The sequence below is a fragment of the Canis lupus genome, chromosome 6 (genome assembly GCF_011100685.1).
Source record: "Canis lupus familiaris isolate Mischka breed German Shepherd chromosome 6, alternate assembly UU_Cfam_GSD_1.0, whole genome shotgun sequence".
Taxonomy (NCBI): Eukaryota; Metazoa; Chordata; class Mammalia; order Carnivora; family Canidae; genus Canis; species Canis lupus.
The window spans coordinates 16,880,334-16,942,163 of NC_049227.1; the positions used below are offsets into that span (position 1 = coordinate 16,880,334).

At 46.2% G+C, this 61,830-nt stretch overlaps 4 protein-coding genes across 6 annotated transcripts; 1 reads left to right on the forward strand and 3 right to left on the reverse strand.

The window, feature by feature from the left end:
• Nucleotides 1–24,298: 24,298 nt before the first annotated feature.
• AHSP (alpha hemoglobin stabilizing protein) lies at nucleotides 24,299–25,217 on the reverse strand. The gene is made up of 3 exons (XM_038538864.1): nucleotides 25,135–25,217; nucleotides 24,889–24,967; nucleotides 24,299–24,667 (listed from the first exon to the last, which is right to left on the reverse strand). Exons 2-3 carry the CDS (start codon nucleotides 24,961–24,963, stop codon nucleotides 24,464–24,466), a joined length of 279 nt encoding a protein of 92 aa, XP_038394792.1. The 5' UTR covers nucleotides 24,964–24,967; nucleotides 25,135–25,217; the 3' UTR covers nucleotides 24,299–24,463.
• A 7,110-nt stretch (nucleotides 25,218–32,327) lies between these two features.
• RUSF1 (RUS family member 1) lies at nucleotides 32,328–46,618 on the forward strand. 3 transcript variants are annotated; one of them, XM_038539725.1, is made up of 13 exons: nucleotides 32,328–32,689; nucleotides 32,885–32,999; nucleotides 36,196–36,241; nucleotides 37,862–37,894; nucleotides 37,984–38,089; nucleotides 40,281–40,382; nucleotides 42,831–42,901; nucleotides 42,981–43,165; nucleotides 43,248–43,305; nucleotides 43,673–43,743; nucleotides 44,399–44,542; nucleotides 44,651–44,728; nucleotides 45,214–46,618. In XM_038539725.1, the coding sequence occupies exons 1-13, from the start codon at nucleotides 32,339–32,341 to the stop codon at nucleotides 45,309–45,311; spliced, it is 1,458 nt and encodes a 485-aa protein (XP_038395653.1). In that variant the 5' UTR covers nucleotides 32,328–32,338; the 3' UTR covers nucleotides 45,312–46,618. The 3 variants fall into 3 exon arrangements, with proteins under 3 accessions (XP_038395653.1, XP_038395654.1, XP_038395655.1); XM_038539726.1 differs by lacking the exon at nucleotides 44,399–44,542; XM_038539727.1 differs by lacking the exons at nucleotides 42,981–43,165; nucleotides 43,248–43,305.
• SLC5A2 (solute carrier family 5 member 2) lies at nucleotides 45,367–51,567 on the reverse strand. The gene is made up of 14 exons (NM_001007142.2): nucleotides 51,417–51,567; nucleotides 50,797–50,868; nucleotides 50,616–50,720; nucleotides 49,636–49,800; nucleotides 49,217–49,322; nucleotides 48,896–48,976; nucleotides 48,516–48,745; nucleotides 48,079–48,214; nucleotides 47,693–47,800; nucleotides 47,428–47,578; nucleotides 47,132–47,300; nucleotides 46,843–47,058; nucleotides 45,946–46,075; nucleotides 45,367–45,860 (listed from the first exon to the last, which is right to left on the reverse strand). Exons 1-14 carry the CDS (start codon nucleotides 51,540–51,542, stop codon nucleotides 45,634–45,636), a joined length of 2,022 nt encoding a protein of 673 aa, NP_001007143.2. The 5' UTR covers nucleotides 51,543–51,567; the 3' UTR covers nucleotides 45,367–45,633.
• Nucleotides 51,568–54,866: 3,299 nt separating this feature from the next.
• Nucleotides 54,867–60,411, reverse strand: TGFB1I1 (transforming growth factor beta 1 induced transcript 1). The gene is made up of 11 exons (XM_038539728.1): nucleotides 60,356–60,411; nucleotides 58,990–59,105; nucleotides 58,817–58,869; nucleotides 58,572–58,714; nucleotides 58,318–58,405; nucleotides 58,087–58,201; nucleotides 57,791–57,985; nucleotides 56,501–56,674; nucleotides 56,210–56,291; nucleotides 55,791–55,939; nucleotides 54,867–55,531 (listed from the first exon to the last, which is right to left on the reverse strand). The coding sequence occupies exons 1-11, from the start codon at nucleotides 60,366–60,368 to the stop codon at nucleotides 55,265–55,267; spliced, it is 1,395 nt and encodes a 464-aa protein (XP_038395656.1). The 5' UTR covers nucleotides 60,369–60,411; the 3' UTR covers nucleotides 54,867–55,264.
• Between the last annotated feature and the right edge of the window lie 1,419 nt (nucleotides 60,412–61,830).

Consider the following 61,830-nt stretch of genomic DNA (forward strand, 5'->3'; position numbering starts at 1 on the left):
GAGTTTATCTTTGTGTATGAAGTAAGAAAATGGTCCAGTTTGATTCTTCTACATGTGACTATCCAATTTTCCCAACACCATTTGTTGAAGAGACTTTTTCCAGTGGATATTCTTTCCTGCTTTGTTGAGGATTAGTTGACCATAGAGTTCAGGATCCATTTCTGGGTTCTCTATTCTGTTCCATTAATACATGAGTCTGTTTTTGTGCCAGTACCATGCTGTCTTGATGATTATACCTTTGTAGTATGGCCTGAAGTCCAGAACTGTGGTGCCCCCAGCTTTGTTTTCTTTTTTAACATTCTTCTGGCTGTTTGGGGTCTTTTCTGGTTCCATATAAATTTTAGGATTACTTGTTACAACTCTGTGAAAAATGTTGATAGGGATGCCATTGAATGTGTAAATTGCTATGGAGAGCATATTCATTTTAATAGATTTATTCTTCCAAATCATTAGCATGAAATGTTTTTCCATCTCTGTGTGTCTTTCTCCATTTCTTTCATTAGTGTTGTATAGTTTTCAGAGTACAAATCCTCTCCCTCTTTAGTGAGGTTTATTCCTTATGGCTTTTGGTGAATTTGTAAATGGGATCAATTCCTTAATTTCTCTTTCTTCTGCCCCACTGTTGGTATAGACAAATACCATCAACTTCCATGCATTGATTTTACATCTTACCACTTGCTGAATTTCTGCATGAGTTCTAGCAATTTTGGGATGGAGTCCTTTGGGTTCTCCACATACAATATCATGTAATCTGTGAAGATTGAGAGTTTCACTTCTTTGCCAATTTGAATACCTTTCATTTCTTTTTGTTGTCTAATTGCTGAGGTTAGGACTTCTAGTACTATGTTGAACAATAGTGGTGAGAGTGGGCCTCTCTGTTGTGTTCCTGACCTTAGAGGAAAAGCTCTCAGTTTTTCCCCATTAAGAATGACATTCACTGTGGTTTTTCTTAGATGGTTTTTATGATATTGAGGTATGTTCCTCTATCCCTACACTGTGGAGAGTTTTAATCAAGAAAGGATGCTGTATGTTGTCAAATGCTTCTTCTGCATCTATTGAGAGGATCGTGTGGTTCTTGTCCTTATTTTATTAATGTGGTGATTGATTTGCAGATGTTGAACCACCCTTGCAGCCCACAAATAAATCCCACTTGGTCATGGTGAATAATCCTTTTAATATACTGTTGGATCCTACTGACTAGTACCTGGATGAGAATTTTTCCATCTACCTTCATCAGGGATATTGGTCTATAATTTGTCCTTTGTGTTGGGGTCTTGGTTTGGTTTGGGATCTAGATAATGCTGGCCTCATAGAATGAGTTTGGAAGTTTTCCTTCCATTTCTGTTTTTTGAAACAGCTTCAGAAGAGTAAGTGCTAATTCTTCTTTAAACATTTGGTAGAACTCCACTGGGAGGCTATCCATGTTTGGATTCTTGTTTATTGGGAGGTTTTTGATGACTGATTCTATTTCCTCACTGGTTATTGGTCTGTTCAGGTTTTCTGTTTCTTCCTGTTTCAGTAGTTTATATGTTTTTAGGCATGCATCCATTTCTTCCAGATTGCCTAATTTGTTGGTACATAATTACTCATAATATTCTTGTATAATTCTTTGTATTTCTTTGGTGTTGGTTGTGATCTCTCCTCTTTCATTTGTGATTTGGTTTATTTGGGACCTTTCTCTTTTCTTTTCAATAAGTCTGGCTAGAGACTTATCAACCTTACTATTTCTTTCAGAGAACCAACTCCTAGTTTTGTTGATATGTTCTACTGTTCTTTGGTATCTATTTCATTGATTTCTGCTCTAATCTTTATTACTTCTCGTCTCCTCCTGGACTTAAGCTATATTTGCTGTTCTTTCTCCAGTTCCTTTAGGTGTAAGGTTAGAATGTGTATTTGAGGCTTTTCTTGTTTCTTAAGAAAGGATTGTATGTTATATAATTCCCTCTTAAGATCATCTTTGCTGCATCCCAAAGGTTTCGAACAGTTGGGTTTTCATTTTTATTTGCCTCCGTGTATATTTTAAATTCCTCTTTAATTTCCTGGTTGGCCAATTCATTCTTTAGTAGGATGCTCTTTAACCTCCATGTATTGTGTTCTTTCCAAATTTTCTCTTGTGATTGAGTTCAAGTTTTAAAGCACTGTAGTATGAAAATATGCAGGGAATTATCCCAGTCTTTTGGTAACCATTGAGACATGATTTGTGACTCAGTATGTGATCTATTCTGGAGAATGTTCCATCCGTACATGAGAACAATGTGTATTCTGTTGCTTTATAAAATTGGCTGCTCCCAAGTTAGGAGCATAAATATTTACAATTGTTAGATCTCGTTGAATAGACACTTTTAATATGATATAGTGTCTTATATCTCTTATTACAGCCTTTGGTTTAAAATCTAGTTTGTCTGATATAAGGATTGCTACTCCAGCTCTCTTTTGTCCATTAGCATGATAAATGGTTCTTCACCCCTTCACTTTCAAACTGGAGGTTTCTTTGGGTCTAAAATAAGTCTCCTGTAGACAGCGTATCAATGAGTCTTGGGGGTTTTTTTGTTTTGTTTTTGTTGGGTTTTTTGTTGTTGTTGTTTTTTGTTTTGTTTTGTTTTTTTACCCAATCTGATACCCTGTGTCTTTTGGTTGGAGCATTTAGCCCATTTACATTCTGAGTAATTATTGAAAATTATGAATTTAGTGCCATTGTATAACTGTAAAGTCACTATTTCCTTAGATCGTGTCTGTTCCTTTCTGGTCTTTGTTACTTTTGGGCTCTCTCTTCAATCGAAGGATCCCCTTTAATATTTCTTGCAGGTCTGGCTTAGTGATCACAAATTCTTTTAGTTTCTGTCTATCCTGGAAGCTCTTTATCTCTCCTTCCATTCTGAATGACAGCCTTGTTGGATAAAGTATTCTTGGCTACATATTTTTATCCTTTTGCACCTTGAATATATCATGCCAGTCATTTCTGCCATGCCAGGTGTCTGTGGACAGGTCTTCTGTCAACCTCATGTTTCTACCATTGTAGGTTAAGGACCTCTTGTCCCGAGGTACTTTTAGGATTTTCTCTTTATCTCTGGAATTTGCAAGCTTCACTATTATATATCAGGGTGTTGAACTATTTTTATTGATTTTGCAGGGGAGTGCCTCCTGGACTTGAATGCCTGTTTCCTTCCCCAGATTAGCAAAGTTCTCAGCTATAATTTGTTCAATTAACCTTCTGATCCACCCCTCCTCATCTTTTGGAACCCCTATTACTCGAATATTATTGCACTTTATGATATTGCTGATTTCTCAAAGTCTCCTTAGGTACTTTTTTTCACCATTGTTTTATTTTATTTTTATTGAAATTCAATTTATACTGTATTATTAGTTCCCATGATAGAATTTAGTGATTCATCAGTTGCATATAGCACCTAGTGCTCATTACATCCAGTGCCCTCCTTAATGTCCATCACTCATGACCCCATCCTTCCAGCCATCTCCCCTCCAGCAACCCTCTGTTTCCTAGAGTTAAGAATTTCTATGGTTTAACTCCCTCTCTGTTTTCATCTTATTTTATTTTTCCTTCCCTTCCCCTATATTCATCTTTTTTGTTTTTTAAATTCCACATGAGTGAAATCATATGGTATTTGTCTTTCTCTGACTGACTTATTTCACTTAGCATAATCCCCTCTAGTTTCATCCACATTGTTGCAAATGGAAAGATTTCATTCTTTTGATGGCTGAGTAATATTCCATTGTGTGTGTGTGTGTGTGTGTGTGTGTGTGTGTGTGTGTGTCACATCTTCTTTATCCATTCATCTATTGATGGACATCTGGGCCCTTTTTATACTTTGGCTATTGTGAGCATTCCTGCTGTAAACTTTGGGTGCATGTGCCCCTTGGAATCACTATGTTTGTATCCTTTGGGTAAATATCTAATAGTACAATTGCTGGGTCATAGAGTAGTCATATTTTTAACTTTCTAAGGAATCTCCATACTGTGTTCCAGAGTGGCTACACCAATTTGCAGTCCTATAGAGAACAAACTGAGAGTTGCTGGAGGGGAGGTAGGTTGGGGTGGGGGAGGGGGGGTGGTTAAAAGGGTGATGGGCATTAAGGATGGCACTTGTGATGAGCACTTCGTGCTACGTGTTAGTGATGAATTACTAAATTTGTCTCCTGAAGCCAATACTATACTATATGGTAAATAATTTGAATTTAAATTGAAAGAAAGAAAGAAAGAAAGAAAGAAAGAAAGAAAGCAAGCAAGCAAGCTTGCAAGTCAGCCCCTCTCGTTTTCCCAGTCAATGGTTTTTGGGAAGAGTTTTTCTTGTGCAATCCCCTGCCTGTGCTTTCATTCCTTTTCTCTCTTTCTCTTTCCCTCTTACTCCTTTCTCCATTATCAGGGCTCCTTCTCCCTTTGCAGCACCCACAGTTCTTTTCTCCCCCAAATTAACTCTCCTCAGATCCTATCTTACACATTGTGGAATTTTTTACCTCTAGTTGTGCAGTTTTTGTTGTTTTTTTTTAAGATTTTATTTATTTATTCATGAAAGACACACACAGAGAGAGAGGCAGAGACACAGACACAGTGCAGGGAGCCTGACATGGGATTCAATCCTGGGTCTCCAGGATCACGCCCTGGGCTGAAGGTGGCGCTAAGCCTCTGAGCCACCCGGGCTGCCCTAGTTGTGCAGTTCTGCTCTCTCAGTCTTCAGATAGATTTTTCTGGGTGTTCAAAATTATTTGTTTAAGGGATGAGGCAAGCTTATGGTCCCCCTACTCCTCTGCCATCTAAACTCTTCTCTGGGACTCCTATAATACAAATGTTATAATGTTTGATGGAGTCACTAAATCTATCCTTATGTTGCATAATTCTTTCTCTCTTTTGTTCAGCTTCATTATTATCCACTATTTTGTCTTCCAGGTCACTAATTCATTCCTCTACTTCTTCCAGTCTTGGGTTCATTACATCAACTTTGTTTCTTTTTTTTTTTTTTTCAACTTTGTTTCTAATCTTGTTTATTGCACTCCTCATTTCTGATTGATTATTTTTTGGCTCTTTTATCTCTGTGGTAAGGGTCTCACTAAAGTTTTATTTTCTCAAGCACAGTGAGTATTTTTATGATTCCTTCTTTAAATTCTTGATCAGACATGTTATTTATATATGTTTTGCTTAGGTTTCTTGTCATGGCCTTATCTTGTTCTTTCATTTGGGACAAATTCCTCCATCTTGACATTTTGTCTAAGTCTCACCTTCTTCTCTGTGTTAGAAAAGCCAGTTATATCTACTACTCCTGAAAGTAATGGCTTTGTAAAGAAGAGATCATCACAGTTTCCAGGGCTTGTGCTTCAAGGTGTGCCCTGGGTATCTGTTTCATGTGCTCTGCTGCTCTGTTTGGCTACTCTATGTTTCAGACCAGTCTTCTGCAGAGGCTCTCCTTGCCTGGTGTGGGCAATGTTTGGTCCCTAGCCTGAATGTGGTGAATTTTAACTAGGTGTGCTCTGGTCTGCTTGTGAAACGAGACCTTACACCACCTCCACAAGAACTGAAGCCTTGCAGAACTCTGGTTGGGACATGTGGTGTAGGCAGGAGTTTGTACTGGTCTGGGCCAGGGGCTCCCCATGCTGAATCTGATGCAGGCTGGACTGAGGAAGGCATTCCTGATAAAGCTAAGGGTGTGGGGCTTGATGTAGGCAAGTTACATAGCCAGTGTCTGCACTGAGCTGCTTCCCACATGTGGCTCTGTGTTTATGCTGAGGGGTGGAGGAGGAAAATGGCTCTAGGCATCTCCTTCATTCCTGGAGAGGTGTCTCTACGAATGTTATCATTCACTGTGTACCCGAGTCATTCTTTGAATTGCTATCTCCAAGCTGTCTGTCCCTGGGTTAATTGCCTGCCTTCTTTCCAGGACCAGCACAGTGCTCTCCAGGCTCTATCCCAGCCAAACCTGCTGATTTTTAAAACTCCAGGATTTAAATCCCCATTGATTGCAAGAACTCATGAAATTTGGCCTCTCTAATTTTCTAAGCCAATGGCTTATGGGAAACATTCTTGTTATGTTTTTTCCTGTTGCTCCTCTCTCTCTCGCTCACCCTTCTCTATGACCATGGCTCCCTCACCTCCACAGCACCTGTCATCTGTTTCTCCCTTAAACCTTATCTCTGTGCTTCTTATATTCTTCCATGCAGCTTCTTCTCTCCCTTTAGTTGTGGAGTTTGTTCTGTCAGTATTCAAGTCAATCTCTATGGTACATAGGAGGATTCGATAATTATCTAGTTGTGTTCATGGAACAAGATAAGCCTAGCATCCTCCTACTCAGCTACCATCTTCGTCTACTCCTATACTTATTGATAGCTGGTATAATTTGAATCTTCTTAAATTTGCTAAGATTTGCTTTGTATCCTTTCACATGATTTATCATGGATAATGTCCCATGTGCACTTGAGCAGAATGTGTATTCTACTGCTGTTGAGTGGAATGCTTTATATATGTCCAATCCAGTTGGTCTAAAGTATGGTTCAAATCAATGTGATTCATCATATCAGCAAGAGAAAAACCAAGAACCATATGATCCTCTCATTAGATGCAGAGAAAGCATTTGACAAAATACAGCATCCATTCCTGATCAAAACTCTTCAGAGTGTAGGGATAGAGGGAACATTCCTCAACATCTTAAAAGCTATCTACGAAAAGCCCACAGCAAATATCATTCTCAATGGGGAAGCACTGGGAGCCTTTCCCCTAAGATCAGGAACAAGACAGGGATGTCCACTCTCACCACTGCTATTCAACATAGTACTGGAAGTCCTAGCCTCAGCAATCAGACAACAAAAAGACATTAAAGGCATTCAAATTGGCAAAGAAGAAGTCAAACTCTCCCTCTTCGCCGACGACATGATACTCTACATAGAAAACCCAAAAGCCTCCACCCCAAGATTGCTAGAACTCATACAGCAATTTGGTAGCATGGCAGGATACAAAATCAATGCCCAGAAATCAATGGCATTTCTATACATTAACAATGAGACTGAAGAAAGAAAAATTAAGGAGTCAATCCCATTTACAATTGCACCCAAAAGCATAAGATACCTAAGAATAAGCTTAACCAAAGAGGTAAAGGATCTATACCCTAAAAACTATAGAACACTTCTGAAAGAAATTGAAGAAGACACAAAGAGATGGAAAGATATTCCATGCTCATGGATTGGCAGAATTAATATTGTGAAAATGTCAATGTTACCCAGGGCAATTTCCACGTTTAATGCAATCCCTATCAAAATACCATGGACTTTCTTCAGAGAGTTAGAACAAATTATTTTAAGATTTGTGTGGAATCAGAAAAGACCCCGAATAGCCAGGGGAATTTTAAAAAAGAAAACCATATCTGGGGGCATCACAATGCCAGATTTCAGGTTGTACTACAAAGCTGTGGTCATCAAGACAGTGTGGTACTGGCACAAAAACAGACACATAGATCAACGGAACAGAATAGAGAACCCAGAAGCGGACCCTGAACTTTATGGTCAACTAATATTCAATAAAGGAGGAAAGACTATCCATTGGAAGAAAGTCTCTTCAATAAATGGTGCTGGGAAAATTGGACATCCACATGCAGAAGAATGAAACTAGACCACTCTCTTGCACCATGCACAAAGATAAACTCAAAATGGATGAAAGATCTAAATGTGAGACAAGATTCCATCAAAATCCTAGAGGAGAACACAGGCAACACCCTTTTTGAACTCAGCCACAGTAACTTCTTGCAAGATACATCCACGAAGGCAAAAGAAACAAAAGCAAAAATGAACTATTGGGACTTCATCAAGATAAGAAGCTTTTGCACAGCAAAGGATACAGTCAACAAAACTAAAAGACAACCTACAGCATGGGAGAAGATATTTGCAAATGACGTATCAGATAAAGGGCTAGTTTCTAAGATCTATAAAGAACTTCTTAAACTCAACACCAAAGAAACAAACAATCCAATCATGAAATGGGCAAAGACATGAACAGAAATCTCACAGAGGAAGACATAGACATGGCCAACAAGCACATGAGAAAATGCTCTGCATCACTTGCCATCAGGGAAATACAAATCAAAACCACAATGAGATACCACCTCACACCAGTGAGAATGGGGAAAATTAACAAGGCAGGAAACAACAAATGTTGGAGAGGATGCGGAGAAAAGGGAACCCTCTTACACTGTTGGTGGGAATGTGAACTGGTGCAGCCACTCTGGAAAACTGTGTGGAGGTTCCTCAAAGAGTTAAAAATAGACCTGCCCTACGACCCAGCAAATTGCACTGTTGGGGATTTACCCCAAAGATACAGATGCAATGAAACACCGGGACACCTGCACCCCGATGTTTCTAGCAGCAATGTCCACAATACCCAAACTGTGGAAGGAGCCTCGGTGTCCATCGAAAGATGAGTGGATAAAGAAGATGTGGTTTATGTATACAATGGAATATTACTCAGCCATTAGAAACGACAAATACTCACCGTTTGCTTCAACGTGGATGGAACTGGAGGGTATTATGCTGAGTGAAGTAAGTCAATCAGAGAAGGACAAACAGTGTATGTTCTCATTCATTTGGGGAATATAAACAATAGTGAAAGGGAATATAAGGGAAGGGAGAAGAAATGTGTGGGAAATACCAGAAAGGGAGACAGAACATAAAGACTCCTAACTCTGAGAAAGGAACTAGGGGTGGTGGAAGGGGAGGAGGGCGGGGGGTGGGGGTGAATGGGTGACGGGCACTGAGGGGGACACTTGACCGGATGAGCACTGGGTGTTATTCTGTATGTTGGTAAATTGAACACCAATAAAAAATTAATTTATTAAAAAATAAAATAAAAGTGTTATCTTTTGCAAAAAAAAAAATAAGGTATGGTTCAATTTTCACATTTCCTTGTTGCTTTTCTGGATGATGTATCCACTGCTGACAGTGAAGTATTGAAATCCTCTATCATTATTATATTGTTATCTATTTTCCCTTTAGATCTGATAGTGTTTGTTTATATTTAGGTGCTTTGATGTAGGTATATTGTTAAATCTTCTTAATCATTGTATAATGAACTTCTTTGTCTCTTGTTACCATTTTTTGGCTTAAAGTTTATCTTGTCTGCTGTAAGTATGACTATGCCCATTTTCTTTTGGTTTCTACACTCCTGGAATATCCTCTTCCACCCTTTCATTTTGAGACCATTTATGTTTTTAGAAGTGAAATGAGGGACGCCTGGGTGGCTCAGTGGTTGAGCATCTGCTTTTGGCCCAGGGCATGATTCCGGGATCCCGGATCGAGTCCCACATTGGGCTCCTTGCAGGGAGCCTGCTTCTCCCTCTGCCTATGTATCTGCCTCTCTCTGTGTGTCTCTCATGAGTAAATAAATAAAATCTTAAAAAAAAAAAAAGAAGTGAAATGAGTCTCTTGTAGGCAGCATATAATTGGATATTTTTTCTTTTTGTTCTATTTTTAATCATATTTAGCCATTCTATGTCTTCTGATTGGTGAATTCAACCCACTGACGTTTAGTGATTATTAATGTGTTAGAACTTACTACTGCCATCTTATTTCTTTCCTTCTGGTTGTTTGTATCTCCATTGTTTCTGTATCCCACTGTTTTTGCTCACCTTTGTAAATTGCCAATTTTCCACAGTGGTATGTTCTATGTCTCTTTTTTATGTATTATGAATCTACTCTAAATTTTTTTCTTTGCCATTACCATGAAGCTTACATAAAACATTTCTTAAAGAAGTCCATTTTCTACTAACAGCAATCTATTTTTTTTTTACCTTTTTAAAAAGATTGTATTTATTTATTCATGAAAGCCACAGAGAGAGAGAGGCAGAGACAGGCAGAGGGAGAATCAGGCTTCCTGCAAGGAGCCTGATGTAGGACTTGATCCCAGATCCCAGGATCATGCCCTGAGCGGAAGGCAGACGCCCAAACACTGAGCCACCCAGGCGTCCCAAAAGCAATTTATCTTCATTCACCTTTAAAGGCTCCACACTTTTAATCATTCTTTTTTGTATATTTGATGTCACAAATTGCCTGTTTTAAATTTTTATCTTTTGATCACGTTCACCATTTTGCCTATGCTGATCTCTGGCAACAACCAATCTGTTTTGCTTATGAGTTCAATATTTTTGGTTAATGTTGTATTTTTTTAGATTCCACGTAAAAGTGAGATCATAGAGTATTTGTCTTTCTCTGACTGATTTCACTTAGCATAATGCCCTCAGGGTACATCCATGTTGTCATACATGGCAAGATTTCCTTCTTTTTTATTCCTGAATAATCTATTATATACATATATACCCCTTTTTTTATTCATTCATCCATCCATCAACGGCCACTTAGGTTGCTTTGCTGACTTAATTTGCAATTAATTGCAATGAACATGAGGGTAGAAATATCTTTTTGAGTTGTTTTTATCTTTTTTGGATAAATACACAGAAGTGGAAATCCTGAGTCATATGGTAGTTCTAGATTTAATTTTTTTAGGAATCTTCATAATAGATGCACCAATTTACATTCCCACTAAAAGTGTACAAGAATTCCCTTTTCTTCAAACCCTTGCCAACATTTCTTATTTCTTGCCTTTTGGATACAGCTATTCTAAGAGGCATGAGGTGATATTATCTTATCATGGTTTTGATTTGGATTTCCCTGATGATGTACTTATGGTCACTTGTATGTCTTCTTTGAGAAAATGTCTATTCAGATCTTCTGCCCATTTTTAAAGTAAGTTCTACACCTAACGTGGGGCTCAAATTCACAATCCTGAGATCAAGAGTCTCATGTTCTACATCTGAGACAGCCAGATGCCCCTTCTGCCCATTTTTTAAATTAAATGTTTCCCCATCCCCCCATCTACCCCCCTCCAGCAACCCTCATTTTGTTTCCTATAGTTAAGTGTCTCCCTCTCTGTTTTCATCTTATTTTATTTTTCCTTCCCTTCCCCTACATTCATCTTTTTTGTTTCTTAAATTCCACATATGAATGAAATCATATGGTATTTGTCTTTCTCTGACCGACTTATTTGATTTAGCATAATACCCTCTAGTTCCATCCACATCATTGCAAATGGCAAAATTTCATTATTTTTGCTGGTTGAGTAATAGCATATCATATCTTCTTTATCCACTCACCAGTTGATGGACATCTGGGCTCTTTCCATAGTTTGACTATTGTGGACACTGATGCCAATAAACATTGGCGTGTATATGCCCCTAAGAATCACTATTTGTATTCCTTGGATAAATACCTAGCAGTGCCATTGCTGGGTCATAGGGTCACTCTATTTTTAACTTTTTGAGGAACCTCCATATCTTTTCCAGAATAGCTGTACTAGCTTGCATGCCCATCAACAGTGTAAGAGGGTTCCCTTTACTCTTGGCTCTTTCATGGTAAATTGGTTGACCATATATGCATTGATTATTTTTCTAGGCTATAGGTATTTTCAATACTCTTTTCCTTTAATCTTAATTATACTTAGGTAGTTAACACACTATTCTAGAGTTAGTTTTCTATTTCTGGCTATTTTTCATCTTTACCAGAATGTTAGTTACTTTCATATGTTTTTATGTTTCTAATTAGCTCTCTCTTTTTTTTTTTCATTTTAGCTTGAAGGATGCTTTTTAGCATCTTGCAAGGCAGATCTAATGGTAGTGAAGTCCCTTAACATTTGTTTGTCTGGGAGTCTTATTTCTCCTTATATCTAAAGGATGGGGATCTCTGGGTGGCGCAGCGGTTTAGCGCCTGCCTTTGGCCCAGGGCGCGATCCTGGAGACCCGGGATTGAGTCCCACATCAGGCTCCTGGTGCATGGAGCCTGCTTCTCCCTCTGCCTGTGTCTCTGCCTCTCTCTCTCTCTCTCTCTCTGTGTGTGTGTGTGACTATCATAAATAAAAAACATTTTTAAAAAAGGATGACTTTGCCAGATAATATATTCTTGGCTAGTGATTTTTATCCATTAATACTCTGAATATGTCATTCTACTCTCTCAGAGATTGCAGAGTTTCTGTTGAGAAATCATTGGTAGCCTAATGGGGATTCCTTTGTAGGTTATTTTCTTTGTTCCTGGCTCCTTTAAGATTATCACTTATTTTTAACAGTTTCATTTTAAGATGTCTTGGAAAAAAGTCTTTTTGCACTGAGATAATAGGTGTTCTATTAGCTTCATGAACTTGTATGTTCAATTTTTTTGCCCAGGTTTTGGAAGTTTTCAGCTTTTATTTCTTTTTTTTAAAGATTTTATTTATTTATTCATGAGGGAGAGAGAGAGAGAGAGAGAGGCAGAGACACAGGCAGAGGGAAAAGTAGGCTCCATGCAGGGAGCCTGACCTGGGACTCGATCTGGGTCTCCAGGATCAGGCCCTGAGCTGAAGGCGGGGCTAAACCGCTGAGCCCCTCGGGCTGCCCTAGCTTTTATTTCTTTAAATAAACTCACTTCTCCCTCTCTTCTCCTTCTGGCACACCAATTATTCTTATATTTGCCTTTATGATCAAACCAGATAACTCTCATAGGGTTTCTTCACTTTTTAAAAATATACTTCTCTCTCAGAAATAATTGAATTATTTCTATACTCCTGTCACCCAAGTCACTTCTTTTTTCCATCTGGTTTGTCCTGTTACTGGTGCTCTCTATTGCATTTTTAAATTTCATTCATTGAATTTCTCAACTCTTATTTGGTTTCTTTTTATAATTCCAATATCCTTGATAAAGAACTCCTTATGTTCATTAATTGTATTCTTATATTCACTGAATTTTCTCTCTGAGTGTTTTGTAGCTCTCTGAATTTCTTCCTAACAGCTATTTTGAATTCTTTATCAGTTAGATTGCAATATATCATGTCTTTAGGTTTAATCACTGGAGAATTATTTTCTTTTTGTGATAGTATATTTCCTTTATTTTTCATAGTGTTTGTAGGTATGGACTTTCTGCTTTCACATTTAGAGTAGCAGACACTTCCTTAACTAAGCTTTTATATTTTCTTTGGTTCTCACAACTCAACAGGCTATTAGAAACCTTTCTTTTGTAATCCAGAAGGTGGTGCTAGTGCTCAAGTTGGTGATTTCTCCTTTGCCCAAATTTCTTGGCCTATTATCTGAGCACCCTCCGAGTCTACCAGAGTTCACTCTGGCAGATATACTTGCAAGCACACAAGGAGCTGGCCACAGAGTAAGAAGAGATATGGGGTTAGCACATAGTCCTTTGGAGTGCCCACAGCTGGGGGTATCCTTGAGTGGGGTACTACCAAAGGTTTGAGTGGATTTCTCACTGAAGTCCTGAAGTAGACAACAGGAAATGCTCCCTTAATGTTCTTTGATATTTTTATCTACTTTATTCCCTTTTTCCTCCTTTCCCAATCATAGTGGTCCTCAGAAATCCAGGTTAGAAGAGAAGAGAAGAGAAATGGGTTTCTCCAACCCATTTATTGTTCAGCAACCTGTACAACTAGGATAACCAAGCAGTCATTCAACACTTTTGCTTTCCACCTATTCTATGAGATAGGTCACCACTTTCCACCTCTACTTCCAGAGAAGTGGCCGCTGCTATTGCCAAAAGCCCACCTCTTGTAGTGTTGCCCTGGAAAAGAGGCACCCTTGGCAAATTCCTGTCTCTTATCTGTGTCCAAACTTGTCCTTATCCTTCTCTAACAGCACGATAGAATTCCTCCTTAGGCCGGCTGAACTTCCACAAATTCTCTCTTGTTTGTGGTTATCCCCCAGTTTTGCAATGCCCAAGTTCTTTTGTCTCCCAGTTGTGGTGAGTGGGTCAGCAGGTCTGCTGACTCCTTTGGATCTATAGCCTTTATTGAGGTTCTCTTTGTTTATTTTCAGATGGAGAGGTGAGTAGAAACCTCCTGGATTCTTTGATATAATGTGCAAAGACACATTTGTTCAGTTATGGATATGTAATTAGTTATTTTTAAAGGGGAAGAGAAAAAGAGGAACACCTTATGCTTCCATAATGCTGACTTCACTCCTACTGTTCACGCTATTTCTAACTCTAATCCATTATCACATGGGTTGTTCATAACTTTTCCCCTTGCCTGTCTCTCAATTCCCACTCTAACATTGAGAAACCAAACTCCAACTATCTACTTACTTCTTTGTTTAATTTCAATGTGCTTATATAACAGCATCAGAATTATTAACGTGCACTTCTGTGGGAATTAATTTTATCAACTCTCTTATGTGCAGTTAATTCTGTTTTAGACTCCATCATTTCCAAAGTCACTTAGTTTAACACATTTTATTCCCCCATCCCCTTAGTGAAGCTGTCATGTACATTTGTAATACAAATCCAAATGGATTCTCTTGTCATGTTCTGTATTCTTTCCTGCAATTCTTTAGACTTATCTAAATAATTTTTCTTTAAATCTGCATACATTGCAATTCATTCTTTGTGTTATAAAGTACTATGGATTTTGAAAAATGCATAATGCCATGTATCCACCCTAACAGTATCTTATAGAATAGTTCCCCCCCAAAAAATCCCCTATGCTTCATCTAGTTAACCTTTTCTGCCTCCTGCTTCATTCCTGACAATCATTGGTCTTTTTACTGTCTCTAGAGTTTTACTTTTTCCAGGATGTCACATAATTAGAATCATGAATTATGTAGCTTTTTCATATTGGCATTTTACACTTAGCAATAAATTTAAGGTTCTGTTATATATTTTTATGGCTTAACAGTTCATTTCTTTCCATCACCAAAGAATATTCCATCATATAGATGTAAATGAGTTTATTTATCAGTCACCAGTTGAAGGCTATCTTGATTGCTTCCAGTTTTTGGTGATTATAAATGATGTGTTAAAAAAAAATTAAATGATGTGTTTATTCCTATTGAGTGTTTTTACTTTTTGGCCCCTCAACTGGCCCCTAAAGTCAAGTCCTTCCTTTAGCAAGGAACTCTAAGTTTGTATACAATCCATGTATATAGGGCAGCCCCGGTGGCGCAGCGGTTTAGCGCCGCCTGCAGCCCGGGGCATGATCCTAGAGACCCTGGATGGAGTCCCACGTCAGGCTCTCTGCATGGAGCCTGCTTCTCCCTCTGCCTGTGTCTCTGCCTCTCATTCTCTCTCTGCATCTCTATGAATAAATAAATAAAATCTTAAAAAAAAAAAACAATCCATGTATATATATGTATCTATAAATATTTCTATATGTATCCATTTGTATGCAATGGCTGAGAATTTCTGTTGCTCCACATCCTCATCAGCATTTGGTGTCCTCACTGTTTGGGGTTCTAACCATTCAAATAGGTATATAGTGGTATAACATTGTTATTTTAATTTGTACTTCTCTGATAGATGATGTGGAGCATTTCTTATATGCTTATTTGCTGTCTGTATATCTTCTTCATGAAGTATCTATTCCTATCTCTGCCCATTTTTAAAAATCAAGTTGTTGGGATCCCTGGGTGGCACAGTGGTTTAGCGCCTGCCTTTGGCCCAGGGCGCGATCCTGGAGACCCGGGATCGAATCCCACGTCAGGCTCCCGGTGCATGGAGCCTGCTTCTCCCTCTGCCTGTGTCTCTGCCTCTCTCTCTCTCTCTCTCTGTGACTATCATAAATAAATAAAAATTAAAAAAATTAAAAAAAAAATCAAGTTGTTTTCTTGTTGAATTCTAAGAATTACTTATATATTTTAGAAACAGTTATTTATCAGATTTGTTTTACAAATATTTTGTCTCATTAATTGTAACAAAATCACCATATTTTTCTTTCACAGATTATGCTTTTGGTTTTATATATAGAAATTCATCACCAAAACTGAGGTCACCTAGATTTTCTTCTATATTTTTGTTTTGCTCACTAAGTTTTATACTATAGTTTTGTGCTTTCTATTTAGGAAAATGATAACATTTTGAATTAACTTTTTTTTTTTAAGTATAAGATCTTTAAGAGAATGAGAAAACAAGCTGCAGACTCAGAGAAAGTACTTGCATGAGCTTTTCATGAATTATTCATAAAGAGATATGGATCAAGTTTAGGATATGTTTAGGTTTAATATTCAGTGAATGGTTTGGGTAAAAGTAAGTGTCACAGTGAAGATTAGGGATATGGTCAGATTCAGGGTCACAGTATCACAGTGAGGACTATGAGGGTCAGGGTTAGAGTTAGCATGAGTAAGAGAAGTAAGGGTCAGGGTGAGAATGAGTTTCAGTATCTGTTTCAGGGTCATGATGATGATCATGGTCAGGAAGAGTGAGAACATGAGGTTTCAGTCAGGTTCAGGAAATGGCTGGGGCAAGTGTCAGCGTCTTAATGAGGATCAGGATCTGAGTAATGTTAGGATAGAGGTAAGAGTAAGGGTTACAGTTGAGTTTAGGGGGGGTGACTCTGAGTGTCAGAGTCAGAGTAAGCATTAAGTAAAAGTCAAGATAAAGATGAGATTCATCTTTAGAGTGAGGGTTTGTGTCAGAATTACGGTAATGGTCACAGTCAGGATCAGGCTGGTTGTCAGCATCGTAGCAAGGCCAGGGTCAGTGCAATGGTTATGGTCAGGGTCAGGAACAGTGTTTGGAATCAGTTCTGAGTCATGTTGAGGGTGAGAATCAGTCAATGTTTGTGTGAAAAACAGGGTAAGATTCTCTAACCCTAGGTTAAACATTGGGAACACAGGCATAGTCAGTGTTGGGTGTGGTTCAGGGTCATATTCTATGTAAAGGTCAGGGTCACCTTGAAGGCCAGAGTCAAGATAGGAGTTAAAGTGAGAGTCATTTGACAGAATTAGCTCTGTAACATGTTTGGTGTCAGGGTGGTTAGTTAAAAGTCATCCTAGTAAGAAAAACTAAAGCAACTCCATAAAAACTTTTTTTGCTCCTTTTCCTGATTTTATTCTTGCTAGGAACTCCACCTCCACTTTACATATGCCTTATAGAACAGATAATGTATGTATCCCTTGTAAAGGTCAAAGATTTAATGATTTCTTTGGAATCTTCCAGCACAATAGATAACATCTAAGGAGTGACCCAGTGGGGTCATGAACATTTTCCAAGACCACTGATCCATCAAGACCTCTGGCTCCAGGGCATAAGGACTTATGGAGACCATCTAAACAGTCATCTTTGTTCCTAGATTACTAAAAAGACACATGCACCAAACCACTATCCTCAATAAAAACCCCAGACCTCAAGCAAAGATGAGACTCACTCTTCTTTCCTAAGTCTCCCAGATGCTCTGCCCATATCTACACTCCCTATATATCTTTAATAAACTCTGCTTTCACTTCCTTTCAGTTTGCCTTTGATTTCTGTCCTGTATAAAGCCAACGACCCTCTTGGCTGGTCCTACTGTCCCCCACTCTGGGTCCTCAGACCCAGCCATCCTGCATCACTACAGTCATTTTTAGTATGAGGGTAACCAAGTCAAATTTAGGATCAAGGTGAGTGTCAAGATGAGGGTTAGGGTGATGGTCAATGTAAAGTTCAAAGTCAGGATAATTGTCAAGTTCAGGGTCAGCCTTAGAGTGAGGGTCATACCAAGGATTAGGTAAGGCTGAAGGCCACGTGAGGACCAGAGTCAGGGTAAGTGTGAGAGTATCAGGCTTATGGTAAAAGTAAAAGCTAGTTTCAGGTTCAAGGTCAGGGAGAGGGTCAGTAAAGATTCAGTTAATATGACTACAGTGTCTGGGTCAGTGTGTGCTTCAGAATCAGAGTCATGGTCAGGTTATTTTTAGTGTAGGGTGATCAGAGTCAAGTTCAGAGTAGGGTCAAGGTCAAGTTGAGGGTCAATTTCAGGTAAGGCTCAAGGGAAATAGGTCAGAGTTAATGTCAGGTTACATCAGAGTCAGTTTTGGAAGATGGTAATAGAGAGAGCGAGATGAATGTGTGGGGGTTTTTTAGATTTTATTTATTTACTCATGAGAGACACAGAGGGAGAGGCAGAGACAGAGGCAGAGGGAGAGGCAGGCTCCCCATGGGAAGCCCGATACGGGACTCGATCCCAGGACCCCAAGATCCCGACCTAAGCCAAAGGCAGAGGCTCAACCACTGAACCACCCAGGTGTCCCAAGTGTTGTTTTTTTTTTTTGTTTTTGTTTTTTTTTTTTTGATGTAGGTTTTATTATGATTCACATAAGGTGAGGCCAACAAATCAAGAGATGATTACCATTTGAAAGATATTTTGTTACTCACAGTTCCTAAGAGAAATGGGCAAGGCATGCCACACAGGGCCACATGAGGAAGCACTGAGTTAGTCAGAAAGCAGAGAGAGTAAAGGGAAAGCATAGGTTTTATTATGGTTTCATACAAAGGAAGAAATCAAGGAGGGTAAGCAAGCTAAGCATTGGCTAGTTTGAATAATTTCAGTGGCTTCTGAGACATAAGGGCTGTCCCAAGTTGCCTGGTACCTGTGTTTAGGATAGTTATGGCAGAGAAATACTGGCCAAGAATCTAAGAGTCTGGTGAAAACCAGCAAAGGAGATAGTTGGGTAGTGTGGACTTTGGATTCGTTGCTTTGCATATGAAAGGCATGTTATGAGGGAAGTCATTTGCTATCTCTAGGAGTTAGCTAGCCCAGGGAAGGGCAGTCTCCTGTCAGCAAAACTCCAGTTGAAAATATCATAAAGTACAGAAAATTTTAAAACATGATTAATACAAAGCATCTGGGATGGCAAGGATTAGGTTCAGGGCAAAGTTATTATGGTAATGATAAGGTTGAAGGTCATGGTGAGGGCCACAGTCAGAGTAAGTGTAGCATCAGGGCACAAGTTAGCTTCAGAGTAAGGTTCAAGTCAGGGTCAGGGTAGGTAAGGATAAGAGCCCAATGTAGGTCTAAGAGTCAAGGTCAGGGTGATGGTCAAAGTCCTGATCCTAAAAAAAAAAAAAAAAAAAAGTCCTGATCCTGTTGAAGGTCACCTTGAAGCTTGGAGGTGAAGACAAGAATCAGTGAGGACCAAGTTTCAGAGCCAACATGTTTGTTATGGTTAGAATCAAGGTGGAGTGATAATCAAGGTCAGGATAGTAGTCATTGTCAGGGTCAATGTGAAGTACAATTTCAAGACCAGGGTGAAAAAAGGAATTAGAATCAGTTTCAGAATGGGCTTCAGAGTTAGAATCAGTGTGAGGATCACAATAAGGGTTAGCATTCTGATCATGGTAAAGGTATATTAGAGTATGAAGGACAGAGTGAGTGTCAAGTAAAAGTTAGGGTAAGGAGGAGGGTAAGAAGCAGGATCAAGATCAGATTCTGAAATACTGTCTTTATAAGGGTCAATATGAGGGTCACAGTCAGGGTCATAGTCAATGTGAGGGACTCCTATATAAGTGTGGATGAGCAAGCAAATTGGTTATCAGGGTAAGTCCTGGGGTCCAGTCAGGATATCAGTGTCAGAGACATGGTCATTGTCAGAGTCAGTGACTTCTGGGTGAATTAGTGTCAGAATTGGGTGAGGGTAAATGTCAGGTCAAGGTCAAGTTCATGATGAATGTCAGAATGGTGTCAGGGTGAGAATGTCAGAATGGTGTCAGGGTGAGAGTGAGGATGAAGGTCAGGTTTAAAGTATGGACAAAATGAGACTAAAGTTCATAGTTAGGATCAGAATCAGAGTCAGAGTAATGATCAAAGTGAATTGTAATATCTTGGTGAGGATGAGGTTAACAATCAGGGTCAGAATTATGTTCATGAACATAGTGATCAGGGTCAGTTCGAGTGTCCATGTGAGGTTTAGTTTGGTTGACAGATTAGGTGAAGTTCACAGTTCAAGTCAGGGTAAAGGTAAGCATGAGTGTAAGGATCACATTATGGTCAGGTTCAGGAACATGGTAAGGTTTAGAAACAAAGTTATTTCTGGAGTAAGAATGATTCAGAGTACGATATCAGGTTCAGTGTCAGGAGAAAGGTCAAAAACAGAGAAGTTTAAGGGTGAAGATTGGTCAGGTTCAGGTTGAGGGCCAAAACAAATTGCTGGGTCTTGATGAAGGTAAAGGTCAGGCTCAAAGTCAGGTTGAGAGTCACTGTGAGAGTCAGAATGATGGTCAGTGTCAGAGTCAAGATGAGAAGTCAGGAGTATGAGGCAAATACTCAGAGTCACGCTCAGGATGAGAGTCAGGGTCAGTTTCAGTATCAGGATCAGGGTGGGTGCCAACCTGGGTCAGGATGAGAAGGGTTAGTGTCAGGGTCAGGCTGATAGTCTGGTTCGGTTCACCATAAGCTTTAGATTCAAGGCTCTTTCAGGGACACAATGGAGGTATGTGTAATTGTAGAGTCAGGGTAAGGTGAGGGTCAAGTTTATGGTCATGATGAGGGTCATGGTGAGGTTAGATTCAGGCACAGGATAGAGGGTCAAATTGAATGCTGGTATAGGAATAGCTTCAGGATCAGAATAAGGATGAAATTGAAGGTAAAGGTGAACATCAGCGTCACTTTGTCTCTGACAAAGCGTCTAAATGAAAATCAGGATTAGAGTCAGGGTGAATGAGAGTGAGCATCAGGGTAAGGTTTAGGTATAGAATAGAGGTAGTAGGGATCCCTGAGTGGCTCAGCAGTTTAGCGCCTGCCTTTGGCCCAGGGCGCAATCCTGGAGACCCGGGATCGAATCCCACGTCGGGCTTCCGGTGCATGGAGCCTGCTTCTCCCTCCTCCTGTGTCTCTGCCTCTTTCTCTCTCTCTATGTCTATCATGAATAAATAAATAAATCTTTAAAAAAAAAAAGAATAGAGGTAGTATCAGAATAAGAAGAGTAGAAGTCAAGGTGACATTGAGTATATACTTCAGGGTCAGAGTCATGGTAATGATCAGTGTCTAGATTAAACTGAGGGTCAAGGTTAGGGTCATGGTGAGGATAAGTATGAAGTCAAGGTCAATGTCAGCATCATGTAAGGATAAGAAAGATATAGAGGTTCACCGTCAGTATGAAATTCAGGGACATGGTGAGAGTCACAAGTAGGATCAGCATCAGAGTGAGATGAGGGTCATAAAAAAGTCACAAGTACAGTCAATGTCAGGTTGAATATCAAGTCAGTGTTATAGTCACAGTCAGTTTGAGGAAGAAGTTCAGGGTCAAGAGGACCAGAGTCATGTAGCATATGAGGTTAAGGGTCAGAATCTAAGTTACACACAGGGTCAAAAAAGAGGGTTAAAGTAAGATTTAAGGTCATGGTGATTCTGTGTATCAGAGTCAAAGTCAACTTCAGAATTAGTGCCTAGGTCAGGATATCAGTCCAGAGTCAGAGTAATCAGAATCAGGGTCAGTAAGAGTTTCAGGTCAAAGACCAAGTTCAGTTTAAATTTTGAGGGGTGGAGAGCATAGAGTTAGTATTGGGATTAAGTCAGAATCAAAGTCAGTTGAAGGTCATCATTAGGGACAGAGTAAAGATGAAGTTCAAGGACAGATGAGGGTCAGCTTCAGAGTCCAATTCAGGGTCAGGATCAAGTTGGTCAGTGATCAGCATGAGGTTCAGTATTAGGATGAGCATGAAAGTCTCAGAGTAAATTTGAATATCTGTATTGGGTTAGATTTAGATCAAATAAGAGTCAGGTGTATGGTGAAATTGAAAAATGGGTCAGGTGTATAGCGAAGTTGAAGATAAGGGTCTAAGACAGGTAAGCTTTAAGGTTGAAGTCAGGGTTTGGGTGAGAGTCAATATAAACATGATTCTTGGTGATAGGATCGAGCAAAGAATGAATGTCATGGTCAGGATCAGTGAGAATAAGGGATATTGTGGAGTTCAGAATCTGTTTCATGTTCATAGTCAGGGTCTTTGTTCAGGTATAGATAAGGATCGAGTGGAGGGACAGGGTCACTGTCAGGGTGAAAGTCAACATCAGGGAAGTATGATAGTTAAGGTCAGGATCAGGGGTTTGCTGGTGGTAGTGTCAGGATCAGCTTCAGGATCAAAGTCAGCATGTTAGTGTCAGGTTAATGATCAGGGTCAGGGTGAAGGTCAAGTTAAGTGTTGGGTTGAGAATCAGAGTCAGCATGAATGCCAGGGCTTTGGCCAGGTTCAGTATGAGAGTGAAGATAAAGGGTCTTGGCCAGGTTCAGTATGAGAGTGAAGGTAAAGGTCATGGTCAAGGGTCAGTGACATGTTGAGAGTTAGAGTCCTGTCATGGTTAGGGTAAGGTCATACTAAGAGTCAATTTCAGGGTAAGGATCAAAACAAGATCCAGGTTGAGAGTCAGGGTCAGAATTAGGGTCAAAATTAGGATCAGGTAAAGTTCAGTGTCTAGTTCAGCATCAGGATCAGTGTGAGGGTGAAAACAAAAGAGGTCAGCATGAAGGTTAAGGACATTTGGGAGAATAAGGGTGTCTGTCATTGTCAGGATCAAGGTCAAGTGGGACTGGGTAAGTGTGAGGGTCAGAGTGGAGTTAAAAGTGAGGTTAAAGTTCAGAGTCAGCCCTAGAGTCAAGGTCAAAGTCAGGGTCAAGATAAGAGCAGGGCAATTGCTGTAATATTTCTTTTGTTTACAATCTTACTTCTAGCATTAATTCAGCTGTCAACGCAAAAGAAGCATTATTCTTCCTGCTAATTTTGGTTTCTTTTTCTGCAGGAATAGTAATGGATTTGGGGTACTCACTGGCCAAGTAACTTTTATTGTATTCTTATGGACCATCAGATCCTGATGAAAAGTCAAAATACTCCAAATTTTACTCCTTTGTGGATGTACAACCAGATGCTTGCATGATAGGAATGCAAGAACATGCAGTGCAGTTTTAACAGGTTTCTGTCCATAACTAAAAAAAAAAAAAAAAAAAAAAGTACTGCAACTTCTTAATTTCATAGCTATGGAATGACTAGAATAGAATTTAGATGTTGAATTTCCCATTCCACTATAACATACCTGATAATCGATCATCTTCCTTTCAGCATTTGAGAAATGGTTAGCTAGCAATTCCCACGGTGAGATAGTTCCAAATTTATGGAAAAACTATCTTTATTAATTGAGCCAAAGTGGTTTCTGATCATTCTTTTCATGTTCATACAGCAACAGAGTTAATCCAATACTTATTTTCACATGGCTCCTCAGTCTCTCTCCTCAACCCATGTAAAGTAATGCAGGTCTTTCTGCAAAGGTAACGCTATGACTAATGTCCCAATCTGGGCAGGCCCTAGATTCCCATTAACAGGCTGAAATTTCCCGAGTGGCGCAGTGGGAAGGCCTTGGCATCCACCTGGACCACCAACCACACCTCAAAGATGCTCACCGCCTGGATTCCCAGGAAGGCTGCAATTCTCTTGATGAGTCCTCTCATCTTGACACTCTTAAGTTTGGAAGGATAGCGGGGGGGGGGGGGGGGGGGCGGGGCACTGAGAGCTCCTCTTCGACCCTGAGCTAGACTAACGAGGCCCCCAAACCAAAAGTAGATCTGAAACGTAGACTTACTGAAGGTTGGAAGGAGCAAACAACCGTCTCAGGACCAAATCTTTCTGGCTAAGGAGAAAACAGGAAATGATAAAGAAAGCTCCCAGCTCCCTCCTGCTAGCGCCAGCAGCGCCTGCACCTTGCATCTGATTAGCGCTCCCCGCCCCTTGGACCTGCGCTTCCTACCCGTGCCTCTCACATCTTCCTTCCTCCCCTGCGCACTGGTGCTGTGCACCCGTGAGGCTTTCCGCAGATGTTGCAAAGCTTGCCGGACATTCCTTTTTCTAACACCTTCATTTCATTTTTTAAACACTCATCAGACTGACTGCACCGTGATTGCACCCTAAAATGAAGACGTTTGCAATGTTTAGAGGTTGAAGAGAAAAGAGATCTAGTACTGGGAATGGCAGGAGAAGTTTAGGGCCCAGAGGAGAACAGGAATCTATGCTTCCCAAGCCTAGGATCTGAGGCTGAGGGATTCAGAGCCAAAGGTTTTCCTATCTGAAAAATAAGGGATGTATTGAATGGTTCCCAAGATCCTTTCCAACTCTCACAGCGATACTCCAGGGAGGTATTCTGTGGTATTAGAGTTCTGAGATCCTAGAACTTTGTTCAAGCTGGGGCTAAGGGCAAGGAATTCGAAAATTGAGATGAGTGGCCTCTTGATTTCACCTACTGTAGGATGAACAAGACTGGAAGTCTTTCAACAAGAATTTCACAGGGCCACAATTTCTAGAGAGCTTCTTTTTTCTTTTCCTTTTATTTTTTTTATTTTTATGATTCTAACACCCCAACACTTTCTCTCCGCCTGCCTGGCCTGTCATTCAGGCTATTTTAGTATTGCCCAGTGGTTACTTAAGGCTGCTAACCTCTGCTCTAAAGGAATTAAATATCCAAGATCATATCTAGGAAATAGAGCTAAAGGAAAAGGAACCAACTGCCTCCACAAGTCAGGGACCAACAACTGAAAAAGAACAGAAGAGACAGGAAGACCAGCAAACCAATTTGGTCTTTATTGAGGTGTCAAGGTAGAGTAACACCATGAAGGAGCAGAGCCTGAGCACTCCAAGAACTCGGAGGCAGGATTTAAGAGTTTCTTAGAGATGCAGGCCTGGGGTTTTGAGCTAAGAGAAAGGCAGTGGGTGATTTAGTTGCTCATAAGTGCTTCAGGAAAGCTCTATATTTCTCCAGGAAAGGGGCAGACAGAGTATTTAGCTCTTGCTGAAGTTCCTGGAGAGCCTTCTCCTGCTCTTGCTGCTCCCCCACCATCTTCTGCCTGTAATAGTTGATGTAGAAGTTCACCCAGTCATTCACCATAGTCACCATGGCTTCTTCAGGGATAGGAGGATTAGGGAAGACCTGCAGGGAGAGGGGATCACGAGGGAGAATGTGGTCAGCTGTGTGATTCAAGAATAACCCACAACCTCTGACATTCTCCTTTCTCTGACTTGTATTCCCTGTCTCTAATTGTTGCCATTAACTGCACCATTACGCCCCAGTTCCAAATTATTGTCCCTTCTCTGCCCTCACCCACCTGCCAAGAGTCTAGGCCTATCCTTTGAAACAGTGCCTGGGCTCACCTGCTGATTCAGCAGAACATTAAATTCCTTAATTCCTGTAGAAATGAGATCCTTATTGGCCTGAAGCAAAGCCATCTGCCTACGTTAGAGAAAGAGATCAAATTTAAGTATCCTTTTCTTCATTCCTGCATATTTCCCCCAATTCCCTTATTTCCCTTAAAGATCTCTGGTGCCTTGTAGGACCACCTCTCCAGCATCTTTCAAATCATATTCTGCTGAGATCACATTTCTCCCAGGTTGGCTCACCTGCAGGTCCAACGGTGTATGTCTCACCCACAGTTTCCAGGGTGTGTTATGTCCCTCTCTGAGCTAAATGTAGGCAGAGTCAAGTGTCAGCATAAGAGGGAAACGCCCTACATCTAGGTCCTGAAGGAAGGTGATAGGTCAACCAGGGGTTGGGAACAAGGGAGAGGTTTCTCTGAAGTTAAAAGATAGCAAGGCCATTAAAAACAGATAAGTAGGGAGACCTAGAAAACCAAACCCAGGACAGATCCTTGCCATCTGCCCCACATCCCAGTATCCACACTCCAAAACTAAAATTCAGACAAAAAGAATTAGTATCAACTGACTCCCTGTTGGATGACAGATACTTTTTTTCCATTTCATTTCATTTAAATTCCAATATAGTTAACATACAGTGTTATAGTACGTTCACATGTACAATATAGGGACTCGATAATTCCATACATTACCCAGTGCTTATCACGATGAGTGCCCTCCTTAATTCCCATCCTCTATTTCACCCATCCCCCTACTCACTTCCCCTCTGGTGACCATCCATTTGTTCTCAATAGTTAAGAATCTATTTCTTGGAGGCTCTCTCTCCCTCTCTGTCTCTGTCTCTCTTTCACTTGCTCATTTGTTTTGTTTCCTAAATTCCTCATATGAGTGCAATTATATAGTGTCTATCTTTCTCAGACGGACTTATTTCACTTAGTTCCACTTAATTCTCTAGCTCCATCCATGTCATTGCAAATGGCAAGATTTCATTCTTTTTTTATGGCTGAATGATACTCCATTGTGTATGTATACCACATCTTCTTTATCTATTCATCTATTGATGGATACTTGGTCTGCTTCCATACATACAATTACCACATGACCCAGCAATTCCACTCCTAGGTATAGTTCATAAGAAATGAACATACACATCTACAAAAACACTTACATGCAGGGATGCCTGGGTGGCTCAGCGGCTGAGTGTCTGCCTTTGGCTCAGGGCATGATACCAGAGTTCCAGGATTGAGTCCTGCATTGGGCTCCCTGCATGGAGCCTGCTTCCCCCTTTGCCTAGGTCTCTGCCTCTCTCTGTGTGTCTCCCATGAATAAATAAATACAACATTTTATATATATATAAAACCACTTACATGCAAATGTTCACAGCAGCTTTATTCATAATTCCCCAAAATGGGAACAACTTAAATGTCCAATAACCACTGAATAGATACACAGATTGTGGCATATTCATATAATTAAATTATAATTAAATTCATATGATTAATTCAGCAATAAAAAGGAACAGACTAATGGTATTCATGAGAACATGGATGAATCTCAGAATAATTATGTTGAGCAAAAGAAGTTAGACATACAATAAAGAGGAAGAAACAGGGGCATAAGGAAGACATGAAGCAGGGAGGTGGCCTGGGGGATGGGTGAAATAGATGAAGGAGATTAAGAGTATATTTATCCTGATGAGCACTGAGCAATATACAGAATTGTTTTTTTTAATATACAGAATTGTTGAATCACTATTTTGTACACCTGAAACTAATATTTCATAAAAGATTATATTTATTATTTGAGATAGATAGTGAGAGAGCATAAGTGGGGAGGAGAGGGAGAAGCAGGCCCCCCACTGAACAGGGAGCCCCATGCGGGTCTCGATCCCAGAACCCTGGGACCACGACCTGAGCGGAAGCCAGGTGCACAACCAACTGAGCCACCCAGGCACCCCAACCTGAAACTAATATAACACTACACTGAAATTAAAATTTTTAGAAAAAAAAGAAGCCAGACATAAAAGATTATATACAGTATAATCCTAGATCTATGAAATTCTCGAATAAACAAAAACAATCTATAGTGGCAGAAAGCAGAGCAGAACACAAGATTAGAGATTAAAATGCAAAGCTGCTGCCTAAGGGAAATTTTTTGGACAACAGAACTATATATGTCTTGATTATGATAAGCATTTTCATGCACTGTTAAAGGAGTGTAAATTGGTAAAGCTTTTTGGAGAGATAATTTGACAATACTTGTTCAAATTAAAATACATATATGCTTCAACCCAATGATTCTGCTTTGAACTCTATTTTAAAGAATTATTCATATTCAATGTGCAGAAAGGTCTGTACAAGGAATTTGCCATAATAACGTTGAAATTATTTGCAATAATGAAAAGGCAGAAAAACCCAAATGCCTATTAATATAGGGAAATCACTAAAGAAATTATGGCATATTCATACTATGGCATGACATGCAGCTATTAAAATAAATAAGGTAGATATTTATGTGCTGATATGAAAAGATTTCTAAGATAATGTTAAACAAACCATAGAACAGACTACCCCGTGAGAGTAAGATTTAAACATAAAATTGTTTCCCTCTCTCCCTTCCTCTCTCTCTCTCTTTCTGTGTGCCCGTGCACGTGTGTGTGTGTGTGTGTGTGTGTGTGTGTGTGTGTCTAGAATAATAAACAATGTTCACTTCTGGGGATTGACTAGTACTTGTTGGGAAATGGAAAAAAAGGAATAAATGTCAAGGAAGAATTTGAACTTACCTATCTATATTATTATTTGAATTATTTTACAGAAAGAATGTATCCTTCTATTATTTGTATAACTCTTACAAAGAACACAAAATTTTATTTTTATTTTTTTAAAGATTTTATTTATTTATTCATGAGATACACAGAGAGGAGAGAGACAGAGAGGGAGAGAGAGAGAGAGAGAGAAAGGCAGAGGGAGAAGCAGGCTCCGTGCAGGGAGCCTGATGTGGGACTTGATCCCAGGTCTCCAAGATCAGGCCCTGGGCTGAAGGCGGCGCTAAACCGCTGAGCCACCAGGGCTGCCCAACACAAAATTTTAAAGGTAGAAAGAAGATGGTGTAATTCTAAAATCATTAGCCTCAAATTTGAATCCTGCCCCAGTGCTTAGAAGAGTAGCAGCTGTTCACTAAATATTTGTTGAATGAATATATAAATGAATGCTTTTGCCACTTTTCAGCTCTGTGACCTTGGTGAAGGCACTTCACATATATAAGGCTCAGTTTTCTTGTTTGCGAAGAAGCAATAAAATAATAAGGGCTTTCTCAATAGCCCTTACAAGGGCTATTGAGAAAATAAATTCATTCATTCCACAAATTGATATTTGGCACCTACCTTGCACCAGGCACTGGTACAAGGCGCTGGGAATATATTCAGTACCAAAGACAAAGTTCCTGTCCTCCTGGAGTTTGTGTTCTGGTAGGAGGAATGACAGAATGAATGATAAGGGCAACATCTGAGAGATAGGGCAAGACCCAGTCTACAGAGCTTTGTGGGCAAGAAGTTTGCCCACAAGAAGTTTGTGTTTCATTTTCTTTTTTTTTTAATTTTTATTTATTTATGATAGTCACAGAGAGAGAGAGAGAGAGAGAGGCAGAGACATAGGCAGAGGGAGAAGCAGGCTCCATACACCGGGAGCCCGATGTGGGATTCGATCCCGGGTCTCCAGGATCGCGCCCTGGGCCAAAGGCAGGCGCCAAACCGCTACGCCACCTAGGGATCCCTGTGTTTCATTTTCAAGTGTGAAGAAAAACCACTGAAGGATTTGGAGAGAATATTGCAATCTTCTTCTACAAAAACAATAGGATGCCACTGAAAAGTTTTAAGCAGAGGAGCTTTAAACTTCTTGGAGTGGACTGTAAGAGGGCAAGAGTGGAAGTGTGGGGATCAATGAGAGTAAAGTCAAGGAGATAAGCAGCTTGGAATAGTCTACCCAGTGCTTGGTATACTATCGAATGCAGACTACCAAGAGGTTTCATGGGGTAGGAAAAGGGGAACCATCACTCATCTCTTCATCAAGCTACTGATCTGGACACTTCTCAAAGAAGTGTATGATGAGTCCTTGTCCTTGCTTATAGTTCAGTTGAAAAGACAGGACACAAGTATCTAATAAAGGCAAATACAAACTGGCTCCAGAAAGCATATGGTAAGGGCTAAATAAATGCTACAGTGAACAAGGGCTGCCATGGTCTCTGAGCAGGAGAAATCAATGTCGACAATGGTGGTCAGTAACGCTAAGAGATCCATAATTAGCGTGACAATATATATTGCCCAGAACAGCTCCAGTCTGTTTCCCCAACATAATTATTTGTAGTGCCTCCTTTAATGACACTTTCAAAAATTCTGATTTGGGTAATGAATTATATGGTGATGTTAGTCATGAGGGCCATTTGAACTGCCTCAAATGGAGCAAAAAGCCCCATATTTGAAGACTTGACCTTTTTTTTTTTTTTTTTTTAAAGATTTTATTTATTTATTCATGATAGTCACAGAGAGAGAGAGAGGCAGAGACACAGGCAGAGGGAGAAGCAGGCTCCATGCACCGGGAGCCCGATGTGGGATTCGATCCCGGGTCTCCAGGATCGCGCCCTGGGCCAAAGGCAGGCGCCAAACCGCTGCGCCACCCAGGGATCCCTGAAGACTTGACCTTAACTCCAAATAATGGTCAACACTTAAATACTGTTTAAGTACTTAAAAACTGTGCCAAACAGCTCTACACATGTGACTCATTTAATCCTCAACTCAAACCTATTGTGGTATTAGTATTATTCCCATTTTACAGATGATGAAACTAAAGAACAGAGAGATAAAAAACTTGCCCAAGATCTCACAGATACTAAGTGACAGAACCTAGATTCAAACTAAGGCCCTCTGGTGGAATTCATCATAGAGGTTGGCTTCAGAGTTCAATGCACTCACAGGCTAACATTTAAAATATGTCACGTTTGTCAGCATGAAGCTTCCTCCAAAAGTTATAAATAGAATTATCCTACCCACTACTAAGTATTTACTTACAGAATACAAAAGTACTAATTCAAAGGGATACATGCATCCCAATGCTTATAGCAGCATTATCTAAAATAGCCAAACTATGGAAACAGCCTAAGAGTCCACTAACTGATGAATGGGTAAAGAAGATGTGATATATATACATATACATATATATATTTTTTACACACACATAATAGAATATTACTCAGCCATTAAAAGGAATGAAATCTTGCTATTTGCAGTAATGTGGATGGATCTAGGGTATTAGGCTAAGCAAAATAAATCAGTCAGAGAAAAATAAATACCATATGATTTCACTCATATGTGGAATTTCAGAAAGAAAACAAATGAGCATAGGGAAAAAAATAGGACAGAGAAAGGCAAACCAAGAAACAGACTCTGAACTATGGAGAACAAACTGATGGTTACCAGAGGGGAGGTCGGTGGGGGGATAGTAAAGTAGGTGATGGGGATTAAGCAGTCCACTTGTGGTATTGTATGGTATTGTATGGAAGTGTTGAATCACTAAATTGTACACCTGAAACTAATATTACCCTTTATGTTAACTAACTGGAATGTAAATAAAAACTTAAATAAATCAATAAAATATTACATGTTTATAACCCTTCAATTTTTCACTCTAACAAAAAAACTTAAAAAAATAATAATGAAGTGCCCCAGGTCTATCTTAGCATCAGAGAAACTCTGTGTAGGTCTCAGATAAGGTGAGGCGGGGTAGAAGAGTGTTCCAGGCTGACACCCAAGAAGAAGGTGACAGTTTGGGAGAATCATAAGTTTCAACCGGTGAGTCAGACTGTGGGAGTCCAAGAAAGCCAGGCTCAGAAGCCAAGATATTTTATTTTCCGATTAAAAAAACAGGGCACTTTTGGCAAATTTCTACATTATACCAGATGGAAGGAGAAAAGGAGAGAGGGAAGGAGAAAAAGAGATGAGCTGGGAGAGAGAGAGAGAAACACTGTCTTTAGACCCTTCTCCCAATTTAATGGACCCTTTCCACCAATAAACACACAAGAACTTCTTGCCTATTCCTCAATTTCTGAGACTATTAACTGCAATCCCTTGATTTTCTCATTCCTCAGATGTCCTAAGGATCCTTTCAGAAATAATGCTCTTCCAGGAAAAATAAGATGAACACTGAGAGGGAGGCAAACCATAAGAGACTCTTAACTCTAGGAAGCAAACTGAGGGTTGCTGGAGGTGTGGTGGTGGGGGAAGGGATTATTGAGTGATGGGCATTAAGGAGGGCACTGATGTACTGAGCACTGAGTGTTCTACGCAACTAATGAATCACTGAGTTCTACCTCTGAAACTAATACAGTGTGTGTTATCTAAATTGAATTTAAATTTAAAAAAAGAAAGAAAGAAAATAAATTATATTCTTCCAGCCTTGGGTAAGGCATAGGACCTCAGGGATCATTTGCTCCAACTTCTCATCATGCATTAGTTGATATGCTCATTCATTCGTAATATCTTTTTTAATTTTTTTATTTTCTTTAAGATTTTATGTATTTATTCATGAGAGATACAGAGAGAGAGAGAGGCAGAAACACAGGCAGAGGGAGAAGCAGGCTCCATGCAGGAAGCTGGATGTGGAACTTGATCCTGGGACTCCAGGATCATACCCTGAGCCAAGGGGAGACTGCTGGGCCACTCAGGTGTCTCTGTAATATCTTTTACATACCTACTATGAAAAAATAAAATAAATAAAATAAAATAAAATATAAAATAAAATAAAATATAAAATAAAATAAAATATAAAATAGAATAAAAATATAAAATAGAATACAATATAATATAAAATAAAATATAAAAATAAAATAAAATATAAAATAAAGTAAAATATAATATAAAAATAAAATAAAAAATAAAAAATAAAATAAAATATAAAAAAATAAACACCTACTACGTGTTAGGGACCCAGGATGAAATAAGAAATAATATATAGTCCCTGCTCTCACAACAAAGAAGGCACCTGAGGCCCAGGGAGGGGCACTGACTTGCCCCACATCACAGGCCTGAGAATCCTGTGGCCGCACTGGGTCTCACACACAGCGGTTTCCCAGGGATGCCCTGTGCCCTTGTACCCAGAGCTCTTCGAAAGTTGCAAGTTAGAGGCGCGCAGGCATCTCCAGGCCTTGGCGGGCTGAAGGGCTCCCCTTGCCCCTGCGGCCCACCTGCGGAATGCTTCAGAGAACAAAGGCGGGGGGCAGCCTCGAGGAGTCCGCAGCTAGGCCAGGAGGTCCCAAGAGGAATCGCGGGTTCCCCGGGCCGCACGGAGGAGGACGCGGGGGGGGGGGGGGGGGGGGGCGGCCCCGGGGGGGGGGGGGGGGGGGGGGCGGCCCCTCCGCGGAGGAAGATTGCACCTCTGCAGCCGCCGTAGCCACGCCGGAAATGCGGACCGGCCGCGTTCGGTCCGGCGGGCCCGGAGAGGAGTGTTCCGAGATGGCTGGCGGTGCCAATCTTGAGGCCCAGCTGTGTTCCGAACAGTTCGGTTCCGGGGCGGCGCGGGGCTGCCTCGCCGCCGCCGACGGCAGCTTGCAGTGGGAGGCTTGGGAGTGGCGCTGGTGGGGGCTCTCTGGGCCGTGCCCGGGGAGAGCCCGAGGACGGGATGGCGGCGGAGGGGGGACCCCCGGGACGGCTTCTCCGCGTCTCTCCGGCCTGTTGGTCGTGTTCCTGCCGCAGGGCTTCCCCGACAGCGTCAGCCCGGACTATCTGCCCTACCAGCTGTGGGATTCCGTGCAGGTCTGCCCGGCCGGCTGGGGGAGGGGGCGGCACCGAGCCAGGGGTGGAGGGGTCCGCGCGGGCCCCTCCACGTAGAGGTTGGAGGCTGAGGCCCGGAGCAGGGCGGTGACGTCACACATCTCAGAGCTGCTGGTGGAACTTGCACCTCTGTGCTCCAGCGCGCGCTCCTCAACCCTCCTTTTTTGTCTCCTCCAGGCCTTTGCTTCCAGCCTCTCGGGCTCCCTGGCCACGCACGCAGTCTTGCTGGGCATAGGGGTGGGGAACGCAGAAGCTTCTGTTTCAGCTGCCACCGCCACCTGGTTGGTGAAAGGTGAGCTGGGCCCCTGGAACCTCACCTGTGGCTGCTGTCAGCCCTGCCATCTCTTCGGCCTCTCTTTCCTCCAACCCCTCCCTCCTTTTCCCCCCCATCCCTAGTGTTCTGGGCTGTGGTGTGTCTATGCATGGACTCTTTCCTGATTGGATCTGGGAACCAACTCTCCCCCAGTCCCTAAAACAATCTTTTTATTGGCGTTACTCAACGATTAATTTAGTCGCCCGCCACCCGAACATACTCATCCTGAGGATGAGTTTTGCAGCCACACGCAGTTCTCCATACATACTGTTCCACGTCCCTAAATCATCTGGAGCCCAAGTCCCTAAGTTAATCACTCCCTCTCCTTCACCCCTAGTCTTTTTGTGAAGCACTGCCTAAGAGCAGGGTTGTTTTTTTTTTTTCATTTTTTTTTCAAAGATTCTATTTATTTATTCATGATAGACAGAGAGGGAGAGAGGCAGAGGGAGAAGCAGACTCCATGCTGGGTGCCCGACGCAGGACTCGATCCGGGGACCCCAGGATTGCGCCCTGGACCAAAGGCAGGCACCCAAACCACCGAGCCACCCAGGGATCCCCTAAGAGCAGGGTTATTGAATAAAAGCACCACCGGCTGCCTGATGTGTGGGAAATTGATCAATTCTCGGGGGAAAAAAAACAAACAATTTTGTATTTAGTCCTGAGTAGGAAAGAGGAGGTTCTGGGAAAGATAACAGCATTTTAGAGCATCTGGGTTACTAGATGATGCTGTAAATAATGACTACAGTAACCGCCTATTGGGTATGTACAGCCTTTTGAAAAAACACTAAAATAAAACATGGTTTGGTAACTATGCGACCTGAAGAGCGAAGTAGGGAAGAAAAGGGAAACTGACTCCCGTATCCTACTCTTAACCGCCACACTCTTGCCAGTGGGATTTAGAGTGGGAGCCTAGTACAATTTCTGGACAGCCAATCTCTTCTCAGAAGTTTCTAGATCATATAGTTCAGCTAATTGTAAGTGCACGTGGGAATTAAGTTTCCTAGCCTAGTGGACAGTGTTGACTTTCAGATACAGGGAGGATATGTGTCATTGCATCCAAGTACCACCTTCCAGATTCTGCCAAGCATCTGCAGACTGCTGATGAAAGATAGAGTAGGTTCCCTTTCTACCCAGTGGCCCCTGTATGCAGGACATACACCTTATTGGATAGGAGTATTGGGTCAGAGGGAAGAAAGAGTCTGGCCCAGTGAGCTCTCCACAAGTAAAAGTAATCTTGGCATGTTCAGAGTCACTGAGTTGATACAATACAAGAATCTGAAGTGGAACAATAAACATTTTGTGGAGAATAAAATATATTTGAAAGAAAGAATGTAAAGTTGGGTGATGGAGGAAGCCTATAAAGCCACCTTGGTGGCTTCCTAGGACATACAGGGGACAGAAGTGAGAAGCAGAGCAGGCTGGATGAGAAATGTGTTGTACACATGCCTCCTCTGACATAGCCACTGCTCAGCCCCAGCCAGTTGTGATAAGGAAAGCAGGCTTGGTGTTGCCATGTCTGGTTTTTCCAGAAAAGCTGGAAATCCCGATTTTCTCTTAAAATGTCCCATTTTTGTTGACCCGTCTTTGAGCTTTGTTGTTTCATCTGTGAAAAGAAGTGATCTCAAATTCATAGGGTTGTTGTGAAGATGGGAAGGAGTAGGAATTTCAGGTTTCTACCAGCGTGTTTACTGGTGTTCCTCAGTCCCAGGATTGCGTAAAAGTGTGCAGTTGAAAGGCCTCACTGCCCAGGGATTGAATTTGCTTACGGCAAGGGGTGAGTTCATCTCTTTCCAGTGGACAATGGAGAAGGCCAGCTTGCCACCCCTATACGTTGTAGGAAACACCCAATCCTCCCCGTAGTCTAGTTTCCCTTCTTCATTCACTTAAGGGTCCATGCCTTCAAGTTCAAACAAGTTAGGAGTCGCCTGCCCACTGTATCTTTCCTTTCCAGTGTCCACTATAGGAGGCCTTCCCAGTTGTTTGGTTCTAAAACCGTCTTTTGTGATTCCCCTGCTGAACTTAAGGAATGCTACTCTCAGTATAAGGGGTTTAAATCAGAGGGTGGCAAACCTTCTCTAAAGGACCAAGTGGTAAATATTTTATACTTTGCAGGCAATATGGTTTCAGCCATAGCAACTGATTCTGCCATCGTGTTACAAAAACAGCCAGAGAACGTCTGTAAATGAATGGGCACAGCTATATTCTGATAAAACTTTATAAAACAGGGAGTAGAAGATTATAGATCACAGTTAACCAATCCTTGGTCTAAATCAGTGTTTTTCATACTGATTGCTATCTGCTTTTTACTCTGTATTTTTAATCTGGAACCATGACTTCTTGGGTATCCCCTTACCTCACTGGTTAGTGCCTGGCACGAAGTAAGTAGCCAGTAAGCATTTGTGCAAATGAAGGTCTAGCTGATTCTGGAGAGTTTTCTGACTTTCTTTAACCTGAGGAGTCTTCTCCCTCTGACCCACATCCCCAGGTCTCTGTCATCAACCTGCAGTTCAAATCCCTTTTTTAAAATGTATACTCTACTGGCCACCCGTGAGCTAGAATATCTGCAGTAACCTTGGAATTTCCTGCTTTTCCTTGTAATAGTTTTGCTATATGTATATATATATGTTTTATATATATATATATACACACACACACACACACACAACTTAAACACTATGTTTAGATTTAGAGCTTTATGAAGAGTATATTTTGCCATGTTGTCTTCCTAGCTTATTTTTTCATGCAATATTATGATACTAGGATTCATCCATTTTTGATACGAGTGTTTGTACATTAGATTTTTGCTGCTGCCTGATATGTCACTGAGTGAATGAATTCTTGATACCAAGAATCAGTGCATTCTCCTGGTGATGAGCATTTGCATTATTCCAGTTTTTTTTTTTGCTATTGATGAACAATGCTGCAAAGAGTATTTCTGGTCCTTGTCTCTTGGCACATATGGGTACATAGTTCTATTGGGTATGTACTGAGGTACTGCTAAGTCTGGACCCTTCTGACCGCATTATACAGCTCTGTCTACCCAATATTTATTGTGCCAAACTGAGTTCCTAGGAGCAGTGATCCAAGGTGAATCGGCCATTTCAGTGCCAGGGTCTGTCAGGCCCAGTAGCCCCCAAAACTCTCCCTTGTTCCTTACCAGTGCCTCTCTCCCCAGATTCAACTGGCATGCTGGGCCGCATCATCTTTGCCTGGTGGAAGGGGTGAGTTTGTCTTCCTGGTCTGGCCACTTTCTCCAGACAGGGGTCATTTCTGTCTCATCCCTGGCTATATTTTTTAGCTCTTCCTCTCTTACCAGGCTCCTGAGGAAGGGAGATTCAGCAATTACTTCATCAGAGCTGAGGAGTCCTTAGTAAGTACCCAGTCCAGGTGGCTCACCCTAGCAATGAAGCTACAGAGGCATTGTTATCACACCTGCCTTTAAGAGCGCTGATTTACCACGCTGCTATCCATGATGGAAAAATACAGCCATAAGGCTCTAAGTGTCCTCTGTTGAAAGAGAAGCCTGAACAGGACAATGTTTAATTCAAAAGCAATGATTTTACTCCAGAAGTTACTTTGGTGGCTCAGGTACTTGACTAGACTTTGCTGAGCCTACGAGGGAGTGGACTTGGGCAGGTCATCAGGATCCCTGTTCCACATGGAATCAGCATTACCATTTATCTAGAAGGAATTTAGGATCTTGTGCTGCTTGCTTCCTCCTCATGTCAGTTTTGGGCAACCTCAGGAGTGATTTAGTATCTGCAATTAATTGTAGGCAGACATTACCTACAATGTGCTCAGTAAGATAGTTACGCAAAGCACATAGCATATTGTGGCACATAATAAGTGCTCAGAAAACACTAGCTGCTGTTAACAGCTCTGTGCCTCACAAGCTCTCTACATATCATCCCTAATCCTTAGAACAACTTTATAGAGGATTGAATGTGTACATGTTAGCAGACCTAAAAAGGGAAGTTACCCAAGTCACACAGCTCAGCTTGTAACTAATAGTATCAGGCTGCTGCTTTGCCCTAGACCAGTTCCATGTATTCTGGTCCTGCCTTTGCCATTCATTCCTTCAGGAGTTCCTCAGGTGTGTCCTATACCCCACCTAGGAATGCTCCGTTTTCCTTTCAGGAAATTTCATAATAAGGGACAGGGCTAATGCTGCAAATTCTGAGCTGGGGTCTGGAGCTATGGCATCTCCTGCCACTGGACTCTTAGAGAAGAGGTCTCCAGGTGTGCTTGGGTCAGGGAGTCCCTATGACTGGCAGAAGAGGCATCCATCCTCTTGGTGATAGAAATATCCTAGGACTGGATGTCAGAGCCTGCCTCTTTCTCTTGGCCTTTTTTTTTTTCCCCTCTCTCTTGGCTCCTGTTTTCCATGTGATCTGAGGGAAGTCATATCTCCTCTCTGGGCTACTTACCTGTAACCTGCAGGGGTTACACTAAATGTAGTTGTTTACTGGTCCAAAATATGTGGACTTCTTGCTGAGTACTCTTGATCAAGCAGGAGGAAGAGGTTGGGAGATGACAGAGGGACCCAGGGATGCCTCCCTCAGAGGAGGGCCAGAGGGTGGGGAGCAACCACAAGGCAATCACTTCTTTCCTCTGAGGCATCATGAATCAGTAAACGGGAAATACTAAGTGACTACTGAAGGTCCTCCCAGCTAATTGTATTTTAGGCAGCAGTGACACGGTATTGGGACACATGTCTGCCTGGGGTATGGATTTTGCTGAGCCCTTCAGACCTTACCTCAGCTTAAGGATGGCCTGCACTCTCCACATGATGTGTTTTCTCCTGAAATTCATATTGCAAACCGATCTCTCCCCTACAACAGGAGTAAGCTGGACTGCAATGCCAAGCAGTGGAGGTAAGGAGGGGCTGAGACGGAGGGGAGGGAAGTCTTCTGTTATGAAGGTCTCTTACCTCTGATCTCTAACCTCTGATCCCTTCTCCTAGGCTTTTTGCTGACATCCTCAATGATGTGGCCATGTTCCTTGAGATCATGGCTCCCATATATCCAATCTTTTTCACTATGACTGTCTGTATCAGCAACCTGGCCAAGGTATCCACCTCTGGGGGACCCCTATACCTATCTTGGTGATGCTGTTGGGGGTGGGGGCTTACTTGAGGCCCACAGGTGAGACCAGCCTGGGCCCTGTGTTCAAAGCACTTGCAGAAAGGTGACAAAGTTCAGATGTTCCTACTCAAACTCAATCATACTTTCTGATTTCCTCCAACTAGATGGCTTCTCATACTTCAGATAGTCTAAGGTAGTGTCTGAAGCCACAGAATTGGTGAGGAGCCCTGGGCTGAAAGAAGGGGGGTTTCGATGTCAACATCTTGGGACCAGCTCCCTGGCTATCTTTCATTCTTTCAGTAAAATATTTATTGAGTGTCTGCTGCATGTTTGGCATAAAATATAGGCCTTCCCATTTTTTTCTTTGAAGAAAACAGCACACAATTAGACAAATTTTTTTTTGTATTTCTGGTATTCAAGATGAGAAGTGTAGAGGGCTGCAAGAGGGTTGAACAGAGATTCTGGCCTAGTCAAGGGATAGGCCCCTTCCCGAGGCCTGAGTCCTGAAGAATGAGTTTAAGGTGAAGGGTGGATGTTTTTGAGCAGAAAGAACTGTATGGGTCAAGGTCCAGCAGCAAGAGAGCACAAAGTGGTTGTAAGGCTGAAGGGTCACATGGGATGAATGCAAGCTCTACCTCTCTGCCAGGCTGCCCACCCTCAAAATTCCTTCAGGTTGGCTGCATCCAGGTGAGGAAACTGAGGCATAGCAAAGTTCAGTAAAGAGCTTAGCCTGTCTTCACCACAAGGTTAAGTACCTTGCACAGAACTGACTCAAGAAGACATGTAACGTCTGTCTCCAGAGCCCATCACTTTAGAGCAGTGCTTCTCCACAGGGCACTAGTGACATTTCAGATAAAACAGTTCTTGTGGCGGATTACATTTAGCCCAGGTACCAGACCCTGGCCCAGGCATCCTGCCCTGGCATCTTCAACTCCAGGGCAGGAAACACTATAGAAAACCAGTGCTGTAGCTGTAGACCAATGATTGTGACCTCTGCTCTCTGTTTCAAATTATGCAATATACTCTGCCTTTTGGGCTGTAGTCTCTACATCTGTCCAATAAAGGAATAGAATAGGACCATGAACTTTCCCTGGCTCCCTCCCACCCTCTCTAGAGTTCTAGTTTCAGTGACTAGTACCTCTGTACCCCAGGTACACCAGTCAGAAGCCTGGCTGTCATCAATGCCTTCTTGCCTTCTCCTCCCTGCCCACTGTTCCCTCAGCTAAACCTCCATCTGGTGCTTCCTAGTTGCTGAAAAAGCATGGTTGCTTCCTAGGTAGTCTCCCTGCTTCCATTCTCACCTCTCTTCATTACTTCTCAGAGCAGGCCATAATCCTTTTAAGAATGGAAATCAAACCAGGGACCTTCCCTGCCCTCATTGCTCCTAGAATAAAGACCTTAACAAGGTTTGCAAGATTCAGCATGATCTGGTCACTCGAGCCTCATTTTATACCACATTTCTCTCACCTTTGAACAAGTTATTTCTTCTCCCTGCATGACACTTCTTTATTGTCTTTCGATTTATAGATTTCATGAGGGCAAATGTTGTATCTGAGTTATATCACAGCACTAATCTGTGTCTAGCATCTAAAAGAGATTTGATAAATATGAGATGGAGGACAGTGATCAGGGACCCTCACTGATAAGTTCTCCCATTGTAGATCTCAGGTCCAGGTGCCCTGGGAGATCAGGGCCATCACTGTGGGTTTTGAAGTGCCCAGAAGACTTGACTGGGCCTCCCCTGGGACAAATAAGGAGTGGAGTTAGTTACAGGCAGAATGGAAGCATAAAGTTGGAAACCAGACTGGGCCAGGAGCTTAGCAAAGGGGTGGGTACAACCAAAGTAGAAGTTGGAGACTAGAGAAGTTCTGGGCAAAGAAAAGTCTTTGGGCCTCCACCTTGGGGACAGAAAGAGAGTTCCTTGAGACCAGGCCACAGAGACATGTGACAGGCAGAGCTTTAGTCCTCTCCAGGAATAAGAGGGGAGATGGACCTAATGGAAATGTAGGGATGAGAACAGAACACCAAGGATAGCATTTAGGGTTCTGCTGTTTGGTCCCATGATGCCCGGTTTTCTCAAATTGGTTTGAGTCATTTACTTGGCTCAGCCACAAAAATGCCTATGTTGCCACAGCACATGGCCATTCTGACCTTTATTCTCCTTTTCCCCAACTAGTGCATCGTGAGCGTGGCTGGTGGGGCCACTCGGGCGGCCCTGACCATGCACCAGGCCAGGAGAAACAACATGGCTGATGTGTCAGCCAAGGATAGCAGCCAGGTAAGCAGCTGGAATTGGGGTTGAGGGGAGTCAGAGCAGGGAGGCAGGCCAGGCCATGATTTGGAAGTATGGAGAGAAGCGGCCTGAGTGGTCCTGAGGGTAGGGGTGGGAGGCAGACACACGGGAAGAGATATAGTGCCCCCTGCTTTGAACTCACACAGGTAGTCAGGTTCAGGGCATGAGTTCAAGTGGCAGAAAGTCCAGGCTGATCATGTCAAGTCCCTTCCCGTGCCTGTGTGGCCAAGAGTGGGCCCTTGCCCTGGCCTTTACTCTCTCTGGTCCTAACTCCAACCTGAGAAGTGGATGTCTGACCATGTGAGGCCCATTTGTTAAAGCATTTGGCAAATCAGAAGGTGCTCAGCATGCAAGGTGGCTGGAGTCATTGGCCAGAGGTCTCCACTTGACAGTTTCATAGGCCTTTCTGACCCAGCCCCTCACCTGACCAGGGCATCCTGGAATAAAGGCAGGGACCCCCACACATACACAGTTAAACTCTATAGGTACTGGATCCCCCACCAAGCTCCCGTGCTAGGTGCCTATGTGTGTTGCGTTGTTCAACTCTCACACCAGCCCCAGGAAAGAGATGCTATTAATTATCCATGTTTTAGGGCAGCCCCGGTGGCGCAGCGGTTTGGCGCCGCCTGCAGCCCGGGGTGTGACCCTGGAGACCCTGGATCGAGTCCCACGTCAGGCTCTCTGCATGGAGCCTGCTTCTCCCTCTGCTTGTGTCTCTGCCTCTCTTTCTCTGCATCTCTATGAATAAATAAATAAAATCTTTAAAAAAAAAATTATCCATGTTTTACAGAAGAAATTTGAGGCCCAAGCTAGTCAGAAGTACTACATCCTTTTCTTTTTTTTTTTTTTTAATATTTTATTTATTTATTAATGAGAGACACAGGCAGAGACACAGACAGAGGGAGAAGCAGGCTCCCTGATGTGGGACTCAATCCCGGACCCCGGGATCATGACCTGAGCCAAAGGCAGACGCTCAACCCCTGAGCTACCCAGGCGCCCCATTACATCGTTTTCTTTGACACTGAAGCAACTTAGAAACCTTTGTTCTGTCCAGTCCTACTTTCTGTCATTCTCTTGAATTGTTTTGCTCAGTTTCTAAATAGAACTTTTTTTAAAATTTAAAATGAACTCCTTTCAATAATATTAATACAAGCTCAAAAATAGATCTGTTAAAGCTAATATTTATTAAGCACTCACTGTGTGCCAAGTGTTTCATTTGTGTGAATTCATTAAATCCTTACAGTGGTCTCCTATGGGAGGTACTCACTGTTGCCATTCTACAGATGGGGAAATAAGTCAGAGGTTCAATCCCCCTGGGTACCTGTAGGCACATCCCTTCTCTCAGGAAGTGGTTGGATTAATTCTTCCCCTGTTATCGCTTCCATAGGTTGTTAGGAAGGCAGAAATAAGTCCAACCCGGGACTCACACTTTAGGATCTCAGCTTCATGCCTGCTACCTCTCACCTCTTCACTTTCTAACCCCCAGCCTTCCGCACACTCTCCAGGCTGTATTTTCCAAGCCGCAGGGTGTCCTTAGTCTGCAGAGTCAGGAACACATCACAAGAGACACTACAGGACATGTGCTCAGTCCCGTGGCAGGCTCCTGCTTTCTGCTGATACTATTTTATTGCCAGTGTGGCTGCTGAAAATGATTCTTCCCACCTGAGGGAGAGGAGGTCCTTCTACTCCTGTGCACCCAAGGCCTCTGCCCTCCTATTTACCATCACACCCATAGCTTTTATTTCCACACCCTACCCCCCTTGCCAGAAGAGCTGAGTAAGGAGCTCTTCCAGCCTCAGGCCCACTTTGTGCGAGGACCACCTCTCCCTTGGACCCCAGTAGTCCAGGCACCAATCCAGACTCTTCCTCCTTCATGATGAGTTGGGGACAGGTAGCCTGGTGTCTGTTCCCTTTGGGTGAGCTCAGGCCATCAGAGGGTTATGATACAACATCGATTGTCAGGGGAAGACATTTGGACCTTGTGCCTTTTTTCCTGAATGGTTCCTTGAACCCTTTGCAAATGTGTCTGCCAGTTTTTGCATCCCAGGGGGCTTAGGGGGTCAGTCTTTTGAAACCACCAAATATGAGAACTTCCCCATTCTGAAGACATTCATGTGCCTGAGTGTAGGGCTGCTCAGAGGACTCTTACAAAGTAAAGAAGACATGTTCCAAGGGCATTGTATCTACCTGGACAGAGAGGCAGCTGGTATCTTAAATGACATCTCATTCGTTAGAAACTCACTAGGCAAAAAAAAAAAAAAAAAGAAAAGAAAAGAAAAGAAAAAAAAAAAAAAACTCACTAGGCATCCACCTCAGTGTGGGAAGCCCTGGGAGGAACTGGGACAGAGGGGAATGTGTCAAAGGCACTCACAGATAATCAGCCTGGCCTGGAAGGAAGCTCTCCTAACTCCCATGCCTTCTGCCATTTCCTAGGAGACACTGGTAAACCTGGCAGGGCTCCTGGTCAGCCTCTTGATGCTTCCCCTGGTGTCAGCTTGCCCGAGGTAAGCCGGGACCAAGGGCAGGGAGGAGGTGCCCCACTGGGCCTCCACCCCCGCTCACACCCTCACTCTCCAACACCAGCTTCAGCCTCAGCTGTTTCTTCTTCCTCACCGCCCTTCACATCTATGCCAACTACCGGGCAGTCCGAGCCCTTGTCCTAGAGACTTTGAACGAAGACCGGCTCCGGCTGGTTCTGAAGCACTTCCTCCAGAGGGGAGAGGTTCTTGACCCCACTTCAGCTAATCAGATGGAGCCACTGTGGACAGGTGACCCAACCCCTTGGTCTCAGGTCCTGTGTCTCCCAAGTCTCTCCCCCTGTCTGGGCATCCTGACTCCAGCTTCCCACAGGTTTTTGGCCATCTCTGTCTCTATCCCTGGGGGTCCCCCTACACCGCTTAATCTCCAGGTAAGTAGCCCAGTGTCTCCCAGCCACCGCTGCTGCCACCTCTGTTCCCCACACATCCTCTATTCTGTTTACAACTGGCCTCCCCTGCCTGGGAGGCCTCTCAGTTCTCGGTTCTTGATTTCCACTAAACAGACTTGGGCCCACTTGGGTCAGCACGGGTGCCCAAGGGCAACAGAGGTGTAACACAGTAGATCTAAGGGATACATTTGTTAGCTGCAGAAAAAAGAGCAGGACAGATGTGGGGTGCATGGAAATGGCTGAGAGATGAGATGTAGGTGAAGGACAGTTGAAATACCGACAGTTCAGCTGATGGACTGGTTCTTCCTGCTTTGCTTTCTCCTCCCCCACTCCACTCTCTTCCCTTCAGTGTCTTTGAGCTGCAGCAGCTGGTTGAAGGACACCAAGAACCCTACCTCCTTCACTGGGACAAATCAAAGAGTAAGTAAGCCTTCGACTCAGCCTTCTGGGGTCACCCTCTCATTCCACCAGCTCTAAGGCCTCAAGCCCTGGACAGTTTAGAAGCTGCCTGGTGTCCTGGAAGGAGCTTCAGACTCAGACATGGTGCATTCAAATTATAGCTGCATGCCCCCAAAGTTGTTTACTTTGTCCCTGTGTAAAATGAGGGTAACGATACCTGCCTTACTGCCTGCATGTTATTATGAGAATCAAATAAGGTGATTGTATAAAGCACTTTATATATTGCAACGTACTCAAATAAGATTATGACCTTTGGTTACTCCTGGAGAACTCTTCTCTCCCATCCAGAGTCACCTGTTGAGGAAACAAGTATTAGAGTTTTCTGGTCTGCTGGTTATGTGCTAAAAGGTGCTTATTCTTACTAGACATGTAAGATAAACCCACTTCGGTGGGTTCCAAATACAAATATAAAGTTGTATTTGGAAATTGGGCATTTCAGTTTGGCCAGAACATTGGGACAACAGGACATGAAGTTGGAAGGGAAAGGGTGAAAAATCGCCTCCATCCACGCCCGGCCGTGGCCTCAGGATGAAAAGGGTGAAGCAGGGATGGTAGGTTTGAGGGTGTTTGGGGAGGTGGCCCTTCCCTAGTACGGTCTGTCCCTGGGTTTCTCCAGGCCAAGTGCAAGTCGTTTTGAGCCAGAAGGCAGGCCCTGAAACCATCCTAAGGGCTGCCACACACGGCCTGGTACTTGAAGCCCTGCAGGGAGATGGGCCCCTCCCAAGAGAGCTGGAGGAACTGAGGAACCGAGTACTGGCAGGTAAGCATCTCACATCTTTAGGCGCAGACGCCTAAAGAGGGGCAGAGAGAGGAAGGACTCTGTTCCACTTGGGGACCTGACAGCTTCTGGTTCTGCACCTACCTCCAGGTGCTGACAAAGAGAGCTGGGTCATCATCAAGGAGACACACCAAGTGTTGGACAAGCTCTTCCCAAAGTTCTTGAAAGGTAACATCCTTAAACTCCACGCCTCCCTGGCCTCTGAGGCCTTCTCCCCAGAAGCCCTGCCTAACCCCACCCTTCTACCTTTGAAGCGTCTCTCTGTGATCTGAATTCTGGACCTCAGTTTCCCTGTCTGCAGGATGGGGAGGTTAGGAGGGTCCCTGAGGCTGTGTCAGTGTTTATAATTTGTATAATTCCAGTTGGCATTGAAGAACTGGGGGTAGAGGCATGGCTCACAGACGACTCGATGATCTTCATTTAGCACCTACTCCATTCCAGCTCCTTTCCATGTGCTAACTCAGGGAATTCTCACTATAGCCAGATGAGGTTTTAGCCTCATTTTGTGCCAGAAATGACCCAGCAGAAGCAAGAGGAGCTTGGGCAGTGCACAAAGCATGCACCCGGCCTATGCTGCTCCTTACCACTCTCCCCAGACTCCCTAGAGTCTTCTCTCCAGCAGTCCCAGTGGCACCCTTCTGACCTCTCCCCAGGACTGCAGGATGCAGGCTGGAAGACTGAGAAGCACCAGCTAGAGGTGGATGAGTGGAGGGCCACGTGGCTTCCGTCTCCAGAAAAGAAGATCTTGTGAGCAGCCCAGATAGAGGACAGGAACCTGAAGCAAGCACACTTTGGCCACAGCAGAATGTGGGAAGAGAAGCTTTTATTTTTGCTTAGGGGAACCGCTATGGCAGTTTGGCCAAGGCCTCATGGGCTGTAAACTGCCAGTCAGATGGACAAGGCCCCAGGCAGAGACAAGGTGGAGAGAAGGGGAACCAGGGCCTACCTCCTCCCCCTCCTGCCATACTCCCTTTTCACCACTGCAGGCCCCGCCCCCAGCTCCCCCCTCCCCCATTCATCTTGAGGCTGAGCCCTGCCCTGACTGTGGCTCATGGTGTCCAACGCAGTTGGCCTCAGGCATAGAAGCCCCAGAAGAAAGTGGCCACAGCCATCATTAGCAGGGCATTGATGTTGACCACACGGGCCCAGCTCGAGTCCTCACTGATGTCCTCCAGCCGCCTGGCTGCCGCAGCCATCTCCTCCTGAGTAGGGGCTGGGGGACTACCGGCCCCACCCCCATTCATTCCACAGAACCAGAGCAGACACCTGCGGAGCAGGCCAGGTGCTGGGGGCTGGGGCTCTAGGAAAAATGGACCGCAGACAGTTAGTTTGAGGGAACTTGGCTCCCCTAGTCCCTGGCCCCACCTCCTGAAGCAGTGCCTTACCCTCCATCTCCACCGCATGCTCCGGACACCCATTCTGTATGGGGGGTGAGGTTGGACCTTCCAGCTCATCAGCATCCAGGTCCTCTCGCTCCTCCTTGCTGTGCCGTAGACTGAAGACCAGGCGGTGGAGCTGGGAGAGGGGGCAGGGACCAAGTGAGAGTGCTGCTCCCCCAGCACGCACCCTGAAGTGCCTCATCCACCTGGTACTCCTAAGCTCCCTCTGCCCACCCTATGCTCTTGGTTCAGACTCAGTTCACTCAAACCTGACCTTCCATGGCAGCCCTTTGCCCTCAGATTAAACCTAAGTTCTTTAACTGTGTGTTTAAAGCTCTTGGCCCTGGTCACCCCCGTTTCATCACCCCAAGTCCCTGTCTACACTCAAGTTGTGGTCCTTTAGACACTAGTCTTCTAGTCCTGCTAACAGTGTTCCTTCCTGTGGATATTTGTTCACATAGTTTCCTCCTGCCTTTCCCTCCTTCTCCACCTGTGCAGTCCTGCCCATCCTTCTATCCTGCCCATCCTTCTACCCAGCTCTTCGGTCCTGGTCCCCAGTCAGCCCTGTCCTGGGGCACCTCCCCTGCAGCAGCACAAGCCCAGACCCTTTTGTGGGCCTTTGAGATAGCATTCTGTCCCTCTCAGCCACCTGGCCTATGTACTGGATCCTGTGTTTTTTGAGTCCCACAGGCCATTCCAAGGATTTTGGGGAGGCTTTAATCACATCCCCCAGACCACCTCAAATAAATGTCATTTAAATAAGACATTGTGCTCGCTTTGCAAATGCACCTTCCAGCCGGACTCCCAGGCATTCCCAGAAGTGGGCCGGCAGATTGGGGGTGGAGATGGCTGCGTTAACACCCATGGCGCATGCTGGGCGCCCACTCGGAGGCCCGCACTTACATGCTTGCGTGGGATGGGTGCTGTGCAGAGTGAGATGACAAGGGTGAGGAGGCCAGAGCAGACGAAGAGCACGATGGCAAAGTAGAGGTAATGCATGCCGCAGAGGAGTGCTGGGCACACTGAGGGTTGCACACAGCTGCCCGAGCCATAGGAGAACTCAGGAATAAGGCGCGCTAGACCCATAAGCAGGCCCCCGATCAGTCCCCAGAAGGCACCCTGCCGGGGGGGAGAGTGTCAGCCTCTGGTGGGTGTTGGAGCTCTGCCCCAAGCTCATGACCTACACACTCACCTTCTCGTTGACACGGGGCACAAAGAGCGCCAGCACGAAGACGGCAGACACAGGTGGCGCCAGATAGCTGGAGACTGCCTGTATGTAGTCAAAGAGCTGCCCTCCCTGCGCTGCCTGCACGATGGGTAGCCAGGCCACGGACACAGCCACGATGAACACCACCCAGAGCCTGCAGTTAGTGGCCATCAGGAGATTTCACCCAGGATTCCTCATCTCCCCCTAATCCTACGAGTGCTCCCTGTCCCCACCCCGGGGCTGATTGGTGGGGCAGGACCTGGGGGAAACCCAGGCCGCACCGTCCTACTAGCAGCAGCTCCCGGTCGCCTGCACAGGGCCGCAGGCGTGTGTAGATGTCCATAGTGAAAAGTGTGCTACTGCTGTTAAAGATGGAAGCCAGCGAGGACATGAGCGCCGCCAGCATGACTGCCAGCATGAGTCCGCGCAGACCTGCAGGTGGTTGGGAGCTGTGAGTCTTCAGCCACCAGGGTGTCCCCGAGAGGGTGTGACTTGGTGAGGGGTGACTTCTCCCAGTTGCAAGCTCCACACCTTGCCAACCCTTACCATTGGGCATGAGCTTCACGACAAGCCGCGGGTAGGCAATGTTGGAGCAGCCCACCTCAGTACCGCACACTCGCTTACACACCTCGGGCACCACGCACGCCACCTCGTCTGCAGGGAAGAGGGCACGATGTGGCTAGGATGGGACCTGGTCTGGGAACTCAGATCCCTGAAGTGGGGACAGGAAATCCTAGTGGAAGAAAGATGGGGCTGCCGATTGGGGGGCGGAGGGAGGTGGTAGGACTGGGTTACTGGATTTACAAATCAAGGGACAGTAGCAAAGATGGGAACTGGGCACCTGTGATCATGCACAAGAAATGCACAGTGCACAGTCCCGTGCACTGGATGGGGCACGGGACTTTTGGTGGGGGCCGGGTTGCGGATGTTACCTGGATAAAGAATGCGGCTGATCATGCCTGGCATGACCATGAGGAACATAGGCATCAGCTTCAAGTAGCCACACAGTATGCAGCCTGCCTTGATGTGGGTCAGGTTCTTCCCGGCCAGACAGCGCTGCACGATGACCTGTGGCGAGGGCCATTAGGCTACCTGCATCCAGTCTTGGACACCTCACCCCTTCAGGCCTTGCCTCAACTCACTGCTCTAATTCAGGCCTGCCTCTGGCTCGGCGGTGCTGGCAATTCACCTTCACTCAGACCCAGATTCTTTGGATTCGGCTGGGTCTGGCTTAGCTCCATCCTGACCAGGTTCCTGACCCCTCCGGTGGCGCCACCAGATGGGTTCCTGTCCCACCCATGTCAGCTCCGCCCACAGCGGTTCTGGTTCTCCCCCAGCTTCCCTCCAGGCACTAGACCTGACTCCGCACCTGGTCGCTGCACCAGTACCAGCCCGAGACAATGGTGAGACCCAGGAGCAGCGCGGGCCATGGCAGGTCCCCCGTCACAGGGTCCCGGAGCAGGTGGTAGGAGTCCGGCCGAGGTCGATAGCAAGAACTCGAGATGTTGCCCACCGCCGGATCCTCAGAAACCGTCAGCGACGTCATTGCCCCCAAGTATTTGTCGAAAAGCCCTGAATACCCTCCCACTTCATGGAAGGCTGTGAGGGCAAGGTCGTCAGGAGACCGGGCGCCAGCGCCAAGACGGTCCCTAGGACCCACATGCTGGAGATGCAGGATGTCTCTGCTCCCCCACTGAGGGCTCTGTGACTCAACCTCTGTGCCCCTCCCCCGCCGGCTGAGCTCCCTACCGTAACCCATGAGGATGAAGGCCCCCCCAAGAATGACAAAGGTCTGCACGGTATCTGTGTACATCAGCGCTGCCAGCCCTCCTGCAACAGGCCTGGGTCAGTGGAAACAGCCCAAACAGGATGCCCGGAGCCCATACGGTGTCTGTGCGAATTCGAAAAATGTGCCCCTTCCTGGAGAGCAAATTTCAAAGAAATGGCCCATTCTCCAGGCTCATGTACCTGGGCGTCAGCAGACAGGACTCAGTGAGCAGAATGTGCCTCCGTGACACTCCCAGCACATCTCTCAAGCCCACTCCATCCCGAAGCCCCTGCCACAGCCACCTGTCACAGTGTAGATCATGGTGATGCCCAGAAGGGCGATGACGGAGGCATAGATGTTCCAGCCCAGAGCCTGTTGAATGAATACTGCGCCAGAGAACATGTCCACCTTGGGGGAAAGGAGCGATTGCACAGGTCAGGACCAGGGGGGACCTGGGCAGGGACCCAGAACTACCTCATGCCCAGACTAACACCCCAGGTGGCCACGCTTCAAAGGTTCTCTTATTTTTCAATGGTCTGGCCTTCCCAGGTCCCACCCATTGTGGTCGCAGCCCCAAAACCTGTTCCTTCCAGACCCTGCCTCAACCATGGTTCTTACAAGCGATTTCTTCTTGGTTCCGCCCCCTCCGAGGCTTTCTAGAAGCCTCCACTCCGTGGTCCCGCCCTCCCAGGGCCCCGCCTCGCCCTCCATGAATGCGCACCGAAATCTTGGTGAAGATGTACAGAAAAAGCGAGAGCACTGACAAGTAGAGGCGGATACGGTGGCCTCCGAAGCGCTTGCGCAGGTACTGCGGCATGGTAATGACGCCCGCCGTCAGGTACACCGGCGCGAAGAGCCAGCCCAGCAACAGCACCACGAACAGCGCCTGCAGGCACAGCTACCAGCCGGTGACTGAGACCCTGCCAGGAGGGCGCCCTCGTCCCTCGAGAGTCTGAGACCTCTTGCTGAACGTGCTATACCAAGGAAAGGTCGCACTGGGAGCCCAGAGGATGTCCCTGAGCCCTGGATATTAAAGGACAGGATCTTTGACACCAACATGGGCCCTTAACTAGAGCCCTCCTGGTCCTCCCAGGCCATGACCCCTGGCCAGTCCCTCCCAAGATTGCCCCTATCCTCCCACCCACCAGCACATGAATCCAACCACAGACCCTCAGGCTGACCACAGCCTCTGCCAGGAAGGGCTGCCTCACCTCTCCTCTTCACCCACCCAAACCTTCTGTCCCTCGAGACTCGGCTCAGAGACCTCCTCCTCCAGGAAGTCCTGATCTCAGCCCTCAAAGATAAGCCTCAGTCCCAGAGCTTTGTCTCCTTCCTGCTTCTGCAAGGGGCCTTAATTTGGTCCAGAGATCCTCATAGGCCACAGCTTCAGAGAGCATCTGAACAAGCACTTCACTATCTTTGAGGATGTTCACCCCACTTCAGAGAGGAGTAAATCAAGGCCACAGAGAGTAGTGGCTGGTCCAGGCTTACACAGCAAGTCAGGAGCAGGCCCTGAAAGTGGTCATCTCCAACATCTTCCTTCCTCCAAGCTGGACGCATGACCCTCGAAGCCCAACCACACCTCCACAATGGGTAAGTCCCACCTCCAGTCTTATGTCCCCCCAGCTTGGAGCCTCCCAGGTGTGATAGTTCCAGGGGTTCCCACTGGGATGGAGGTTATTGGCAAAAAGGGCATCTCACATTCCACTCAAATCCAGCCACAGCCAAGCCGCTTGCAGCACCAGTCCCTGCCAGGCCCACAAAGTGGCCACTGCCGATGTTGCTGGCAAAGAGAGAGGCCCCGACCTAGATAGCCAGAGGTGGGGGTGAGCTAGGCTGCTTCTCTGGGCCTCCTCCCACTCAACAGCACAGCCTCTCTCACCGGCCACCACACCATGCTTCGTCCTGCCAGGAAGTAGCCGCCAACGGTGCCTCTGTTGGTTCTGCACATGGACTGAGAGACAGGAGTGGGGGGAGACTTGGGTTCGGAGCACATCTTTGGACCTCATTAGCCTTCTCAACACATTCCTCAGCCTTGTTTTAGGCTGAAGATTAACCAGCCCTGGGCTCTCTTGATGGTTCCCACCCAACCCCCTGCCCCAACCTCCTCCGAGGCACCTAGCGCAACCCAGGACCTGACCTAGTGCCCAACTACCCAAGCTTGAGTGTGGCTGGATTCAGCCTGACTTTTCCTGGGGCCTTGGATATGGATGGGCTTCTGGTCAGATACTTTGTAGACAGGGGAACAGAGATCTCATTTAGAACACTGTCCATAATGAAAATCCACTATTCCCTTCAACGGACTCCAATCCAAAGGAGGGAGGACAAGGAACGCCTGTTGGCTGGGCCTCCCTGAGGCTGTCAGAAGACTTGCTTGCCCACCACCCCCAGCTTTCCTCCTCAAAAATCCAGGCATCCTTCCCCTACTGAACATGGGATCTTCCTCAGACTTTTCCCCCAGGCCCGAAGAGCCTGGCCCCCAGCAGCACCCCAACTTCTCACCCACAAGCCGACACCAATGACCAGCAGGAAATAAGCAGCAATGACCAGGATGTCAGCAGAGTTGTTAATTAGGACCTTCTGGTTTCCCGGGCCTGGTACAGAGCCTGCCTCTGTGTGTTCTTCCATTCTGCCTAAGGTTTGTCCCTCAAGGGACTAGCCCCTGGATTTCCCCAGGGGAGGGATTAATGGTTACCTCAGGGGCAGTGAGCCGACAAGTCCCCCAGGTCATGTTCCCCCTCCCCAGCTTTGTTTAGCTGAATCAGGTCTCATCAAGGCCGAACACTTGTCCTGTGGAGCAAGAGCTTTCAAGTTCAGGAGCACTCCTTCTTGGGCCTTGGCCCCCACTCCCTCCCCAGTGCCCCAGGCTCAAAATTATTCCTTTTACCCATGCTGACCCCTTCAGCCTTGACCTAGGGAACTGTGCCTGAGCCAGCCTCTTGGTTCTGACTAATCCAGAGGGATCATTTTCAAACCCCACTCTGACGGTGTCACTCCCCTGTTCAGAAACCCTTCTAGCTGGGATCCCTGGGTGGCGCAGCGGTTTGGCGCCTGCCTTTGGCCCAGGGCGCGATCCTGGAGACCTGGGATCGAATCCCACATCGGGCTCCTGGTGCATGGAGTCTGCCTCTCCCTCTTTCTCTCTCTGTGACTATCATAAATAAAAAAAAAAAAAAAAAAAAAAAACCCTTCTAGCTCCCCATCATCCTAAAAGAAGTGGGAGCTCCTCAGCCTCATGTTCAAAGCCTGCCATACTCTGACTCCTCCCTACCCTTCCCCTTTGCTCCTCCACAGAAAACCTAGAGTGAGATTGCGTTTCCCTCCAACTCCCTCACCCTGCCCAGCCCATGTATTTTCACACGCGTAAGCTTTGGCATAAACTGTGCCTTCTGCTTAGAGTGCCTCCTCGCCTCCCAAGTGGCCCACTCCTACCTCTCAGATGGTAACCTTCAGTACCCAACCCATGTCAACGCTTCAGCGGCTTCTCTGACTTTTCTATACAGTTCTGAGCACATTGTGTTGTACTCGTCTGGGCCCAGGTCTGCCTTCCTAACAGACTAGAGATTACCCACGAGCAGAAAATGATCTGATTCATCCCTGGAGTCCCAGCACTCAGCAGAGGGCTGAACAGAAGAAAGGAGGGTATTAATAAATATCAATACCTCTGCCTTCCGAGAAGAATTGATCAGACTTGGATGAATGATTATGACAAATTGGGTTCAAAAAAGCCAAAAAAGAGGCATGTTGATTAAAAGGTTGCCACTGTGAACAATCCCAATGGGGGCTTTTTGAGACACTGGAGAACACACCTCAGAATTGACCCCTCACGGCCAGAAAGCTGGAGTATTTATTCACCAATTTCTGTCCCTAAAGTTATAGAACCTCCCCACCCCACCCCCTTCAGGTCTGCTGGGTGCAGAAGCCTGCTTGTCCTCCCAGAGAGCACCCTCAGACAGAAACTCAGGGAGCAGCTGGGGAGACTGGGTGTCTAGGAACTGTCTACATATGACTTCTCAGGTGGGCCAAGTGGATAAGGGCAATGCACCCACAGCGTCTGCTTCAGGGGTTGATGAATTTGACGTGCCTGAGAGAAATCCAGGACCAAGTGTCAGAGGACAGACACACTGGGGTTATAAGCCCTTAAAATCCATATGCCCTCTGTGTGGCCTACAAGGCCCTTCATGATGTGGCACCTATTTCCTCTTTGACTTCATCTTCTACTCTCCCCTTTCCTCATCCTAATCCAGCCCTTCTTTTCTTTCATTCAATATGCCAAGCTCCTTCCTACCTCCTGGCCTTACTGTTTCCTCTCCCCGGAATGCTCTCTTCAGGCTCTTTGCCTGGCTGTCTTTCCTCAGACTTCCAAGTCTCAACTTAGATGTTACATATTCACAGAGACCATCTGGTCAAACTAATCCCTTCCTCACTTTCTCTTAGTTCTCCAATTTTTTCCCCTTTACACCTCCCCTCATTTCCTCTCATTCTTTCCTTCATTACCAAACATTCACTGAGCACCTATCACATGCTAGATAGCATTCTAGTCACTGGAGAGACAACGGTCAGCAAAACAAACATACAATCTCATAGACAGGTTCTCAGGAGCTTGCATTCCAGTTTCGGAAGCAGACATAAGCAACAAATAAACACCTATTTGCAATAGAGGTAAGTGCTATGAGGGACTAGGGAGGTGCAATGGATGGAAACAAGGGGGGAGAGGGAACTTTACTTAGGCCATCAGGAAAGTCTCCATTAGTTCATCACACATGTCACTTGGTTCTTGTCATCTATCTTCTCAACTAGACTTCAACTCCATGAGGTCGAGAAGCAGGTCTGCTTTGTTCCCTATGGTCTCCCAGTTCCTGATATCAAGTCTGGCACAGTACATACTCCATAAAACACTTGGTGAAATTAATGAATCGAGTATACAGATGGCCAGTTGGGGCATTTTCAAGACAGGAAGGTGGTTACAAGCCAGGAAATAGAATTCCCCAGGGAGAATATGTGGGAGGAGAAGAGCAGGAAGCCTGGGAAGACTTAGGAGAGGAGCCTCAGAGAGGAAATGGGGGCAGGCCGTGGCAAGGACAAAGAACACTTCACCTTTGTCTTACCCCTACATGTTCTCCTTAGCTACTAGCTCTGCCACAAGCAGGAAGGGCTTCTGAGTATCCATCATTTCCAGCCTCAAAGTCTCCTATAGTTTGCACCCAGGAATCTAAGCCCCCTCCCTAGGGAACTGCAGGGTTCAAAGAGAAGGTTCAGAGGCTCAGAAGTGTGCTGGAGTTTGGAGATTCAGATGGAGCCTAAACTCCACACCTAAAAATCCCTGGCCCCACCCATTTCTGCTGGGGGTTAGGTCAGGTGTCACCTCCTCCAGGAAGACTGCCTTGACTCCCAATCTGAGTTAGAAGCCTCCTTCTGACTCTTACAGCCCCTAGTGCATCCTTCCATCACTGCTCTGACTACCTCAAGTGTCATCCTCTGCCTAGGGGAGATGTTATGAGTCAATACAAATAAGAGGGAAGCTGTGCCTTAGTGCCCAGATCCAGAGTGGGCATAAATTGGCACTTCTGGATGGAGTCCCATCTCTGAGAGTCTTCTCAGGAGAGAAAACTCTGAAAATCAGACAAGGTGACAAGGGTGGGAGGGTGTGGGACATGGGGGTAGAGACAGATTAAGTGCCTATTTTGAGGATACAGGTTGCTGAAGAAATGGGGAACGAGGGTGGGAAGTTTCCAAGGGGCCCAGCCTGACCTCCTGTTCTGGCTCCCCACTGGCTGTACAATCCTGCGCAGGCTCATTTGATATGTGAAGAGCAGCCTGCAAATGCGGAGGCTGCAGGTGGCACGGCGGCCGCAGGCAGGGGCCTAGAACCTGCTGCAGCCAGAGGCAGCACAAGAGGCCAGGCCTCACCGCACAAGGCTTTCCCGCGCACTCAGAGACACTGCACCAGCATGATGTGGCATGTGCTTTTATGTAGGTAGAAAAAAAAGTGCACAGAATAGTGAGGGAGCAGGGAGCAGCTCTGTCCGGGCGGTCCTCTGGTTAGTCAGAGTGCAAGGGCCCTCCTCCGGCCGGGGCTCCCCAAGGGTGGGAATAAAGTGAAGACCTCAGGCAGGGGTGCTCCACAGCGGAGGAGCCACGCAGGAGGCCTTGAAATCGGCCAGACCTTTTCTGAATTTGGCCATGGAGGATTTAAGAGTACCTTAGGGGTGGGTCTCTCCAGTGGCTGAGGCCTCACCGGGTGGGCTGAGAGAGACCCCCAAGCTCCAGGAGCAAGGCCTTGGGGTGTCTGGGGGAAGGGCGGGGTCCCTGGGGCCTTGGTCTCCCGCAGGGGCCAGCCCCGCAGGCGCTCAGCCGAAGAGCTTGACAAAGCAGGGCTGGCAGTAGGGCTTGCCCGCGCGCTCCTGGAAGGAGCCCTTGGTGAGCGGGCGCAGGCAAAAGGTGCAGGTGAAGTGGTCCGGGTGGAAGCGGCGGCCCAGGGCGGACACGCAACGGCCGGTCACCGGGAGGCCACACGTGGCGCACAACGACCCGCGCCGCGCGTGGAAATGGTTCTCGCACAGCGGGCGGCCCTCGTGCTCGAAGAAGCTGCCTCCCGAGAAGGGCGCGAAGCATTCCTGCGGAAGGGCGGCCGCGGAAGCGCAGGTCAGCGCCCCCCCCCCGCCCCAGTAGCTAGCTTCAGCAGGAGCGCGCTAACCCAGCGTGGGAGCCCCACTGCCCCGCAGCCGCCCCCAGACGTGAGCACCTGACCCGAATGCCTGCATATCCCCCCCACCTCCAGGCTCCTAGCCGGGCTGGCCGTCCTCCCGGTTCCCCGGCCCCCCCCCCCCCCCCCCCCCCCCCCCCCCCCCGCCCCGCGCTCCCGCAGCAGCGCACCCTGCACACGAAGCAGTCTGGGTGCCAGAGCGCGCTGAGCGCCGAGATGTAGTTGTCCAGGATGGGGCCTTGGCAGCCCTGGCAGCGCGGGGCGAAGAGCTGCAGGAAGTCCCGGCGGCAGTAGGGGCGGCCCTCGCGCTCGTGGAAACCTAGGGGCCGACCGAGCCAAGGAAAGAGATGCGGGCTGCACCCCACTCGCAGGATCCGAGCCCGGGGCCGTAGGCGGGGCCCTCAGAGGGAGCGGTAGAGCGGGAGGGATGGGTAGAGGGAAGTGGCCCAGTGGGACGGGATAGGACGGAGCCAGGTGTGGGAGAGCATGGGGCCAGGAGACGTGGGAGGTCCTAACAGGCTGGACCAAAGTGATAGAGGCCGGATGTTGAGCAGATGGGTATCTTTCAAGGCTGGAGCCACGTTCTCACCCTCGTCTCCGAAGGGCTCCCCACAACTGACGCAGCAGAAGTGCTCCGGGTGCCAGTGGGTGCCCAAGGCAGTAACCATCTTCTGCAGGAAACGAATCAGGACACTCCGTGGGGCCCTCCATCCCTTCTTCCCTCCCTCCCCCATCGTGAACCTCCGCATGCAGGTTTAAGTGGGAGTTTGAAGCACTAGGGACCTAACAAGGAACTTGGAAGTCAGAGTGGGCAGGGTCTAGGACATGGGTAGGCGGGAGCTGTGGGAGCTGTGGGAGCTGTGGGAGGAGAAGGGCTCACGTGTCGGATGGGTTGATTGCAGAGGCCGCATCGTGGGGAGAAGCGTTCAAAGTAGCATTCAGGGCAGAAGGGAGCTCCATCCTTCTCAAAGAAGCTGCTGCCTCCCAGGGCCATGGAACAGCCACCGCAAATGAAATGTTCCGGGTGCCAAGCACGGCCCAGCGCGGTCACCACCTGCAGGTTGGGGACAAGGCCTGGGTCAGAGTGGTCCTCAGGTTGCCATGTGCCCAGTGGGCTAAGACCTACATGGCACATTTCGAGTCTTTTTTTCTTTTTACCATTTGACTCCCTTCATTCCTTTCTCCCCATTCACCCTGAGAAGTCAGGATGAAGAACCTGATGTTCAAGTCCATCTGTAAGTGACAGAGATTTAAACCAGGTCCTCCAGCACAGTGCCTAGGGCCCCCAGTAATTTTAGGAGCCCATGAAAATGTAATTACTTTTAAAACCAGAAGAAAAAAATGAGCCAGAAGAAAATGCTTTAATGTATAATATTAATATATTGGGCAGCCCGGGTGGCTCAGCATTTTAGCGTTGCCTTTGGCCTGGGGCGTGATCCTGGAGACCCAGGATCGAGTCCCACGTCAGGCTCCCTGCACGGGGCCTGCTTCTCCCTCTGCCTCTGTCTCTGACTCTGTCTCTCTCTATGTCTTTCATGAATAAATAAATAAATTAAATATTTAATATATATATATGTTATATATATATTCATCTTCACACAAACACAGTCATAAACCACAATTTTAACTTTTTTTCTAACAGAGGAAGGGACCCATGAAGGTGAAAGAGTCTAGGGTCCACACAAGTCATAATGCCACCCCGCCTTACTAAGATTGGAAATTTGGGGCAGGAAGCAGGGCACTAAATACAGCAAGAGGATCTAGGTCAACTGCTGGGCACAGCTGTCATCAATAACATCTACTCAGTCAATAAGCCAAGAAGCAGAGCTCGCAGACCAGATACTGGTAGAGGAGAAACAGTCTTTGTTGGTGCCTGAGAGATGGTAGGTGGCACCAATAAGACATTTGTGAAGACTGAGATGGAGATTTGTAAAGGAGCTAATACTGGGCCGGCACACAGTAGAACCGCAATAAATGGTAACTGGGTGGGAATTCTCATCTGCCACTTACGTGCTACAGGATTCAGAGCTTTAGTCTCCTCATCTGTAAAATATGAACAATGGTAATACCCACTTCCTAGATCATTTATTAAAAGGGAACAGTGCAAAGTCTGGCTCCCAGTAGGGATGGGTCCATGGGTCTCTACGCCCTACTCACGGGCTCCACTTACTTGCCCAGCAATAGGCTTACTGCAGGAGCCACAGAGCCCCTTGGTCTGGGTGGGAACACCACGGCGGCTGAGATCAGACTGCAGCAGCCCCAGCATGGTGTCTAGGCTGCCCTTGCTAGCTGGCCCTGGTGAGGATGGGGAGCCCTCATTCACAGAGCTTGGCACTGGTGGCTGGGTTGATCCAGAGGCTGGAAGCTGCAACAAGGAGGATATGAGAGTTGAGTCAGCAAGGCAGCAGGTGTGGAAGGTCCTAAAAAGGGTCAGGGAGCCATAAATCCACACTGGCCACACCCCACCTGATTCACGTGGTTTTGGACACGGAAGTCAGACAGCGAAGCCATCAATCTATCCAACTCCAAGGTGGCAGAGGTTGCTGAAGTCTTTGGGAGCACAGGGGATGGGCTGGGAGGGCTGCGAAGAACATAATTTGTGTCAGCTCAGAGCCCTCCAGAGTAGTGAATGCTATCCTCCAGTAACTCAGGGACCCGTCACATCTCTCCCAGCTCTGCCAACTATGTCAAACTCACAGGCTCGGCCTTTTCTGGTCCTCAGATGGGTCCTCCTTCTGTTCCCCTGCAGTCTCCTTGCTAGATGGGAACTGAGACATTATTTCATCTGCAGAGAGGAAAGAAGGGCACTGGACATGGGACCAGAGCCTACCCCCAGCCTGTTTAAGGCTTGTGTCTCTTTAGCTGCTACTCTGGGAGGCGGAGACTGCTCAGTGTCTGCCCTTCCCTGCCCTGTCCCCAGCCCGTCAAGGCCTATCTCTGTGACCTGGTACCTGTGATGTTGAACTGGGTAGCATTAAGCTCCTGAAGCAACCGGTCTAACTCGCAGAGCCCTGTGCCCAAGACACCGCTGGAAGAAGAGAATGGAGGGGCTGCGGGGGCTGCAGGCTTTGGGGACCGAGGCTTGCATACCGTACTGGAAAACAGGGTGGGAGTCTGGGGTCAGGGGTGGGGAATCCAAGGCTCCTTACCTGAGTCGCAAGTGGCATCCCCATCCCCTAGGTCCCAGGCCCCTCACCTGTACAGATGGTCCTTGTCCCCAGAGGCTCCTGCAGACTCCCCAGACCCTGTCTACAGAGAGAAGGACACATGTGTGGTGGGATGTACTGTGCCCGCCCATAAGCCCAGATTCCCCTAGCCCTGGCCAAGCTCGGCCCTAGTCTTGCCCCAGTCTCTAGTATTTGATCTCACCTGCGGCTGGTGGCCGTAGGGCAGGGGAGCTGCGACAGACTCCGGGGATCGGTCTTTTGGAGCCCCTGACCTTGGCATGTGTGAGGTGGTGGTCTCCAGGTCAGAGAGCAGGGCATCTGCATGGGAGAGGCCATCAGGGTGAGAATTTGAGAGGTTAAAGTTAGAGCAGAGACAGGGACAGGGTCTTCAGAGATTAGAGATAGGGTTCCGAATGGGCAGTAGCTGAGGAGGACAGAAGGCAGTGTTAAGAGCAGAGGTCAAGAATCGGATGGAAACATAGGCCACCCCGAGGCAGAGAAGGAATATTTATGACCCAAACACCCCGAATCGCTCATCTTGGGAGTCGCGCACAAAAGCTGCCTGATTCTTCTATTCTCCACATCTTCCCCGACGCGGTCAAAATTGACTCTTGACTCAAGTCAAATTTGGCTTCACCCCAAATTGCTCAATTGGCCGAACGCCTGGCACCCGACTTTCTGATTGGGTGCTCTCTCAGCCCACTAATTCCTGCCCCCTCCCGGACCTGGCGCTGGGTCCCACCCGGCGCTCCTCATTGGTGGGTCAGCCGGGACCTGCGTTCCCATTGGCTTATTTTCCACGGCGCCGGTTACCCCAGGCGAGCAGCACCCCCTATCGCAGGGTGCATGAACCCCCTCTCTCGCATGGAGAGCACAGCCTTCCCCGCGTTTCCAACAAGCCAGGAGGAGGAGATGCCTGGGTCCTCCTTCCTCCACCAAGACACCCCCACCCCCACCTCCCATCCCCAGATCTGGATCCTTTAAACCCTTTCCTTCCCAGAACCTGGAAGTGCCTGCTCCTTTACTCATCTCTGAGAACCGTAGTGGAACCCTTACGGTCTCTCTGGAGTCCTGGCACTCATCTAGTCTCTTTCTGCCCCCAAAGACCTGACCCCCACCTACTACCATCCTTAGGGGCACTTAACTCTTTTCTTCCCCAAACCGTGGGAAGGGCCTGTTTTCCCCTCTAGAATTTGATGTCGTGGTCTCCCTTCCCGCCTACTCGCCCAGCGCCCGGACCCAGACCCCTTTAACCCCTCCCGTCCCGGAGCCCCGGAGCCCAGGTGCCCGCTGGTGGGCGCTGCACCTCCCCGCCGGCCTGTCAGCAGCTAGGGGTGGAGGAGCCGAGCAAGGGGGAAAGGGAGGGAGCGGCCGGTCCGGGAAAAGCAGGAAGGGAGAGGCAGGAAGGGGGACGTGGAGTCGGAAAGGAGGCGCGGGCAGAGGCCAGAATCAAGAAGACAGGAGGCGGGGATGGGGAGATGCGGGGAGTGCGAGGGGTTTGCAGCGCGCGGGAGCGGGTCCAGACGGCGGTGAGGAGCTAGGGACAAGGGGACCCGAGCCCCACTCACCCAGGTCCTCCATGGCGGGGCGCGGGCGCACCGCGCGGGGCGAGCAGGGCGGGGGCTGTGTCCGGTGGGGGCGGGGGGCGGGGGACGTCCGGGAGTTGGAGGCCCGGCCGTGACCATGTAAGGAAGCCGGGACCCGCTGGGATGGGGCTGGGGGGGCGGGGGTGCAAAGAACGGGAGAACTCGGGATGGGGGCGTGTAAGGGAGGGAGGGCCGCGGCCCACCCAGGCCCAGCCCGCCCGTCCGCGCCGAGGCAGCCACACCCCAGCCTTGGCCTCGGCTGCAGGGAGCCCCGGGGCGGCCGGAGCCAAAGTCCGAGAAGTGACTCTCCCAGCCCCGGCTCGGGATCCTCTGCTCAGTGAGACCCTTAGCCACAGGCCGACGCCCCCAAGCAGACACCTCCCAAAGCCAGCACCCTGAGTCCCATACAGAAGTCCTGTCCACTCAGGCCATTCCTGGGAGATTAGCTCCAGACAGAATTTTGGGCTGAGGGCAGGAGTGATGGCTCTAAGGATCAGACGACAGGTTCAGAGACCTTCCTTTAGAGACCCTGACCATGACATGAACAGAGATCCCCAAAGATCCACACACCAGACACAAATCTCTCAGAAACAGAGACAGACAGACAGACACAACGAACGCTGCCACCCTCTAAGCCAGGACCTTCTCTTCGAGGGTTGGAAACAGACATACAGACACAGGTAAACTGAGCCCAGGCCCAGAGCCCATGCAGACTCCAGGAAAACACTCACAGGCAGCCAGACCACAGCCAGGCTTCAGGACAAAGCCCTTCCCCAACACCGAGGCAGCCCAGACAAGCCAAAAGAGCCCTTTTCCCCAGATCCTGGAGAACACAGACAAAAAAGACACCGACTCCGGTCACAGAGGAACAAGAGGCCTTCCCTGGACTGGGACCCTGAGAAATCAAAATGAAATAACACTTAGAAAGGACTGTGGACAGACAGGACGGTGGTACAGCCACTGGTCTCAACCCAGCAGCAGCTTATAACGACCTGGGAAGCTTTTAAAAATACTGATGCCCAGGGCATCCTCCCCTCAGCCCAACTCAGTAAGAAAGTGCCTAGGGAAAAAAAAAAAGAAGAAGAAAGTGCCTAGGTATCAGTATTTTTAAAAAGCTCTCTGAGTGGTTCTAACGCAGAGCCAGAGAACAAGGAACGGGACAAACACTCACAGAGGTACAGAGATAACAAGTGTCAGCCTTAGCCGACAGGCAGGCGCAGTCCAGCCACACTCCGTCAGGAGGTCACCTGAGCAGCTAGTGATCTGGGACCCAAGTGCTAGAGAGACCCTACCTCGAGACACCACAGTACAACATAAGCCCTTCCTTAACCTGAATGTAGTCTGGGGCCCTGGCTATCTCTGAGTAAAACTAAGACGGGTCCTCGGGGACTCCAGGAACACAGTGGGTCTAATAGCAGAGGACACTTGACCCAAGAGATGAAAACAGACCCAGAGAC

Coding starts and splice junctions, on each gene's coding strand:
- AHSP (XM_038538864.1), bottom strand. CDS start 24,963: ATGGCTTTGCTTCAGGCCAATAAGGATCTCATTTCTACAGGAATTAAG. Junction 24,668..24,888: donor ATGTTCTGCTGAATCAGCAG/GTGAGCCCAGGC, acceptor CTCTCCCTGCAG/GTCTTCCCTAATCCTCCTAT.
- RUSF1 (XM_038539725.1), top strand. CDS start 32,339: ATGCGGACCGGCCGCGTTCGGTCCGGCGGGCCCGGAGAGGAGTGTTCC. Junction 37,895..37,983: donor TGCAATGCCAAGCAGTGGAG/GTAAGGAGGGGC, acceptor CCCTTCTCCTAG/GCTTTTTGCTGACATCCTCA. Junction 43,166..43,247: donor GATGGAGCCACTGTGGACAG/GTGACCCAACCC, acceptor AGCTTCCCACAG/GTTTTTGGCCATCTCTGTCT.
- SLC5A2 (NM_001007142.2), bottom strand. CDS start 51,542: ATGGAAGAACACACAGAGGCAGGCTCTGTACCAGGCCCGGGAAACCAG. Junction 48,215..48,515: donor GGTACTGGTGCAGCGACCAG/GTGCGGAGTCAG, acceptor CCCTCGCCACAG/GTCATCGTGCAGCGCTGTCT. Junction 46,076..46,842: donor CACCCATCCCACGCAAGCAT/GTAAGTGCGGGC, acceptor CCCCTCTCCCAG/CTCCACCGCCTGGTCTTCAG.
- TGFB1I1 (XM_038539728.1), bottom strand. Junction 56,675..57,790: donor GTAAGCCTATTGCTGGGCAA/GTAAGTGGAGCC, acceptor CCCAACCTGCAG/GTGGTGACCGCGCTGGGCCG. Junction 55,940..56,209: donor GGAGCCCTTCGGAGACGAGG/GTGAGAACGTGG, acceptor GTCGGCCCCTAG/GTTTCCACGAGCGCGAGGGC.